Raw genomic sequence first — 52,423 nt, forward strand, 5'->3', positions numbered from 1 at the left:
TATGTACGGATTTGCGCATGTGAGGCCAAAAGAAATGTTCATGCAATGTTTCTAAGGTCTTAGCTACCCTAAAATGTCCCATAAGCCCACCCTCATGAGCCTCTCTAACAAGAGATTTTCTTATGGATCCATGGGGAACACAAAGTCTTTTCCCTTTGAAAAGAAAACCATTATGTAAGAAAAAGTCTTTGTGACCTCCCTTGGAACACTCTTGATAGATTAGAGAGAAATCTAAGTCATCATGATAAAGTTCCTTTATGTGATCAAATCCTAAATATTGAACATTCAAAACATTTAACAAGGTATATCTTCTTGAAAGAGCATCGGCAACCACATTAATTTTACCTTGTTTATGTTTGATCACATAAGGAAATTGCTCAATAAACTTCACCCACTTAGCATGTCTCTTATTAAGCTTGCTTTGGCTTTTCAAATATTTAAGGGACTCATGATCACTATGGATCACAAATTCCTTTGGAAAAAGATAATGTTGCCAATTTTGCAAAGCTCTAACAAGAGCATAAAGTTCTTTATCATAAGTGGAGTAATTGAGATGACTCCCTTTAAGTTTCTCACTAAAATAAGCTATGGGGTGTCCTTCTTGAAGGAGGACGGCCCCAATGCCTATATTAGAGGCATCACACTCTATTTCAAATGTCTTAGCAAAGTTAGGAAGGGCTAGAATGGGGACTTTAGTTAATTTATCTTTCAAAGTTTGAAAAGCGTTTTCTTGCTCTTGTCCCCACTTAAAAACCACATCCTTCTTTACTATGGCATTTAAAGGTGCGGCAATTGTACTAAAGTCTTTCACAAACCGCCTATAAAAACTAGCGAGTCCATGAAAACTTCGTACTTCATTGACATTGGTGGGTGTAGGCCAATGTTGAATTGCTGCAACTTTTGTTTGATCTACATGCACCCCTTTATGACTAACCACAAACCCTAGGAAGTCTATATGATCTAATGCAAAGAAACATTTAGCATGATTAGCATACAATTTCTCCTTCCTAAGGGTTTCTAAAACTTGTCTAACATGTGACTCATGATCTTCTAAAGACAAGCTATATATAAGAATATCATCAAAGTAAACCACGACAAACTTGCCAATGAATGCTCTTAAAACATGATGCATGAGTTGCATGAAGGTACTAGGAGCATTAGTCAAGCCAAAAGGCATGACCAACCACTCATATAAACCAAATTTGGTCTTAAAAGCGGTTTTCCATTCATCACCATGTTTAATTCGAATTTGATTGTAACCACTCTTAAGATCAATTTTGGAAAATATTTTAGACCCATGTAATTCATCCAACAAGTCATCTAACCTAGGAATGGGATGCCTATATTTGATGGTGATGTTATTTATAGCGCGACAATCCGTACACATCCTCCATGTCCCATCCTTTTTTGGGACAAGTATGACAAGCATAGTACATGGGCTCATGCTATCTTGTACCCACCCCTTAGCTAATAAATCCTCAACTTGTCTTTGAATTCTTTGGTCTCTTGGGGATTGGTCCTATATTGATGAGAATCAAATAAAGGAGGCTTTTATTAATGGAGGAAGAGGACATCCACCCTCACATTTGAAGTTCTTCCTTCTAGTCTTCTCAAAATTAAAAGAAGACATAAAATAAAGATGAGGCCCAAGCCCAAAGCCCAAGCCCAAGCCCAAGAAGGCCAAAGCCCAAAGAGCCCAAGTCCATCCCATGAGGGGCAAGGCCAAGCTTTGAAATACTCTTGTATAGTTTTAGGAGGTGTGGTTATTAAATAAAGGTGTGTGAAAATGTAAAATAAAGTCACATTGTCCATGTGACTTAGGAGAGTGGTGTAGGTGTAGTTTTTGGGAGGTGTCATAGTAGAAAAAGGTCACACCTCCCATGTGACTTGTTTTTGGTGGGAATTTCAAATGAGTTTATTTGAAATTTCCCACCTATTTTTCAGAACCTTAGGCTATAAATAGAGGTGCTTCCTTTGTAAAATTCAGATTGGAATTAATCTAAGAAAACTCTACTCAAATTTTGAGTGAACTTTGGAGAGTTTTGAGCCTTCTTCTCTAGTCTTATCTTGATGGATCAATGGAGTCCTCAAGTGGCGGCATCACTCTCATCTAGGAGCATTCCACACTTCTAGTGGCGAGATCATCCATCCTCCTTCCATCTTCATGAGCATTTCTTCTCTCCTTCCTTTCTCCTCTTTCTATTGTTTGTGTTAGCTTGTGTTCTTGAGTTTTGGTTAGATGTTCTTGCTGTTTTTATGAGTTTTTGGTTCGGCAGTTTTATAATTCTGTCCATTCATCTTGTTCCTTTGCTTTTCTTGCTCATTTGTTCGGTTCAATTTGACTACAATTGGTTCATCCAAATGAGTTTGGGATTTGGTACTAGTTTTTGGTGAGTTCTTGTCTTAGAACAATGATCCAACTCTAAGAAAAGTGCCTCTATAATGTCCAACTCAAGGTGATTCCTAAGAAGGTCAAGAACCTTTCTCTATATGGCTAGTGGAATCACATCATATATGCAGGGCGATTTGGTAAAGAAACCCTGGGCATGAAGTCTATTTGGTGTTCAATCCCTCTTAGAGGTGGTAAACCTTTAGGAGGATCTTGAAACACATCTTCATATTCCTTTACCAAATGGTCCAAACATGTGGGACTATCCTTAGCCGACTCATATTCAATAGATCTAGGAATAGCTAAAAAAATAGGCTTGTGAGTAACTATTACCTTTTTAACTTGTTGGGAAGATATGAGAAGGCTTCTCTTGGAATTTTTTATATCTTTTTCTTTCTCTCTTTATTCTCTCATTTTGACTTGGTCCTCATGTACTTCCTTTGGAGAGAGAGACTTAAGAATGACTTGTGTCCATGGAAGTTAAAAGAAATTTTGTTGGTAAAGCCATCATGAAAATTTTTTCTATCAAATTGCCATGGCCTACCTAAAAGTATATGAGTAGCTTCCATTGGAACAACATCACACAAGACCTCATCTTTATATTTGCCAATGGAAAATGTAATGAGGACTTGTTTGTTCACTACTATCTCACCCACCTCACTCAACCATTGTAACTTGTAGGGCTTGGCATGAGAGATGGTAGGCAATCCAAGTTTGTCTACCACTCTTGTGCTTGCCACATTCGCACAACTCCCCCCATCCACAATTAAAGAGCATACTCTATCATTAATAAGACACCTTGAATGAAAAATATTTTCTCTTTGAGTTTCATCAAAAGGTTTTAAAACTTGTCCAAGCATGCGTCTTATTACTAATAGGTCACCCTCATGTGGGCTTTCACTTTCACTCTCACTTGGGGATCTAGAAGGTGAGGAATGTCTAGAAGATTCGGACCCATGCTCACTACTATCTACCCCATCATGCATATACATAGCTCGTTTAGAAGGGCAATTAGAAGCAATATGTCCATAGCTTAAGCATTTAAAACACTTCTTACTAGACGATTTATGTGGTGATTTAGGCCTAGAATTGGAAGTGGAAGGCTTAGACTCTCTAGGTTTGAAAGTAGAGTCTTTAGAAGGGATATTTTGAAAAAGAGTTATTTTTAGTTTTCCAAGAAGAGTGGTAGTAGTTATCCTTAGAAGAATTTTTTAAAGCATTTTTCCTTGCAAGTTGATTTTCAATTTTACTAGCAAGGTGCACCGCATTTTCCAAAGAAGAATATTCTTGTAACTCTACCACGTCTTGAATGTCCCTTCGAAGGACACTCACAAACCTAGCTATCTTAGCTTCCTCACTCTCATCCATATTAACTCGAATTAAAAGCGTGTCTAGTTGTTTAAAGTAATCATCCACACTTAGCGTGCCTTGATGAAACCGTTGGAGTTTCAACATAAGGTCTTTCCTAAAGTGTGGGGGTACGAATCTAGCGCGTAAACATGCTTTCAAATCGTTCCAAGAGACCACGGGCAGCCTCTTGAGTAGGTCAATGTCCATGAGGTATTGATGCCACCATTGCATGGCATAGTCCAAAAATTCTAAAGAAGCTAACCTAACCCTATGCTCATCCCTAACCCCATTTACATCAAAAATTTGGTCAACCTTAGCCTCCCATCCTAAGTATACATTGGGATCACTTTCACCACTAAAACTATGAAGTTTTACATTAGGAGAACAAGGGTCAGCCACATGTTGTCGCCTCTCTTCATGGTGATGATGTCTTGGCCTTGCATTGTCTTCATAATAACCATGAGAAGAATGGGAGTGCCTTGAAGAATGCCGAAGAGGAAGAGGAGTTCTTCTCTCACGGTTTTGATGTATTTCTTCTCGGTTTAACTCCAAACTTTGGAGTCTTGCCTCCATTTTCCTTATCACCTCAAGATAGTGAGCATTGGATTGCTTGACATTCTTTAAGTCTTCATAAAGGGCTGCCTTTTGTGGTGAGCACAGTTTGGAGGACTCTCCACTAGAAAAATGAGCCATGATCAAAAAATACAAAAAACAGAAAACAAGCAGTGAAAGAAACTTGTTAGACAAATAAAAGTGAGATATAGGTTGCTGGAAAATGCCCAAGAAAATACTCAAACCACTCCAAGAAAGTATGTTGTCTTCAACCAAACCTTTCTTGTGGAATGGAGGAGCTTCAAATGAAATAATGTCACAGCAAACCAACTTACTTAAGAACAAGTCTCCACACAACTTTAAGAAGAACAAAAAAGACAAGCAAGAAAAGGTAGAAACAATAAAAGCTAAACCACAAAACAGAGAGCAATGTATGACAAACTAGAAAGAATATGAATGAAAGACAATCAAGAAAATAAGGAACTCAATGAATAAAGAAGGCACACAAAAAGAGTCCTAAAGAAAAGTGCTAGAGTAGATTGAAGAAAACAGAAAACAGCTACTGGAAAAAAAAATTTAAAATGCAAACAGTGCTATGTTTACAGATTTAACTGGAATGATTGAAAGCGAACTGGAATGTGAAAAATTAACCACAGAAACTTCAATGTCTTAACTCAATAATGTCACTGGAATGAGGTAAAAACAGTAAGCCAATTGAGAGAAATAAATTTTTCAAAATTGCTGCCCAATTACCGTATTCTTTTCGGCAGTATTGTACACTTTCCGTATTTTATTTATCATTTTTTGTGTACTTGGAATTTTTGAGTAATTCTTTTTTCTATGCTTTTGTAACACTTTGAAGAATGTAAATCCAAATTTTCACAAATTTCCAGTGAGCCAATTAATTGCAGTAAATTGAAAACAGTAGCACGTTTGTAAGAAAACAGAGTATCCTATTTAGGAATGAAAAACAGTATGATGAACTAGCAAAGACATAATGGAATTTGTGTAAAAGAACTTGTATAGAATGAAGATACAAGCATGAACTCAAATCTAAAAATGAAAATGCACAAAGGATCAAGCAATAAACTCAAAAACAGAAAGTAAACCAAAGCAAGAAACAATCAAAGCAATAAAAGTACTACAAGAAGTAATGACAATTATGGAATAACATGACTAAGACAAAACTTGACATGATTACAAAATTAAAAGACATATAACAAGATATAACAACAAGTGAAAGGAAGCTTAAAGTCAGCTCTAGGAAGGAGAGTGTCATTCCACAAGAGCAGTCATACTCATACAAACAATGAGTGCCATAATCCTTTTCACAAACACATGGTGTAACAAAAGAAAACAGCAAGAAAACTCAAAATAAATCCTAAAAAAGAATGGTAAACAACTTGAATTTAAGAGCTCTTGAATGTAAAGTGCAATACAACTCAAAATTTTAAGCAACAACAAGCCTAGACTCTAGATACCACATGATGTGAATGTAACAACAAGAATACATGATTCTTTGACATTCTTAGGAGCAACTTGAGCTGGTTTTGAAAAGGAACTTTACTTAGAATTGGATCAATGTTCTAATTCAAGAACTCACCAAGACTTTGCACCCAACCAAGGCTCATATGGAAGTCCATATATTGTCAAATGGAATCAAACAACAAAGATGAAGAACAAGAAAGGTAAACCGAACAGAAATGTAATGCTAAGCTACTGAACCGAACAGAACCAAGGAAACAAAGCTGGAACTACAAATTCTAAAGGTACAAATGAAGGAAAAACACTAGAAATTAAGAACTACCAAATGAAAATTGAAGAAAAGGAAGAAGGAGCACTTATAGAATGAAACTTGCTGGATTTGAGATTTGGAAGAACAAATCACGCCACTTGGAGCCTTGATCCAAGATAAGTGAAGGAGTGCCGCCACTTGAAGCTCACCATTGCTCACAAGATAAGGCAAAGGAAGAAGAAGACTCAAGACTCACAATTTCTCTCTAAATTTGAGTATAGTCTCTCTACTATAAAATCCAAATCTGATTTGTACAAGGGCAGCACCTTTATTTATAGCCTATAAGGTGCTGAAATGCAAACCCAAATGTGCCTCAAATGAGCATCAAATTCGGTGCCAACTAGTGCATGAAGGAAGTGTGACTTCCCTTCCTAGTTTGGCACCTCCTAACTCCCCCTAGCCTCCCTTACTACTTACACCTTTTTATTACATCCGCACCCCTATTCTATAAAAGAAATAAGAAGAGCCATCTTATTATACTCTTGTCCCAAAGCTCTTGCCATGCTCCTAGTGATTCATTGGGCTTGGGCCCCTTGTTGGGCTTGGACCCCTTGTTGGGCTTGGGCCCCTTGTTGGGCTTGGGCTTCATGGGCTTGAGCATCCTCTACTTGGTTTCCATCACTGGTGCCTCAACATCAATTCCTAGGAAAGATCAAGTTCTAGTCTCCAGATCCACCTCGATAACAGCTACTCCTGAGATTATATCGGTTGCTCAACCAATCCAACAGGTTCATCCTCCTCGAGCTTTGTTTCAAGCTCCAAATCCCAATAATTCCCTTACCTACTGAGTTGCCTCTATCGAGATTTATCTATCATGGGAAGACCAGGCCACTAACCCATGTTGATTATGTCTCCACTTTGGAAGCGAGGTCAAAATCAATGTGGCATATAAATTTAAGTGTGAATCAAGTCCGACATTTGGATGGTTTTCCCAACCCGTATGATATCGAGCTCCTCAACGTTGTTGATCCCTTTGGGACTTTGGACTTCGTCGAGGTGATGATGGCGCGAAGCATGGCTATTGTGTACCACTAGAAGAACTTGTTGGCCAAGAGCTCAAATAGCATAAATAAATTATTGTAAATTAACCAACTGACAAATTATTATAAATGAATTTAATTTTATTTATCCAAGAAAAAAGAATTACAAGATTATAATTTTAACTGAAATAAATAAAGTAATGTTTCATGTGCAAGACAACTAAATCGACATTGTTAATGAGCAGATGTTCAATTTCTCTTATTATTGTTCGACGAATTTTTCTTGGGATCTATGTCAACTTCATTTTTTACTTGTCTTCCAACAATAATGTGTATTCCATCAATTATTAATATTTTTGTGACTAGTAACTTTATTTTAATGACTTGATTTTTTTAAAAAAAATACTAAAATAAAATCTTCTAACAATGATAAAAGGGGTAGTAGGTATATGTGGTTTGGATACCATGATACTCGTACTCACCCCATTAACAAGTAGGTAGTTAGAAAACCTATACACATTACCCGCTAGTATCCATTGTGGATATTCATTTAGTATCCATTACAAAATTTGTCCATGGATATTTGTGGGTATGAATTATTTTCCATCACTACACTTAATTGATATTGCAAATTTATTAACATGCCTTTTTTGGTATGACTTTCTCCATGAGTGCAATTTCACGGAGCTTACTCTTTATATTAACTTTTCTAGCAATGTCAACCTCTTTACATTGATTCAAGATCACATCAAATTCTCGTTGAATAGATAAATATGTGGATTTCATATCACTTGAAATATCAAAAAAGCTTAATCATGTCCATATGTTGTGCACTTAATCTAGTGGTATGCTACCAACACCATATACAACTAAGTGATAAGCACAAGGAAGACCATGATACAACCACAACATACGTTATTAGACTCAATGTACCTTACTCTATCATTTTTTTTCACAATATGTTGTAATGCATATTTGACACAAAAACCTTGTAATTTTTTGTATGTTGTGATGTTAAGCACATGTCAGACCACACAACTCTTATGAAATAAAGTTTTAGTTACATATGTTGCAAAGTTATCATGTTAATAGAATCCCAACAAAAACATAATTCTCCCCTAGATGTATGAAACATCATATTAAGACACTGTAATTTTTATACTAGTTCACTCTTTTTCAAGAGTTACATCTAGTTAGTTAACTACACCAGTTAAGCTCACACTAAACACCCTATTCAACATAACAGTTGCAATCTACCCAAAAATCAAAATACAAGAAAATATCACATTATGTTTAATAGATTAAAACTTCAAAATAATATGTCGATTTCACGTATTAGTAAAATACACAAATTGAATTATAGTTTCAATCTGTTAAAACAAGTTGATACTTATGATTTCAACATGTTAGAAAATCACTTAAACAGATTGAAAGAACTTTGCCATAACTACAACAGGTTCTAACTATTTTTAACAAAATAACTCGACATTTCAACCTGTTACAGTACTTACTACAGTTCAAAAGAACTTCAACCAATAACACTTTAAATTTAACGAATTTAAACCATTTTAACTAGTTTAAATTATCTCTTTACCAAGTTTAGTTCTTACTACTTTCTTTAGTAATATGTAAGGATCACTTTAACATCAAGAAAAAATAATACAAATAAATGACACACACAACAAAAATATAAGGTCTTCATTTCTTCACGAGAGTTGAATTCATCAAATACAATTTGGAACAAGCTTCAATTCCAACACTACTAAGCACCAAAAATGCTTGGATGGTCTACTCAAACCTTCAATTGCACAAAACACTATTAAATATTCAAATGATATAATTCACATTCAATACTTAAATTTATTTTCTTATTTCTTATTTCTTATGATCAAAATTTTATAGACTTCACAAATGATATACTATCATTAGACCATCTAGTAAGATGTAAACCATCTAAGGTCTCATAACAACAATATCTAAAGTAAGAACATCTTATACTTGTTAACAAATTTATCACATAAAAAATCATCAACTTCTCTTTATGTATTAATCTACCAACATGTGGATTATCTACTAACATCGTGAATAGTTATATTTTTTATTTATAAAAAATTTAATTTAAATAATAAAATATTCATATTTTATCTTAGTTAAATTACTTCTATTCTTAAAGTCCTTACAATAAAGTATATGTGAAAAAATCACTTATTAACTTTAGTATTTTATTATTTATAATATTTAAATTAAATATTATTTAAAAGGATTGAAACCAATTTTACTAAAACTAACTAGGTTGCTTCTTCCTGCCCTTCTATAGGTTCTTGTGACACCCCCAATAAGTTTTATAATTTAAAAAATGCCTTTTTGTAAAAAATTTAAAATGTTTGGAGGTTTAGTTATGGTGGTGTGTTTTATGTATATTATGAATGTTTGTGTATCTTCTAAATTAGGAAATTCATAACTTGTTCTTGATCCCGTAAAATATTTCAGATTAGCCAATTCGTAATGCAAATTTATATTCTGGATTACATAATTTGAAATGTGTTTTTTTAAAGAATATATTATGGATTATATAATTCAAAAGTTAATTTATGATCTTGGAGTGTTTCCATATTGGTGGAATTTGGAAGCAATATTTTGAAAAAACACATTTTGGATTACATAATTTGGATGTTTTTCCCAAATTCAAAAAAGACTTTCGTATTATGTAATCTGGAATCTTTTCCCGAAGTCAAAAGGGACTTGCATATTATGTAATATAGAATATGTTTTTCAAAATATAGCTTCCAAATTCTACAAATTCAGAAAACACTCACAGATCCTAAGTTGACTTTCAGACTACGTAATCCATAAATTTTTAAATCTTAAAAAAAATGACTAGCATAAGCAACAATGAGTAACCTGTGCAATAGAAAAGTGAAATACATAAAATGAACTCTCCTTTTTGACTTGTTTTCCTCATATAACACTATTTTTCCTTTTATTTCCTCATCTAACACCCTTTTTGTTTTTATTTTCCTATCTAGTATCATTTTTTTCCATGGTTTCATTTTGTATTTTCGAAAAACAAAATGTCCTCTTAGAATTTGGTTTATGAGGATGGTGTTTTTATAATTTTTTTATTTCTTTGTCTAGAGTGAATGGAAAAGAAAAAAATAAATATAAAATAGAATAAAAATAAATTTAAGAACCAATATAATAAAATAAAATAATTTTTAAAAGGAATTAATAAATTAAAAAAAATTGATAATTTTAATTTTGGATGCATTAAAAAAATAAATGTATTGGCTGTAAAAAAAATATTTTTAATGTTTAAAATAGTTAAAAATATAATTATTGAAGAAAATATTAAATAAATGACTATCTATAATTTATTTTTCTTTTTATATTTAACATATACTACATCGTTTTTATAATTAACAACAATTCACAACTAATAAACATCATGAAAACATTTAAAAACAATTCACATTTATGATATTTAAATCTTATGTATTGACTTTTTTCCACCTTTAACTAATATATAAATTATATTTTAATTTGTATTCGCCACACATTTCATTTCTCTTTATAATTTCTTATATTTATTTATAATTAAATATGATTATATAATATTTGTTATTATAATTTATGACTTATATTTATGTATAATTCATTATTTACATAATCTTTCAATTTAAGTATATTTTTTTCTTAATTTTTATTTAAAATTTATAAATTTATTATTTATTATTTATTAAACCTAATAATAAATTTATTCACTTAATTTTTTTTTTTACATAATTTTTATTTATAATTTTTTAAACCATTCAATTAATATTTTTTTTATAAAATATCCAAACAATTTTATTTAATTTTTTCTATTATTTATTTTAATATTTTTTTTAACAAACAAAAGATACGAACATTTAATTTGGTACCAACATTATAATTTTTTCATCTAAATTTTATTATGAAAATATATTATAATTTATTCTCCACAATTCAAATTTACTATAAAAATATAAAAAAACAAAATAATGTTACAATTTTACATTTATTTTTCCATAATATTTACTTACATCAAAATACTTATAAAATATTTTATTTCATTCTCTTTTTATTAATATTTTTTAATAAATTTATATATACATATATATATATATTTTTTTTAAATTTCAAATTTTCTTCTATTTCAATTTTATAAATATTTAAATTCACTACAATTTTATAAATATTTAAATTCACTACAATTTTATAAATATTTAAAATTTATTCTCTCCATTTTTAATTAAAATTTTCAAACATTTTTTACTTAAAAAAGTTTTTAAAAAATATTTTATTTTATTGGTTTTTAAATATATATTTCTTTTATTTTATATTTTTCTTTTCTTTTTCATTCAAACTATAAAAAAATTCTAAAACACCATCATCTGAAACGAATCTTAAGAGGGTTTTTTTGCAAAATAAAAAATAAAAGCATTTTGATAGAGAAATAAAAATAAAAAAGATGTTAAATAAAAAAAATGCTAAATAGAAAAATAAAAATAAAAATAGTATTATATGATAAAAGATATCCTCTTTTTCACCATAAAACCACAAAAAAGGGACTGTCATGTGCTCACAAACTGTGTAAAGAAACAAAAAAAAAACCTTCAAAGAATATAAAATAAGGTGTTGAGGGTGACTGGGTAACGCACTCAGAGAAAACAAAAGAAGAAGGAATAAGGCGAAAAATGTAGATAGGATTTTAAGATTTATTTATTTTTTAACAAAATGATAATTTCTAATTTAATATAGGATTGTAATGGATAAAGTTTTAGAATTTATTTATTTTTTAACTTAAAGGATAAAATGATAATTATACATTTAACATGAGGTTGTGCGAGCATATATCGACTTACGGGAAGAAGCAGACAACTAACTATTTATTTATTGATAAATAAAATCAACTTTTATGAAAATGTGTGAAAAAATTTAAAGAATCTTATTCGTGAAATACAGTTATTTTTAAAATAATGTACCTTCTCTCTCATTTATTTTGGTTAGATTAGAAGCGAAGTCAGAGTGTGACCGATGATTACCAAACAAAAATCCAAAGCCGATAAAATCATCAGTGTCTGCTTGTAATCTTCGAACACTACAGATGGGAGTGTCTCTGAAGAGCTTGCTGCATCACCGCTGTGCATGATCACCGAGTGGGAGGTGTTCCATCTTCCATTTTCTCAGACAAATAAAAAAATTAATATTTTTTCAGCTTTTCTTTGGCGTCTGAAGAGGTTTTCCCTTCATGGGTGAAGCCACCATTCCTCATTTTCAGCAACTAATGGCGAAAAAATTGCTCTTTTTGTTGACCCTTTTGGAAATACTCCTCTGTGGACAATCCAAGTTTATGGTCTACAACACATCACAGGGCATAGTCCCTGGCAAGCTCAATGTTCATCTGGTAGCTCATACCCATGATGATGTTGGTTGGTTGAAGACCGTTGATCAGTACTATGTTGGTTCTAACAATTCAATTCAGGTGTTCATTTATTTTTCTTTCTTTGGCTAAATTTGTGAACAATTTTGTCTGAGGATTGCAAGTTGATGGTCTTGTTTGTTATGTTGCATTGTGCAGGGGGCTTGTGTGGAAAATGTGTTGGACTCTATGGTGCATGCGCTGCTGGCTGACAAGAATAGAAAGTTTATCTATGTTGAGATGGTAACTTGGCTGTTTTTTTATCCCTTGCTGTCTTGAGTTTCCTTTGTTGGATCAAAGTGCTGCTTGTGCCAAGAGGAAATCTTGAAGTTGCTTTTTTGGGCTAAAAGTAGTGATGTGATGTTCCAAGATACAATACGGCAAAACATTTTGTTTCCTTTTTGTAGTTCATCTCTTCTTTTGTATTTTTTTTTTTCTACCAAATGTCATGTTTTATATTTAGAATAACAGATTAATGTTGCTTCTACGGCAAGCTTGATTGACCTAAGACTGTTAATGCTTGTGACATTGACAAATAGGAATATTAAGAAAATGAGGAAAACAAATATTTTTGAAAATATGGACTACTGTTAAGGTTTCTTTAAATGCTAATGTGAAATGCTATCTCTTGGGATCATCTCGGTAAGGCTGTGTGATAGGGCTTACTAGCTTATGAAGTTGGTAGATAGGAATATCGAGAAAATTTGATGATTTGTCTTACATGCTACGTTCAATTCCATATATATTTGAATTTATTCCACATTTCCTCTTTTTTTCCTACCCTGTCAATGTTTATATCTTGAACGTAGCATGTAACTATAGGTTCATTTTACGTGTTGGCTGTTTCTTATTAATTCTTTCATTTTCATTAATGCAGGCATTTTTCAAGCGATGGTGGAGAGATCAAAGTGAAGCTGTTCAGGATGTTGTTAAGAAACTTGTTAGTTCGGGTCAACTAGAGTTCATGTAAATACATTTCTGACTACCGATTTCACTGTGATTAATAACAAAGTCATTCTTCAATTGTGAAATGAAAGCCATCTTTCACTGTGAAAACAAAGTGGTTCAGAATTCGTTTGTGAGGGTTCCAATAACTACGGGCGATTATCTCTCCATTATTGTATTCTTCAATCGTCTTTTATTTGGGTATTGATGCTATTTCTCTCCTTTATTTTCTCCTTGTTACAGAAATGGTGCCATGTCTATGCATGACGAGGCAGTTACACATTACATAGACATGATTGATCAGACTGCACTTGGACACCAATTTCTGAAAGAGGAATTTGGTGTGACTCCTAGAATTGGTTGGCAAATTGATCCTTTTGGACATTCTGCTGTGCAGGCTTACCTGTTGGGAGCTGAAGTATGCCATATATCTTCAAGCAATGAATCTTGTCATGACTAATGAATATATTTGGAAAAAGATAGCTGTCAGAAGTAATATTTTCTGTGTGGGGTGTCAATTGGCTCTATTGTGTATGCAGGTTGGCTTTGACTCACTTTTTTTTGGTCGGATAGATTACCAAGATAGGGCTAAGCGCAAAAAGGAGAAGAGTCTTGAGGTTATCTGGCAGGGTAGCAAGAGCCTTGGCTCTTCTTCCCAGGTGAATATCAAGAAATATTTTTTCTCTTTAAATATTTTATGGTTGTCTTGGTATTTATATGATTGCTTTCTCTTACATTAAATGTTTCTTTTAATTATGCTGTGTATCCTTGTTTCCTTTGTGTTCTTCCAGATCTTTGCTGGAGCGTTCCCTGAAAACTATGAGCCACCTTCAGGATTTTACTTTGAAGTTAATGATAACTCACCAATAGTTCAAGTAATATTATAGGAACTTGTTAATTTTGTTATCAGTTAACTATTTCTCTGTTCTGCTAAATTTTGCTTACTTCTTCTTACTGAAGGATAACATGGAATTATTTGATTACAATGTCCAAGAACGAGTGAACGACTTTGTTGCAGCTGCATTATCACAGGTAAGTTGAGTGTGTTTATCTTCAAACTTCTGAAAAAGATATTTGACTTTTGTGATACAAGAACATGTTTAGAAATTACAAACTGAATTGAGTAATTGAGAAGGAGAGAGAATGATATGCAGGGATATCTATCCTAAATTAGTTCCTATTTACGACAGATATGGTAGGAAATTATTAGAGTTCAAAGAAGGAAAACAAATCTTTAGAGATGTCAGAGTATTTTTTTACTGTCATTGGCTTTTGATGCAATCAATACATATGCATATCAGTTCATAGACCTAATTAAGTGTGCCAGCTGGAAGCTAAATAATTCAGCTGTTTAACCAACCAAGACAGTTGTAGCCTATGATGCTTAGATATGTATTGTATCTAATATGATGATTCGTCTCATCTTGAGAAATATAGGATACGATATGTTCAGATACGTTTGGTGTATATGTGCATATATATAATTCACAAAATAAAATAAATGCTACTGTATTCTTTTGAAAAGCTGTACTAAAATTGAAAATCATTACTACATATTATCCAAATTGAACATACTAGACTAAAATGTATATATGAACTTGAGGTCACAAATTATAGTTTTAAACACTGTTATATTATATACTCTCAATCCCAAAGAAATAAGATAATATATCCTTCAACCGAGACTATTTGTTCTGGTCTTGGTATTCACGTATCGTGTCCTTTAAATTGTTATGCATATTTGTGCCTCATATTCACATATCTGTATTTTATTTATTTATTGACACTGTATCTACTTTAATAGAAGATTGAACTCCAAGAAAAACAGAAAACAACCCAAAACAATAGTTGCTTTATCCTGAAATATACCCCTGGAAGCCACCAAGCTAGGTAGGTGTACCTTTGGCTGCTTCATCTATGTTATATTTCAACCAAGAAGAAGGAGGTGGCTTCTACAAAACTGGAATAATCATGGGAGCTTAACCAGGCTTAATATCAATGATAAAATACTTATGAATACAAAAAGGGATGCAATGACCAGCCTGTTGAATGAAACAAATTTTAGCTTAACCCACTGCTTGAATGACCAGCCTTACCAACTTGCTCCAATTTCCATCATTGGTTTTCAAAAGGGATGCAATGGTAGGAAAAACCAGATTAATCTGTAACCAAGAACTCAACCAAGACCATAATTTTTAAGCAAATGGACAAAACAGTTAAAGTTGATATTAATATGTAATAATCTGTCAGATTTTCTTATAGTTGGTGCTTTTAAAAGATGTTTCCTACCTTCTTTAATGGAAATCCATCTCAACCAGACTGACATGTTCTTAGCATGAAACTTGAATGTGAACTTTAATCCTTCTATTGAGTTTTTTGAACTAGTGGGGACATTAGTTTCTTTTATTCAGTATCTCATCTTAATCGCTGTCATACACTGTTTTATTTTCAGGCAAACATAACTCGAACAAATCATATAATGTGGACAATGGGAACTGATTTTAAGTATCAATATGCACATACATGGTTCCGGCAGCTGGACAAACTCATTCATTATGTAAACAAGGTAACTTACTCACATACATGAATTGATTTGTTTGTGTTTTAACTCGTGATTTGACTTCATGTCTTTATTCTTGGTGTTATTATGAACTCTGATTGTTAAAAGTTTGTTAACTTTAGGATGGACGTGTTAATGCTCTGTACTCTACACCATCCATATATACTGATGCAAAATATGCTACAAACGAGTACTGGCCAATCAAGACTGATGATTTCTTCCCGTGAGTTTAATATCAAACTGTTTCATAATCTTTTTGCTTGATTATTGTGTTTTTGTAAGATGTTTCACCTCATATATGCATGAACAAAATACCAGTTATGCAGATCGTGCAAACGGTTACTGGACAGGATACTTTACCAGTAGACCAGCTATCAAACGCTATGTCAGATTAATGAGTGGCTATTACTTGGTAAGATTTGTAAATTTATAGTTTACAAGGTAATCATTGTCTTTAGTCCACTGGTGTTTGGATATTTACGTTCTACAAATAAATTATTAGGCTGCAAGACAACTAGAATTTTTTAGAGGGAGAATGAATTCAGGGCCAAATACAGACTCATTAGCTGATGCTTTAGCAATTGCTCAACACCATGATGCAGTCACAGGCACAGAAAAGCAGCATGTTGCCAATGATTATTCTAAACGATTGGCAATAGGCTACAGGGAGGTGCAGTTATATCATCTCTCTCTTCAAGTTATTGTGTATAACCTTTTGTTAATTTATCATCTAGTGGCATATTGCTTTTGTGCAGGCAGAGGAACTGGTTTCATCATCGCTGGCTTGCTTGGTTGAGTCACCATTGCTTTCTAGATGTCAAAACCCAGTTCCAAAGTTTCAACAAGTAAAAGATCTAGAATCTTTTTAAGTTTGTGCACAATTTTTATTATTTGCTGAAATGACTTACTTCTGCCTTGTCTTAATTTTTTTTTTTAAAAATTTAGCTATTGATAAATGATTTCTTATTCTTAATTATTCCTTAACTCGATAGTAAATTATCATTTGGTTTATTTCATGTCAAACCTAATTTTTGTTTATTTTTAATTGTGAAAAAACAGGAAAAACATAAAAGAGAGGGTTGAATCGTGTTTTAAGGATTCTTTGAAATTTTTCACAAATATTGTCTGTCGATAGTTTTAAATAACAAACAATCTGGGTTCATTTTTAAATCCAGATTTCGTCTGATAGAATGTATCTGATGCAACTTCAAACTTCTAATAAAATTACTTACATAAGTAGTTTTTCAATCTTAGTTTTAGCATTTTCTAGAGTTAGGAGAGATAATAACATGTAAAGTAAAAGAGATAAGGGGAGAGAAGAATTACACACTATATTTTATATTGGTTCGTCTATCTCAACTTAACAAACTACATCAAATTCTCAATCAACAAATTGAGTTACACTAAGCAGATAATGCTACGAATTACAATCGAGTATCTCGTAGCCTCTATTGGCTAACCTATTGAGTATTCTTTCAACAAGTCATTCCTAGTTCAACTGAGTACTCTTTCAACAAGCTACTCTTGGCTTATTCTTTCAGGAAGCCACTTTGGGCTCAACCAAGTTTTCTTCCAGGAAGCCACTCTTGGCTTAATCAAGTATTCTTTTAGGAAGCCACTCTTGGCTCAATGAAGTATTCTTTCCACAAGTCACTCCTAGCTTAACGAGTATTCTTTAGGATCGTAGAACTCATGGCTAACCCCTTCAGTATTCTTTCCACAAGCAACTTCTGGTTCAACAAGTATTCTTTGGGTCATAGCTACCCATGGCTAACCCCTTGAGTATTTTTTCCACAAGCCACTCTTGGCTCAACGAATATTGTTTGTCAAACAACCACTCCTAGCTAAGAGGTTATGTGAGGGTATGCTAAAAAAATCATTGGTTTCGCCTACCAGGGAGGGATTGTGTCTTTCAACGTGTACAAGGTTTAAGAGCTCTCTCCTAGTTTTCTAGATGAACACTTATAGTGTCTTCTATGAAGCTTTGTGAGACAAAATCTGAGCAACGTTTCAGCACAGTGCAACTTCTTTGTCGTGCTTTGTCGTGTTTCTTCTTCTTGATAGGTAGATTTATGTAGGCACATGATGAAGGTAGCCGTTGCAAATCCAGTTATGGCCGTTGAGCAACTTCAACACACTTGAATGAATGTCCTTTCTGCGTCTCATGAACTTGATAGTGGACTATGCATTAAATGCACTCCATCCAACTTTAAATGCTCTTTCTTCTTACACAACATCTTGGATAGTTGACGATACTTATCTCCTTAGGCAGCGTAGCCTTTTGCACTAAACTATGGTAAAAGTGCACACCTTATAGGGCAAATAGCTGGGTCAGAGTTGATAAGCACTTGTGTTAGGTTGTTATTGAAGAAAGAAGCTTTAGTTCTTTATCCAAGAGATTACTTGATGTGACTTGTGCTCAAACGAATCTCTTTGGCAAACAAAAGCAACAGACATTTCCTGCATAGAATAAAAGTATAGATATTCGAGAAGTATGAGGTTAGCTTAAACTATACATGTATCACTTGAGCATATAAATGCCTTATTAGACGTAAAGAGAAGACTGCACAATGTTGTATTGTTTGATAGACAAAACACTTATGTCTTACATGATCTGTTGTTGAACAAAGCATTCGTCTTACTGCGATGCATGACCATGTTTTTATGCTTTCTTGTATTTAAGCACTTAATCAAAATCACAAGTGTTGGATTTTTCCTAACATTAATGTGTCTTCATCTTCACTGCATCATCTTAACAAGAAAATGTTATCATGTTTCTTATATTAAGCATTTCGACTTATAAGGGAGATTTTCTTCACAATAGTATTATTTTTTTATATAAGAAGAAACATATAGAGACAAAGATAATTATATAACAGAGCTAAAGAATATTAAGAAATTATCCTTAAAAAAGAGAAAAGGAAAGTATACATCAGGACCAAAATCTAGTAAAGCTACCCATTTGAAAAATAGGCATTTGCTTTACACTATGTGGAAGTAAAACACCTAGTACTATCCCAAAGAAACTGCTTATCTGAAGATTTTTCCTAAATGAATGCAAGAGCTTAGCCCCACCCAAATGTAGCAATTAGTATATTGCACTGTGCCACAAAACATTGACTTCTTTACTTCCAAAACCAGTGATGCTGGTAAGTGAGAATTGGTCTGAGGATTTAGGACACACCAAAAGTTCTGCAAATCCGAAAAAATAATTCCATGAAGCTGTAGCAGCAGAACAAAACAAGAAGTAAAGAACAGACTGAGGTAGCTATTCTATTTTATCATCTAATCCTGGTAACCAATTGATGGTAGTACCAGAAAAGCATAATTACAGAAATGAAAGTAAAACATGGTGTTTGAGAGACTCTGCACTCTCCCCTTGCTGACTTCTATTATTTTCCTAGCTTTTCTTCATCTCCCTTACTCCTTTCCCATAGCTATTCGGGTCGACTTCCTTCCTATTCCATATCAAATCACTCAATTATTTTCTTATATAAATCACTCAATCCCCCCTGATTGCTGCACATGGAATCTATTACATTAATCATTTCATGTGATTTCCCTCTGTCATTTCCTAATTTAGACCCTATTAACAGGTGGAGCATATGTATCACGAGTCAAGCTTGTTACAAATCATATATTTAACACTCCCCTCAAGTTGAAGCATATGTATTATTTGAGTCAGCTTGTTACAAATGTCGTCAATAAAAACCCTTTGAGAGACTTAGTGACCAAAAATGCTAGAGGACACAACAATTATTGAAGAGAAAAAAAAATGCTTGGAGAACACAATGGCTTCTGGATAGCAAAAATATTCTTAAGCGTGATGCCTGCAGGGAGCAAAAAATGCTCAGAAGGCATGAAGGCTGCTAGAGAGGAAAAGACTACCTGGAGAGTGCAGTGGCTACCAAAAAGAAAAAATGGTCAAAGGGTGTAGTGGCTGCAGTAGAGCAAAAGTGCTCAAAGGACATGGTGGCTACCGAATAGGAAAAAAATGTTCAAAGAGCACAACAGCTGCAAAAGAGCAAAAATGGTTAGAGGCCACAATAGCTGTTGGAGAAAAAAAAACTCAGAGGATATGGCAACTTCCAAAGAGAAAGAAAAAATGCTCAAAGAACATGGAAGTTGTGGTCGCATTGCAAGGCAATGCTAGTGGTGGCTTTTGTTGGCCAGAAAAAGTCGCCAGTGGTAAAGAGTAAAACGTGGCAGAAAAAACATAAACTGGAATTTCTAAAAGAAAATTTTACCTATGAGGAGTGGGCCCATTCGGAAAGCACAAACTAGGATTCCCTTTTAGACTCTTAATGCCATGTTTAATGTCAGAGTGACAAAGTAAGGGTCAATGCGTCTAGGCAAAAAGTCATGCATGACCTAACATCAAATTAGTGACAAAATAGGTCATGGAAGATGGTACTGCTCCAACACCATGTTGACAAGAGAGAAATTGAGAAGGTATATGATGGATTTCGTGTTTGGTGTAGACACATGAGTATTCTTATTTATAATGAAGAGATAAGGAATAAAATCAATAATTAATATAATAGTGAGAAATATTTGTTAAGATATTTCCCTATTGACGAAATCAAATCATATCATATTTCTCTATTTAATGAAAATCAAATCATATCTTTAACATGTTAATGACTAATGTCTATTGTTATATTTTGATATAGTTCAATTCGCCTTATTATATAATAACATTTGAGCTATATGTCCGTCTTTATCTCAAAAAGATTATAATAACTAGTGCTTTAGATATGATAGTTAGCAAACCAATATTTTCTGAAGGAATATACAGAATGTTGTAAAATTAGCATTTAATTTTGATACGGATAGTCTTTTATTATCATATCCAAGTTCAAGTTTGTCACATTTCTATATACCTTTTTCCTTTTTCATATTTTACAGTGTCCACTTTTGAACATAAGTTATTGTCCAGCATCAGAAGTTGATCTGGTTCAAGGGAAGAATTTGGTAAAATTTATCACATGTTTGTTCTCCTTTCACGTTATATTGTTTTATATTTATTTCTTAAATTCTATCTTCTCACAAGTTTTTTCCATGCTTAGGTCATTCTGGTCTACAACTCTCTTGGTTGGTGGAGGAATGAAGTGATTCGATTTCCGGTGAATGATGTCACCCTAGTATTTTTTTATTGTTCTAAATTCAATATATGGTGGTGCATAGAGCAATTGAAACTAATATAATGAAAATAATCATAATCTTTATCTTTTTTATTCTTTCAGTGGTCTTCAATCATGAAATATTAATATATCTTCAGTATGATGTAATAGCTGTAATAAATAAAATCTGTTGGAAAGTTCTTAGAGAAACTGATGTGATAATTTATTATTTCTATCTGTGTAAAGCTGAATACAAGAGGGAGCATTTATAATGGCTACCCTTAAAGCAAAAAGACTAAAAAACCCAAAACAGATTCACCAAAAGGATCAGCTGGAAATAATAAACCACGGGAAAAAATGTAACAGAAAGATACATAGAGAGAAAAGAATATCTTTCTTATTCTTTTATTCTAATATATCCTAATAAAAGTTAGTTGTAAAATACACCAATTAACTATGTTAGTTATCAAAAAGCTGACATAGTTGTCAAATGAGTTGACATAATTAGTTACCAACTAAGTATATATGTTGGGAAGTTTGATATCATCTGCCTAAAATCATGGAGTGAAGCTTATATAACTATTAGACAACTTGATAACAATTAGTTTTAAGTTAAAATCGGACATAGTATCAAAGCTTATAGCTTATCTTGGTAATTTCCCATTTTGGTAGGCTGGTCTGGTTTGACAGGCATCTATAGAGGGGTGATTTATTTATATGTTGGCAACTGCACTTAGCCCAAATTGGTTAAGTTGAAATCTGACAATATATAGCCAACAAAGCCTGCTGGTGCATTTGACTAACTTTCTAACAGAATTTTAGTTATGGCAGCTATTATGATGTTAAAGGTTATTTGGGATTGGTTTTAATGTAATGTACTGAATATTTTTAGTATTTGCTAAGACAGGCTAGTAACATAAGATCTATTTAACTATTATAGTACCTACTCCTTGTGGTGTGTGTGTGTGTATAGATGCAACTAATGTATGTCTTATTGATGCAACCATCTTCAGGTTACTGAGGCCAATGTTATAGTTCAGAACTCTGATGGTAAAGAAATAGAATCTCAACTTCTTCCTCAAGCTGAGAAATATTTAGACTTGAGAAACTACTATGTAAAGGCATATGTGGGACGAGCTCCACCCAAGTCACCCAAGTATTGGCTTGCATTTACAGTTTCTGTACCACCACTTGGTTTTAGCACCTACACTGTCTCAACTGCAAAAAAAACAGGTTCGAATATAGATTGCTTTGGTATTTTAATTTACTAGAGTTTATTCATTCCATGCTCATAACAAATAAATGATTTCTGTTTGTTTTCAGGATCCACTAGATCATCAGTAGCTACATATAAAAGTAGTGAAAAGTCTAAATTTGAAGTTGGTAAAGGAAATTTGAAGCTTAAATTTTCTACTGATCAAGAGAAGTGTACCAATTATGTTAATACAAGAGACAAGGTTTGTGATACTTCACTTTGCACTACGTGATTCCCTTTTAATTAGAAACCCTTTATCTGTGCAGCCATGCCTGTGTGTTTGTGATGTTCTCTTTCCTTTTTTCATGTTTTCAAATTTTCTCTAGCTTCGAATTTTACATGAATAGAAAATTGTAAAATCAAGGAAGTAAAACTTTATTAACAATGTTATTTTTTGACATTGAAGGTTGCGGAACAGGTTGAACTAAGTTACCTTTACTATTCTGGATACAATGGAACCAATCAAAAGGATCCGCAGGTGGATAAACATTTTGACTATAGATATCAATGTCATCCGGTTAAATATGTTATCAATCTCTTTATATATAGAAATGTTCACTTTTAGTTCGAAAGGTTGTCTCCTTTTGTTCCCTTGTTTATGAAAATATGGACCATACAAGACACATTTCCGCAAAGGAGGGACCAAAGAGAGGACAGTTTTTTCAGGAATTAAGAGTGAACATAATCCTATTTGCAAAGGCTAAAATAAAATCATATTTATCCTCCATGTCTCCCGCAATCCGACTATGGATATAACTTTGTAATTTAATTCACCTTGCAGAATTCCGGGGCCTATATCTTCCGTCCAAATGGCACATATCAAATAAACCATGAAAAAAAGGTTTGAAAGCCTTTCTGATATATTTTAACCCAACAAACAAATTTCCATAACAATTTTCACATTCACTTGAATTCAGGTTCCATTGACTGTTTTGAATGGACCGGTACTAGATGAAGTTCATCAACAAATCAATCCATGGATATATCAGGTGTTTTGCTTGTTACATCTTTACAGCTTCTTCATATTAGTTTCACTTTAATAATAACAAACTTCTTTCCCATTTAACTACATGAAATTGTCACACATAATTGTTAACCTTTTGACAATCTCAATATGCTAATTTTTCTCATATAGCATTTTAAGTCAAATAGATTAACAATACAATTGATTTTGGTATAGTTTGCCTTCTATATGATTAATTTTTGGCTTGATATTTTAGGTGCAACAGTTCTTGATATTTGTGAATTACTTTAGTGTTCTTTTACTTTAAGTAAACAAAAGAGTAAATTAAGCTTAGGGTGTGCCCTGTGTGCCATCTTGGTAATTATTTCAGTCTCGAGTGTTGCAAAATAATTAATGAATTTTGCCATATAGCCTGGAGACAGTCTTACCCATCTACCCAAACTCTTAATAAAGTAGGTCCTCCACTTCATGAATAAGGTATAGTAAAGTGGAACCAATCCCATTATCAGTATCTTTTCAACTCCAGTTTCTATTTGGCCCAGTTCCTATTTTTTTTCCTATAATTATAATAATTATAGTAATAAATGTTGAGAAATGAGACTTTTTATCCTCTTATCTGACATTATAAATTAATGTGCTTTAAATATGTCCGCAGATTACCAGACTATACAAAGGAAAAGAGCATGTTGAAGTGGAGTTTATCGTAAGCTTTAAAAATAACTCTTTTTTATATTTACATTGGGGATACAATCTTGTCTGACAGTTTGATTTCCTTTGCTTTCTTGTATATAATGTGATACATATTGAGATATATTCTCTTATAAGGATTTTATGTAGATAACGTTGGAAACTTATTTGAACTTATTTTATGTGGAATATCAGGTTGGCCCTATACCGATTGAAGATGGAACCGGTAAAGAAATTGCCACTCAGATTTCAACTACTATGGAAACCAACAAAACATTTTACACAGATTCTAACGGGCGTGATTTTATCAAAAGGGTATACAGCTCTGACTCATGTTCCTTGTAATAATACTACATCTAAGTAATTTAGATCATACATAATTGTTGGCACTAGATGCTACCTTGCTTACCTTTCATTATTGTCTTTTGTTTAAATTGTTGGGTTTAAGGTGTAGAGAGAGGGAATGGAGAAAACAAAGATTGCTGCTTATAATCCCAATTAAGAAAGGAAACAGATCATAAAATATTACAGAACATGGAAACTGAGAAAATAAAGAATTTAATCCTTAGAGATATTTTTTAAAGATAATCTAAAATATTCTGAAGAAATAATATTGATAAAGATACTCTGCAAGATGACCCTTAATTGTGGGAGTCTAAGAGAGGAGATACAAGGGAACCCAGCAGGAAATAAAATAACTGATTAGGTTATTTCTAAAACTGATATTGACTTGATGTGATATGTTCTCAGATACTCAAATATTCTAAAAGATGTGATATTGATATTGTAAGATATTTCCACATCTTTCTATTTCCAGATGCTGGGTTTTGTTGCAAAATATAATTCTCTCATGCAAGTCAAGAAATGGAAACAACTTATGTTTTGATTTGATCATAAATTTGTCAATGGCATATAAAAATATCTGTAAAAAAATTCTGTTTTCTTTTTATTCTGTTGTAAAGTAAATCTGTGGAATTCATCCCACTGCAGATACGTGATTACAGAACTGACTGGGACCTGGAAGTGAACCAACCCGCTGCTGGAAATTATTACCCTGTATGTGAACTTGTATACAACATTTCTGTTATATTCATCATTGGTGTTCAAGACCTAATTTCCCTCTTACTTGCCTGGAGGGATGTTATGCTGAAACTGTTATGCATGCAAACTGTTGGTTGTTCTTGTATGATAAAATATGAAACTTCTAATAATAGACTGCATTTTTGAACTTATTCAACTTGTTGATATCATTGTTTTTCATGAGCTTATTAAGCCAGACACATGCAAATCCTCTTTAGAATTGATTGCAGAAATGTATGCCCAACCACACTTCAGAATTCAGACTTCTTTCTTTATCCTTCAGATTAATCTTGGGATATACATGGAGGATAATAAAACCGAATTCTCAGTTTTGGTGGACAGAGCTATTGGAGGATCCAGCTTACAAGATGGACAAATAGAGTTGATGCTCCACAGGTATGTATTATTCTGAAGATGGTTCTTTAAATAGATTGATATTATACTGGAGTGTGGGATTTATGCTAGAAATAAAAACAAGATGCAGCAAAACATACAGAATTAAAACTAATAAGAAGAAAATCTCAATAAATGCTACTAAATTTATTGGTATTATGAAGGAAATATGCAATTGATTTAAAAGTATTTGGCATTCAGATGAACAAAAAAGCATCCATCATGGTATGCTGTTTTTACATTTTGAAGTTTTCATAAATTTCCACCTGCACCTGTCTTATGTATTGGTGACTTAGTGTGGGAGACAAGGGTCTACTTAGTGGGGATATGCAATGGTAAAGAGACCGTCATTACTTTTGATTGCTTCCACCACCTCCCACCCCTCACCCCTGCAGCCAGCAGCAGATGTCTTTCTTTTGATGGTGTCTATTTTCACTCTTTGATTCTGTCACTGTATTTTTTTTTCATTTTTAAAGGATTAACCAAATTTCTTTTTTCTCATAAACAGGAGATTACTACTTGATGATTCAAGAGGTGTTGCAGAGGCTCTAAATGAAACAGATTGTGTTGGTGGTGATTGCAGGGGTCTAACTGTAAGAATTTCATGCATACTTTTGATGTTATTTAGTTGTTATATTTGTTTCTTTTGTTCATGTTAGATGAGTATTTTGGTTATATATTCTCACTTGATCAGCTGACAATTGCTCTCTAATTGGTCTTAATGCCGATGGCAGAAAAAGGTTTGACAAATCAATGTCAATCCACTTTTCCTGAAGCTGATGAAAATGCCAATGTCATAATTTCTCATTTAGAAATGTTTAATTGGTATGTAACTGAGAAAGAAATATGTCAATTTTCAATTGCTTTTAGAAAAAGGATTTATTCCCAATGTTATCATTAAATTATGCCCACCCAATTTTTTTAACACTCTACAGTTTTGGCTGTTAGTGTATTTGGTTAGAGCAGTTTTCCTGCTTTTTTGTCTAATGTCATGCATGGAAAACGTCCCTGATGTGTGATTTAGATTTCTGTAACTAGGAATATGTAACTAACAACCTACCTTGTAGGTCCAAGGGAAATATTACTACAGAATAAACCCCTCAGGCGAGGGTGCTAAGTGGCGTCGTACTTTTGGCCAGGAAATATATTCTCCACTTCTCTTAGCCTTTGCTGAAAAGGTGAAATTCAATAGTGGAAACAAAGAAGTAGTTCTTGGAAATATATCTACTTTTTATTTGATAAATTTTGAATATTTATAATTATATCATGTATCAGGTACTAAGGGTCTATTTCATTGTGCAGGATGAGAAAGATGACTGGATGAATTCCCATGTATTAACATTTTCAGGAATAGATTCTTCTTACGCATTGCCTGATAATATCGCTATTATAACTTTGCAGGTATATATGTCTTCAACTTAAAGGGATTCCCTTATCCCCAATAGTATTAGTTCAGTAACAAGTGAATTTACAGGGCCAATACAATGATGGTATTAAAACTTTGTTTTATTTGTATTATATGTGAGGCACATATGTTATTAGCCAATAACCAATAGCTACCAATTGTTATTAGCCAATATTCTAAGCAGTGATGTATAACACATAACACCTTACCCTACTTAAATGATCTATTTTCCTTCTAGATAGATCTTCAATTTTGCAACCTCCTGGTTCCTAACAATATATGAAATCTGTTATGTTGAAATCCTTTGGCTTGTAATTTATATATTTTCTTGGATTTTCCAGGAACTTGAAGATGGGAAGATTCTTCTTCGGTTAGCACATCTATATGAGGTTTCCACTTCATCTTATGGAGTATTTCTCTCGTGTTTTTCATTGACTTGAGATTTGAAACGAGAAGTTGTTATGTTTTTTTGCTGCCATTGCTCTTGTTTGTATGTTAATTTCATGATTTTGCTAGAATGAAGTGTAAGCCTTGGCATTGAAAATAAAGTGCACCAATTATTACATGAATGAAGGGAATGCATTTTTTTCTTCTAAAATAATAATTGCAGTTTTGTTGGAATAAATCAGTGAACCTCTTAGTGTTGGAGAAAATCGTTCTCAAACTCTTTTGTATAGTGATGGATTCCTGCCATTGTGATTGTTTGGCAACTAAATAAATACATCATGGTTGTTACTTATGAAGTTTAAGGTCATTAGATTATTCATTGTCTTTTTCTACTGTAATTTGCTTCATGCTTTGATCCCTCATTCTCTTGGCCCATCAAACTAATGCACAGATTGAAGAAGACAAGGATCTCTCTGTAATGGCAACTGTGGAGCTGAAAAAGCTTTTCCCTGGGAGGAAGGTAAGTGATAGTTTTGATGAGAGTAGAGAAATTTTTTTCACACTTTTTTATCTTTTTTTCTAACTCAAGTTCTTTCCTTGAAAACTAGATCAAAGAGGTAAAGGAGATGAGCTTATCTGCCAATCAAGAAAGAACAGAGATGGAGAAAAAAAGACTTAATTGGAAAGTAGAAGGTTCTTCTGGAAATAGACATGTTTCAAGGGGAGGACCAGTTGATCCAAAAGAGCTGAAGGTGGAGCTTTCCCCAATGGAAATCCGCACTTTTATCATTTCTTTTGATGGTGTGTCAGACCAACTTTTTTATTCAATGTAGAGCAAAATCACTATTCCAAGTCCTTGCTTTTGAACAAGTATATTGGTATGTTTCAAATACTAGTATGTTTTTGCATAACACCATACCTATTTCTTTCATACTCTTATTTGTAGTTTTCACATAACATGCTTATCGTCCACTAATCATTCCTAAGTTCTGCGTGTGCATCATATTTTAAAATTGATTCATCAATTTAAATATTCGAAAAATTGTAGAGAACTTTTTTAATTTTTAGTCTAACATGCTATGCCATGACATGAATTTAATAAATAAACAAATTGTGTTGATTGTTATCACGAAAACACAAATATGTTAGTTAATCGTTATAATCACATAGTTCAGTTAGCTTTTGGAAGTAAAGTTATCCACTGTTCGATGTCAAAAAATAAACTATAAAACAATTTATTTTAGTTTTTAAAAGAATTCCAAGTATTTAATCTAAATTCAATATAACTCAATAATTATTTGATGGAGTTCAATTAAGTGTGGTAGGTGTAAGGGGTTTTATGAATATAAATAAGAGACTTTAAGATAATTGAAGAATTATATTTTCTTATTTCAAGTTATAAGTTTATGTTAGATATAAAAAATTATAGTACATAATTGGATATAAATATTGTCTCAATTTTGTAAGATTGAGTTATGTTTAAAGTTTATTTTCTAATAAGTTATTACATTTTATCCTAACAAGATCTAGTCATATTAGGATGTTATCAGACTACCCATAAATATTTAATTTCACACTTTGAGATATTTAATCTTTGATGTGAGGAAGTGTTGAAAATCTCATGTCAAGAGATATATATAATAAACAAATTATAGTAAAAATAAATATCCTATCTTTCTTTACTTTTGTTGCATGTCGCTACGAGTGAGATTAGACTAGAAAAGATGTTACAATGATATACTTGATTATTGAATTGATTTTCTAGAAGAGTTATAACATTCCTAGGCATTCCCTCTTTAGAATAAACTTTTGAAAGCAAAAGATTTCCCGAATGTTAACACTATCCTAAGTAAATGCATGTCTAGGAAAAGTTATGACTAGGAAAGACTTGGTATTTAAGTGTGTTCATTATGATTCACCTCTATTTAATGGGAGCTTACTTGGTGTATTGAACAACATTTTCTTCTTGTGAAAAATATTTTACACCTTTATTTTTTGTATAGTTCATTTCATATAAGTTATATGTCGATATGGTCTTGATTGGATACAAAATCGATGATGATCCTAATCAGATACAAAATCGATGTGATATATAATTAGGAAAGCATTTGATATATTTAAATATGTTTAAACTCAGTATTTTTCGATCGAGTAGTGAATTTTTCGTCCCTTATGTATCTCCTAAAACTTTGCAAAGATATCAGGGATCCCTTGTCTTTCAGCTACATGGAAATTCGGAAAAACTAATGAAATATTGATTAAAAAAGATATTTTATTCATATGGATTTTATACCTTATAAAGCTCATAAGTTGATGCATGAAGATAAAAGATATGATTGTTATTATTTAAATCTGTTGTGATATTATTCTAATGATAAAAGATAAATGGGAGGAGATTAGCTAAAAAAACTCTATAAATAGAGGATGACCCTCAAAAAGAAAGATAAGTATTATTCCAAGCAATACATATAAATTTTATGTTCTTACTGACTTGATCGTCGGAGTATTATTTACAGGTGAAGCCCTCCTCATTCTTTTATGATTTCCAAACATTAAGAAATTGTAGTCACATGAAGATCATCTCGGATACGGTAAGAATTGATGGCTTAAACAAGAGGGGAGGGTGAATTGTTTATGAAAGGTTTTCGCAAATACTGACTAAGAATGAATTTCTTTAATGAATTATAGAAAGAAGAATCAGAGAAGTCAAAAGAAATAAGCTAATAAAATTGTTATCAGTAAAACAATATATTACAATTACGATATAATCGGTTGTTTATATTACTGGTTCACACAATCAGATTATACTGGTTCACTCAACCCTGAGCTACATCCAGTCCTCCGAACAACCTCTGAGTATTTCACTAGCAATCAAATCCAGATTACTACAACACACCACAATGAGGTGACTTTGAATCCCACAAAGTCTACTCACCCTCTTTGCAACACTTCACACCTCAAGCCAGAATCCCACTGACTTTACCGGATTTTACCAACACTTACACAGGTTTTATCAAAGTACAATTACAGGAAACTAAGCAAGAATAGAAAACACCTGGAATTACAAAACCAGAAGCCCTATGATCAGTTCTTACACCAGAGCAAAGCTTTATAACCAATCTTGCTAAACTTTGAAAAACTTCTTTCAAAAACAAATCTTTAAACTCTCTCTTGATTCCATAATATTGTGTTAAACTTGTATATTAAAACATTTGAAAGAAGGCTATATTTATAGCATTTGAAATCTAGTCGTTTAAGGCAACATAACATAGTCAAATCAATTTTGTTCTCATTTAAAACAATTGAAACAGGTTTTCAAAAAATTGTTAGCACAACACTCATTTAACCGGTTGAAACCACGAGTTAATCGGTTGAATGGGTCAGGAAGTTACATAACCAATTCAATAAACACTTTCAAAACCTCATTGCCAGCTAAGTGACAAACAACCGATTGTCTCGACAATTCAATCGGTTGTTTTCCCTTTGCATGAAAAAACACTTTGTTTCTTTTAAAACTGATTGATCAAGCTTTGTGTAGGAATCAAGGACTGATCTTAACAAAGATTATAAACACCCTAATCTAAACTCTAACCTAGAAAGCAGCACAACTTCAGGCTTCATGTGGATTTGATACATCAAAGCTCCCATCTTCAACAATCTTCCCCTATTTGATAGAGACAAATCCTTGGGATGCTTTTAGGAATGTTCTTTGTTTATAATCTGTTCGACTTGCATTCATTGAACAAACACAGAAACACAGGGTAATCTAATCCAAAACAGATAAGCACCAGAAACTAGTTTTCACTAGGTGATTTCCAATGTGGAACATCAGCCAAATCATATGAGAAGCCAGCATACATACACAGGTGCAAAACAGATAAACAATCGGTTATTTCGCAGGAATAACCGGTTGAAATTTTGTAAATCAGAGTTTTAACAGTTTAACAAAACTCAAATTTAAACCAATTAAAGCAATGTTCAAAAGCAGTAAAAGCAAAATTAAGAACATTACAAATCTCAACATATTTCTCCCTCTATTTGTCTTATCAAATAGACAAAAGGCATGATTAAAAACAAATTTAAGAAAAACCATAGTACCATACCAATTGTAACTTGCAGCATAAATTTATGGCGTACCAGAGTTATGGCAGCAGTAAAATAACCAGACAACCAATGTGTGTAGCAGCAGAGCAATGGTGTATCAGAGCTATGACAACAACAAAGCCAAAGTACCACAAACCCCAGAAATTTCAGCAAGGAGACCACAGTTTCTCCCCCTATCTTTTCTTCATCCAGCAGTACCTAGCAATGGAGTACTTCAAAAGGTTCATCTTCAAGTTGGTCAAATGATTGCTCAAGAGGTAGATTTGGTATAAATATTCTCTCTTCTGTTAAGAGCAAACCTTCCAGACGTTCCAAATATGCATTCACAAATATTCATCAACCCCATGACCACCAATGTGGTTGCCATTCATAAAAAGCTTTGAACTTCAACGAAGACAAAGAATATATCTCTTTATGATCTAATTCAGAGGCACAAAGAATGCATATTTGACTCATAATGGGTTATGAAAGAAAAGAAACAACTGTAATCATGCATAAGAAATCATAACAGCTTTATTCAAATGTGCTAGAGGTAAAACAATAAGTTGTTTTGTGAAAACAATCGGTTGTTTTTCTGAGACAGCATGAAAAAATTATTTTTCAAAGCAAATCATTTTTCAAAGAGATGGGAAATGCATAATGAAATAAATTCATACCTTTGCATTACCTCACGCATGTTTAGAATTTCATTTGGTCTTTTGAAACCAAAAGCATAGGATGAACATATGCAACTTACTTTACATAGCTCATGAACTTTGTCAAGAATTTGAGTAAGATGTATGCTTTTGAACCATAAGCATCACTTTGATTATTCTTCATCATATAACATGTACCTTAAAGGTTCTGCAACATAGAATTAATGCAAATACAAAGCAAGTATAGCAACAAGATAACAAGACACACACAACTAGTTTTCTACGTATACAACATTAGCAGAAAAATCAGAAAAAGTGAAGTGTTCAAGTGCATAGAAGCAACAACATAATGCATCAGTTTTAAAGTTATCAATACAACCAAATCAAGCATAAACTTCTCCCCCTATTTGATCTACAATGAGAAGGGTTGTACAAAGAAGAAATAATAATGATAATACAGTAGTTCAACAATACAACCAATGTTGACATTTCAAGAAAAGAACATGACATAGAGTTTTCAAGAAAAAACAAGTGGATATAATCTTATATTATCATACTCTGAGGCACACTCAATGTATTTTTATCCAAAAGCAAGATTTGAAAAAGAGAAATAGATTTAATCATGCATAAGCAAACATGGCAACATTATACAAAGGTGCCAAAGGAAAAACAATCGGTTGTTTTGAAGAAACAATCGGTTGTTTTGAAGAAACAATCGGTTGAAATTCTGTGACAGGGATTTTGAAACATAGAAAATCCAAATCCTTCACCAGAACCTGAGAAACACATATACATGTTAAGGCACACATCTTTTGAATGATAATAGGGCAGATACAAAACCGGAAACATTTTATAGACACACAGAATTGAACTTAAGATTGATTGTCCAAGCAAAGAAGAGAGATATGAACAATTCTTTTAAGAACACATGTACAATTTTGACAAACAATTCTAAAATGCATAACACCAGTTCTAACAAAAGAACCTGCATCCATGAAAACTAGTTTCAACATATTCTTCATTATGGAAACAAAGTCCTGAAAAAGAAAACCATCAAATACCGAATCTTGATTTATTTGATTCAAAGGCACAAAGATTATCTTTGCTCTTGTTGTTTTTCCCTTTAGCAGACATTCTTTAAGCACAAAAGTAATTTTTGGCTGCCAAGGATACCTACAAGAAAAGATTAAGAAGCAAGATTTGGTCCCCTTATGAATTTGGTCCAATGATGTTAGTAGCAACCTTAGGAACCTTCAAAATCTTAGGCACCCATTTTAAAATACCTTTGGGAACTGAAACTTTTCTAATTTTAGAGAATCTAACAGAGTGGCCATTTTTCATGCAGTAGAAACAACAAACAACCGGTTGTTTCAAACTTTTAACCGATTGATTTTCATGAGGTCTGAAAAAGATCCTGAAAAGCTACAGTTTTTGCTTTGTGGGTTAAAACCCAAACTTGATTTCCCAAAAACACACTGTTGAGATGCTAAAACATTCTCAAAATTTGATTTCCCTTTTGAAATAATATCAACAGTTTTCACAAGGTATAAAACTTTCTCTTGAAGGGTTTTACAATTTTTACAGCAACTTGAATCACAATTGCAATAGGAGTTTTTATAAATCAGTTCAAGATTTTCAAAATCAGCATTTGTATGACTCAAATCATTTTTCAAAATTGTGATTTTCTCTTTCAACTTGTTGTTTTCACTTTCAATAAGTTTTTTAAAAAGGCTAATCTTTTAGCTTCTTCATAAGTTTCTTGAAAATCATTAAGAAGTTGGAAATAATTTTCACAATTGTTGGAAGAAAATGTACTTACTTTGTTTGATCCAGATTCTTCCTTTGTCATAAGACAAACCTCCCTTCTGGATTGTGAAGAGAAAGATTCAGCAGAAGACTCCTCCTTGTCCATCCCAGCACTCCTAGGATTAGTGTTATACTTCTCAAGGGGCCACATTTCTTTGGCAGAACTACATTCTTCCCTAAAAGAAAACTTTTCAGCCATTTAAAAGGGATTTAGGATCAAAACTTGAATAACTTTCTAGAACCTTGCTCTTGATGCCAATTGTAAGAATTGATGGCTTAAACAAAAGGGGGGTGAATTGTTTATAAAAGGTTTTTGCAAATACTGACTAAGAATGAATTTCTTTAATGAATTATAGAAAGAAGAATCAGAGAAGCCAAAAGAAATAAGCTAATAAAATTGTTATCAGTAAAACAATCGATTACAATCGATATAACCGATTGTTTATATTACAGAGACAAAAGCAAGCAAAAGCAGTTTGTAAAGTAGGAATATCAATCAATTGAAATACGAAATAACCGGTTGATTATGACAACATATCAAATATCAAACATATTATAATAGAGAGAGAGAGATAGAGAGATTCACATAATCAGATTATACTGGTTCACTCAACCTTGAGCTACATCCAGTTCTCAGAACAACAACCTTTGAGTATTTCACTAGCAATCAAATCCAGATTACTACAACACACCACAAAGAGGTGACTTTGAATCCCACAAAGCCTACTCACCCTCTTTGCAACACTTCACACCTTAAGCCAGAATCCCACTGACTTTATCGGATTTTACCAACAGTTACACAGATTTTATCAAAGTACAATTACAGGAAACTAAGCAAGAATAGAAAACACCTGGAATTACAAAACCAGAAGCCCTATGATCAGTTCTTACACCAGAGCAAAGCTTTATCAACAATCTTGCTAAACTTTGAAAAACTTCTTTCAAAAACAAATCTTTAAACTCTCTCTTGATTCCATAATATTGTGTTAAACTTGTATATTAAAACATTTGAAAGAAGGCTATATTTATAGCATTTGAAATCTAGTCGTTTAAGGCAACATAACATAGTCAAATCAGTTTTGTTCTCATTTAAAACAATTGAAACAGGTTTTCAAAAAATTGTTAGCACAACACTCATTTAACCGATTGAAACCACGAGTTAATCGGTTGAATGGGTCAGGAAGTTACATAACCAATTCAATAAACACTTTCAAAACCTCATTGCCAGCTAAGTGACAAACAACCGATTGTCTCGACAATTCAATCGGTTGTTTTCCCTTTGCATGAAAAAACACTTTGTTTCTTTTAAAACTGATTGATCAAGCTTTGTGTAGGAATCAAGGACTGATCTTAACAAAGATTCTAAACACCCTAATCTAAACTCTAACCTAGAAAGCAGCACAACTTCAGGCTTCATGTGGATTTGATACATCAAAGCTCCCATCTTCAACAAATACCACCTTCCATCATCTAACCTCAGCCCGACGAGAACATTTTCCTTTTGATTTTATTCCAACACCTTTAATTATTTCTAGTATAGAAGTTTGCATTTGACTTTATTGTAATTAACATTTGCAATCGAGATTGGCTTTCCCTATAAATAATTATGTCTAGGGTTATAAAACATATGAAATTAAGGGTGACGAGTTTCATAAAGTCTTATCTTAATTCCTAGGAGACAATTGGTAATTCGACACTTGGAAGTTATCTTAGAGAAGCATGGAGTCCTCTTCTTGTTGTATAGGTGGTGTCTTCATCCATTCCTAAGTTTTCTTGTCCTTTTCTTTCTTTCTTTAATTCATTTATCCATAGCTAGCTTAATTCTTATCTTATTCAAGGTTTTGTATTCTTGCGTTGTTCTTATTCCACTCCTAAAAATTTGTTTGTAGTACAACACAAAATATTCACAATTAGAGTGAGTATGAAATTTGCCTAAAATTAAAAAATATTGAATTATATTAGGAAAAATACTATCATTCTACCACAAGCAATAATAAAGATGTAAATCCACTTGATGCAATTGGTAGTACACTTTGATGTTAAGATAAATATGTCAAAAATAAAGTTTTTCACATGAATGTTTTGCTAATGTCTCAATAAATCATATAAAAAATGTCATCTTGCTTATGATTAATGCATGCATAGTTGGCTAAAAAATATTTCTTCGTTCATCTATGATAATGCTCCATCAAACTTGATAATTAGTTACTATATTAAATATAATTAGCTATTGAAGTATTATATGGAAGAGAATTAAATAAATTTATAGATTGATTGCAAAACTCGACAACATCATAATTTATTTCTAGATATATGATCCTACTCTCCAATTGATTTATGACATAATCATATGGATATGGATGTGATATGTAGTATTTAAGGCTTCTTATGTTATCTTGCAAAAAAATCATTCTTTCAATAAAGTTAAATTTTCAATTGTTGTTGAATATGATCCAACTCTCACTGAAATTTGTTAAGAAAAGATGACCAAGTTCAAGAAGGGTGAATTGAACCAATAAGACTTTTTTACTAACGTTGGAAAGCTTTTTTGATAAGTTGAAAATACTTTGTTGAATCAACGGATTAAAATTTTCTAGTATGTCTTTTAATAGGTTGATTATCTGAACTTATAACAACAATTGAAAATAACAAATATTATAACAATTTATGAGATTGAGATAGCAAGGAAGACACAACAAATTTTATACTAGTTCACTCTTCTTAAAGAACTACATCTAGTTGTTCAACCACACTAGTTAAGATCACACTGATTCCAGTAAAATTAGTTTACAAGTAAACCAAGAATTTACTTCTTGCACCCCAAATTTTGTAGTCTATTTTACATCTCATTTTGTGTATAATAGATGTACAATTATGCAAATTTTGTGATGGATCCATCAAACTCCCAATATGGTGATAATTTTGCCCACTTTAAAAAAATTGAGGAGGTCCATATCCATTGTTAATGGAAGATTCTATTTTACACTCATTGAAGTGAAAGAGAACATGTTGTTATATGTTTTGGTATTATCTTTAAAGTGTTGACTTCTATAGTGTACTCCATAATTTATTAACAATAAATAAGGAGGTTTTTTAAAGTAAAAGGTGTTAGACTTTACCTTTTTTCACAACAAATTGAGAAATGGACATCCCTCAATTTCCTAATTTTTTCATATCTTTCTTTAAACCGAAGTTTAAAATTACAATGCTCGCATTCCATGCAAGAAAATCCAAAACTAAAATAATCTACATATAAAAAGTAATAAGCAGTGTACTATATTTTAAATAATTATTGAAAGTATATTATAAAGGTCAATTGAAACACCTTTTTATTCAGCAATAGAATAAAATTCATATTGGTTTCTATATGGTATGTCATTAACAAGTGTGGAACTTAAGGTTGGGAAGACAATGAGTCATTATATCATAACTTTGAACCTCAAACATAAAAAGTATCACATAATAAATAAAAAAAGCAAAGTGAATTACTTTGTCTAGAGTTTTCTGTTTGCCCTTTAAAATATTGATTGATGAACAATCTAGTTATGTTAAGTTGTTGAAGAACTTCTGCATGTTGCTTGACATATTTTCTACTTGAAAAGATGGATAATTGACAAGATGTTTTGGCCCAACCTGTTTTGGCCCGACCCGTTATTGGCCTGCTAAAAGTGGGGCGCGTCGGACTGGCTTGCCAAGGTTATATGGACTAAAATTAGTAACCTGCCCCGTCAAAGGGTGGACTGGCGGGTTGGCCCACCACTTATTTATTTATTTTTTCAATTTTTTTTTGTAATTATTTTATTTTTTATCTATTTACTTGGTTGTAGTCATTGATATCATTTTTCGGACAATAAAATTACAAGGAAGAATAATAAAATTGAATCAATGTTTGATATTCTAATCAAAGAAGGTTTAATGCTTAATGAAATAAAGTAAATAACAACAATATTTTAATGAATAAAATGATGCATAAAAAAAATAATGTAAATACAGTTTTATATAAATCATTGATCACCACTAATTTTAATTCTAAGAGCATGAGATTCTTTTTGAAAAATGTCAAAAATAAAGAAGGGTGGATTGACCCGCCCAGTCTCAACTGTGATCCGTTTTTGTCATCCCTAATTAAAGACATGCCCAAATGATTGTTCAATGACTATAATTATTTAAAAAGTTTGTTTAATTTGTCTAAGTTATTAGTGTAACTTGGTTGTATAGGTGAATGATGTTTTATGAAAACTTCATTTATTTCCGTGATTGGTTGTTATTCTTTGTTGATGGATATACAATCAATTTATTTTTTATTGAATGGATAACATAACTAAAAGATAATCATGATGAGATAATGTTGAGAATAGATGTCTAATTGCATTATTCAATAATTCATGATTAAAGTTGGACATGAAGAAATTTTCATCTAAATTTAAAAGCATGGAAATTTGCAACTTCATTAAAAATAATGATAAACCTTTAAGAATTGAAACATATTTATTTGGTATACATGCATAATAAAGTTAGGAAGTCATTACCTAACGTTGTTTACAATGGCCTTTTGATTTTGTTGTTCAACATTATATTTAATGAAAATTCCTTGCATTTGGTTTGGTTACAGGTTCCCATCTAAACTCATAAATATGGACAAATAAATTATATATATTCTTTTATAAAATGTATAAGCAAATTTTGACCGTGTTTTTTTCCCAAAAAAAGAATGAACCATTACTAACAATGCCAACCAACATTTTGTTCTTTTGATTGAATTGTTTCTCTTTCATAATAAACTTCATTTTCATCCTTAAATCATTATCCATATATGTTCTCTTTCATTTTCCACTATACAATATTGCAAGTTACAAACTAATTGCTTTTTTTGTTCTAAGTACTATAAGGCATGATGTCTCTTCTCATGAAAACTATCTCAATTTTAAAGAAGACAAAAAAAAGTTTTACTTGTGCTTTCTATGTTACTTGCTTAATATATAACTATTATCTTTTAGTCTTTCATATATTTCTGAATGTGTTTCTCTCTCCTGTTAGTTATTGGGATTACCAAAATACTAATTATAATTATAAGATTTAATTTTAATATAAATAATATATTAATTATAATATATTTTTAATATATTAAATCTCTTTTATATAAAAAATTTACTTTATGTAAAAAATTAAGTTAAAACTAAATTTAGTTCCTGAATTTCATAATAATGTAGATATAAATGTTATAATATTATAATATAATTTATGTTAAAATTGTATTTTTATTTATTATATAAAATAAAATAAATATTTGTTATTAATAACTTATTTTAATTATTTTTGTACTATAAATATAAATATGATAAATATCTAAAATTTAAAATCAATTTTATATTATAATATAAAAAAAAAACATATTTAATTTAATAAAATAATTGAAAAAAATACAAAATAATAAACTACATCATCTTAACCTTGAATTATAGAAAATAAATGTACTATTTAGTGTAAGTACGGTACACTTATAAAATTGGTCATATAAATGTCATCGTTAGAATAATTTTGCATGGATATAGAAAAAGTAAATTCAAAGAAAGAAATTTAACATAGAAAAAACTATACAGGATTTAAAAAAAATTCAAATATTTGTTTTCTTTTCAAATATATATATTATTTAGTTTTATATTTGATATTTTGGTGAACAGTAAAGAAGTAAAGAAAAAAAGAAAAAGAAGAAAAACAAGAAAAAGAAAGAATGGATTGAGTGTATTATGATGTGGCGGTGGCGTAAACCCGATATTCGGCGAAGATGCGGCAGAGATACCCAGGAAGAGCAAGAGAGATAAATAAAAGGGTTTGAGGAAGTTTGGTAAAGTAGAATAGAAGCTGAGCCACCGACCAACACACCCCAAACCCTCCTTCCAGAACTTTCATGTCCATCTTGCCCTCACAAACCCAAACGTCATCTTCCTCCTCTTCCTCTGCGTCATCTCCTAACCCTAATCCCCAACATGGCATCGGAATCCCTCTTCCTCAACAACCCTTCCCTTATCTCTCACCCCCACTCCACCACGCTCTCGGATCTCTCCAGATCTCCGATATCCCAGGTTCCTTCTTCCATCTCTTCCATTCCCTTTAAATTCTACTTTCCTTCACACCACCTAATAAACATGATTGGTCACTGCTTGTGTAAAATTGTGGTGTTTTTGTTTTATTTTGTTTTGGGAATTGAATGGTCAAGGGGGTAGAGAGGGGGGTTGGTTAATTTTTGGATATTGGGTTTTGTGTGGTGATGATTGGTAATTGAGAGTTGCATAGTTGGAGTGTGTTTTTGGGTGTTTAATTTTTTGTTGGTTTGATTGGTGCTGCTTGTTTAACTGATTAGTGATTCAATGTTGTTGTTAGGTTCATCGACTCAAGCTGCTGAAGATTCTGGTGGATCTTCCGAAAAGGTATTTTGGTTCTGGTTATCTAGGATTGGTTTATGGAAGCTTATGGCCTGATAGAAGTGTAGAGCTATGTGTTTTTTCTTTGTATTTGGGTATCTGTTGGTTACTAATTTGTTCCCTTGTTTGGCTTTTAGGTGACAGAATTAGGGTCTCCAAGTGGAGTGATGGTTTCACCTCAGCAAAACTCTAGAACACGTTCTAGGATTCCCGGAGGAAGACGGGCAGGAATGGCTTCTCATAGAAACCAACAAGCTCCTGGGTCCGTGAGTTCTCATGGAAGTTCCCCTTTGGCAGGGAGAAAAGCTCAGACTGTGAACGGAAATTACTTGCTGAATTTTCAATATGACCCAATATCCCGTTCTCAACCACGGGGTCCCCCTCCTCCCCCTGCAGCAAGAAGGAATTGGAAGAGGAAGCCATACAATAAAGATTTGTTTTTGCAGGCAAATTACAAGTTCATGGTGTTAGATTCAGGAAATTATTCTCCTGAGTTGATGGATCCTGATAAAATGTTGCAGTGGGAAGATATTATATGTGTGACATATTTGACCCCCTTTTCAGTTCAGTGTCCAATTTGTTTGGAGTATCCACTGTGTCCGCAGATAACCTCATGTGGACATATTTTCTGTTTCCCATGTATTCTACAGTACTTAATGATGGGAGAAGAGGATCACAAAGGCGATATCTGGAAAAGGTGTCCTTTGTGCTTTGTGATGACATCTGCCAAGGATTTATATACAGTGCACATCACAAATGTTAAACAATATCAAGTTGGAGATAATGCTGAGTTCACCTTTTTAACTCGGAAAAAGGATTCATTTATTCCGTCAAATAAACAAGAGACAAATATAACATCATGTGGTAATGGACATTTCTGTGATCCCTTTTCTAAGTTTACTCTTACATCAGATGTAGATCTCTCAGTGAGGCATTCAATATCAGATCTAGATGGTTGGCTGGCCAGAGCAGATTCTGGTCTTGTTGATGACCTGGAGAAGCTTCCTTATGTTTGTGCTGCAATGCAGCAACTGGAACAGAGGAAGAGGTATTGGAATGAGCAAAAGTGTAATGACAGCGAAGATTCTAAGCCTATTGATCATGGACATCAGATACCATCCATGGCAACAAATTCTATGGATGCTGATGATGAAAATTGTTCTAATGGGTCAAGAACTTCCTCTACTGATTACCATGACCAAATTAAGGTTACGATGATGGATAAGTCAACTGCTGGAGCCTCTTCAGACCAAACTTTGAATGTGGAGAACGAATTAATAGAGCAACAGATGAATTTATGTTCTTCATATGAGGAGAAGAAGAATAGTATTCAAAGGCCTGCAGAGGATGGTGATGTTGAAGAAGTGAAGGGAAATGATTCATACAGTTTCTACCAGGTAACTACTGACATTTGGTTTTAGTTGTGTTCCGTATCCGATGTTTCTAGCTTCACAATTTTCTATTTGGATACAACAAACATGTCTATAAAGTATGAACTGATTTATTTATATTGAAATCATGTGGAACAATTTGATATTATGCAGGGTTCATTTGGTAGGAAGGAACGAAATAGTTGAGAAATAGGGAAGGTGAATGGAAATAGGTGAGAAATTAAGTGGAAATACAGGTGTTTGGTTTTAAGAGAAAAAAGAGGTAAATAGTTTAATGGAAGTAGGTGGGAAATAGAGTGGAAGTAACTAGGTGTCCTCTAATATCTTTTTTATTTCTCTCCTTCCCCATTTTCCCTCTACCAAATGCTCCCCTTTTTATTTCCACCAATTTCTTTTCTCTGTGGTCTATTTCTCACCAACCAAACGGGTAGTAAGATATTTTTTGACAACTTTTTGCTTTGAAAGTGGTGGGGTTGACTGAAGATAGATTAAGATTATAAGGATTTGTGAAGATGGATGAAGACATTAACTATATTACTGTTTTGTATCAAAGCTTTGGAAGTTCTAATGCTTGTTTAGTTGGATGGGGGAATCAATTCCTCCCACTTTGGCATACATGTTTGATTTAAACTTGTGATTTAATAGGCTTATCATCTAAGCATGCATGCATAAGTTGTTTCATTAATTAACAAGGAAATAAGCTTAATTTTTGTAAAAGTAATAATCTCTTTTTATGAGTAATCTTAGAGAGGTTATTGAAATAAGCTGAAAGCAACTTATGGACATATGATAAGTTATTTTCATAAGCTTTGCCAAACACTTACATATGTGTTTGTCATAATATATTCTCTTTAAATATTTTATTTCTTAGAGGGCATGGGACAAGATATGAAGGTTTAGGGTAAAATGGAAAGGAGGAAGATGGAATGAAGAGAAGTTGTGCAGTAAGGGTTTCAATGTTAAATATCCATATGACCCATATAAGTGCTTTTTAATTAGCTTAATTTATGGGTGAGATTAAAATGAATCCCTTTTTTTGTTATCCAACAAGTAGGCGGGAACACTGAGAGTTTTCACCTATTAATCTTTCTACTCTAGAGCTCTCAAGGAAATCAAAATGATTATTTGTTAAAGAAAGCAACTTGTGATAGGATCTCTAGAATCTGGTCACTGTTTCGTACATAAAGGCTTAGTTATTCATAAAATCTAATTATAAATGAAAAAATTGAGCTGCTTTTGATTCTATACATGGTTAGGGCATCACTGATTTTGATGTTCTTAATTGTGACCTAAAGATATATATTTTCCATGGTTGTTGGTTATAGTTATTGTGTTGGCTTGATTGCTTTACTTGCAACATGTTGATCTTGATCTTTAATTTTCCATTGATGTCAAATTTTGTCTATTGATGTCCATGGATGACTTGGACTCTCACAGTGGCTATGAGGAATTGTTGTTTTTAGTTTCATTGAGCAATTTCTGAATGCTTTATGCCAGCTTTAATGATGGCATCTGGATGTTACATGCTCTTGCTTATTTCAGGCTGCTGATGGTCAACATCTAATTCTTCATCCTCTAAACATGAAGTGTTTGCTCCACCATTATGGGAGCTATGATATGCTTCCACACAGGTTTGGACAAAATCAAATTATAATTCTCCTATGTGCCTAGAAAATAAGTTGAAAAAATTGTGGTTGGCTTGTGAGCTTAAGATAATATTATATTGGGATAATGTGTGACTTTTATAATTTATAAGAGCATTAAATTGAATCTTGAAGTCTCAATTTTGGTTTATGTTTATATGTACCTTAAAACAAGGACTTCTAATCATGTTAATATTATTTACATAAGGTCTATTGTTCCAAAACAAAATGATTACCACCCAAACTACAAAGATTTCACCATTTTACTGTCCATGACATTCTTATTACATGTACCATTGATGTCAAAATGGAGTTGAACCTTAGCTATAGACCATTGTTATCGATATCAGATAACGAATCATATCATAGACCCCAAAATAGAGTTATAACGGAAAACATAACGGATTACAATAGAAATATTGCAGTTGAAAGAAATATATATATACATACATACACATATATATATATATATAAATAACTTCAAAAAAAATGCAAAAATAATGAAAGAGACTGTTATATAATGTTTTAAATAAAAAATGTGCTGTTGAAAATAGTTATATAATGTTTTAAATGGGTCCAAAATAGGCCCAAAATTAGTAAGTTGTGATTTTTAAATTAGGGTTTACCAGGGAGGAGCTGCACACTGCCACACACCGCACTCAATATTTAAATTTTAGGGTTTTTTATTAGGTTAAAGTTGAATGGGCCTTTGGCCCAAACTTATGTCCTCATAAAAACTAGGTTTAGGTCTTCATGCTGCAGCCCTTCTTCATCAGCCGCACGCTGTGACAACGCGAAGCCACCGTTTTTTTTTCCGCTATTTTGGATATTTCCGATTTTCGTTAGCGTTTCGAGATGCTCAAAGCGGCCGCCATTGAAAATCCACATTGCCACCGCCTTGTTGTGGTGGTGGTTAGAAAATCCGCCACCGCCATTCGCCATGGCCGATTATTGATAACATTGTTATAGACTATAAAGATTAGCATTCAATCATAATGAAGTTTGGCTTGTAATTTCTGCTTCACAGGAACACATTGATTTATAGGATTGGTTAGAGATATGGTTTGATTGTGTTAAGATATGGTTTGATTGTGTTAAGATATGGTTTGTTTACATTAAATAGGGAGTATTATATGATTTGATAGGGAAACATCTAACCAAATTCATTGAAAGAAAATATACGACACATGAAATTCATTATATTATGCAATTTCTCTCTTCTCAACATGGTACTAGAGTGGTATCCTCCCTGATCTGATTTGCCTCTAATCCTTTCAAATTGGCAACAAGAGCGTAAGAGAAGGGAACTTAAATTTGTGTTTTCCCTATGGGTCTTGTTGAAGATTCTAATATGACCAAATTATAATACTGAGTGTAAACGTCTCCTTACAAGCCGATTGTGTGCGGTTGATTTAGGGATACCCATTTACTAAGATGGTATTAGAACCATTTAGAGTCTTTCCTAGTGTGTTGGGTCTATTGTCTCACTTGCTATCAGACTCTTCGTTTATTCCCACACTCAAGTCTTTGACATGAACACTCAATGTCCTAGGCCTGAGGGGGTTATGTTGGAGATCACACATAAAATAGAGATATGATCAAATTATAGTATATAAGTGGGTGCAAACTAGTATAACTAATTATTGATTATGGTGGCGCCATCTTAGAAAGCGGTGGCGGATTTTCTGATCACTAGCATAACATGACGGTGGCGATGCAGATTTGTCATGGTGGTCCATGACGAATGCTTTTTGCATCATGGGATGCTAACGACTAACAACAATAGTGAAAAAGGTGGAGAGAATGAGGTTTTCAACGGCGATGCAAGGTCTGATGATCTTGTGTGGTGGCTTTGATGGTCTTGTGCGATGGCGGCGCTGCACACTTTGGTGGGGCTGTGATGGTGGTGGAAAATGAAGAAATAAGATGGGATGTTGTGTTGTGTTGGGTGCATGAAAGTGAAGGAGGTGTTGCCCAAAAATAAAACCCTAATTTCAGAAAACTTAATTCAAACATTTGGGCCTTACATGGCCCATTTTTAATATCCATGCATTGTAACCCTAACTATTCAAATCAAGTGATTGGAGAAGTGTTCTGCGCAGTTGCAAGAGGAAGTGAGCATCAATATTAATTTGTGGTGTTTTGATTTGATGTTATTGTTATTTGAATTTCTATACATAATATTATCATTAGTTATGATCGTCTCTTTTATTATTTTTGTATTTTTTTAAGTTTTCTTTACATATATTGTATTTCTTTTGACCGCAATGCTTCTGCCATAACCCGTTATGGTTTTTGTTTCAACTTCATAAAGGGTTTTTGGGGTCTCCAATATTTTCTGTTATCCGAATTCCACTCTCCCAAGAAAAGAAAAACTATATAGTGACTTTATATCCCTACCTATGTCCCACTTGGGCTGTAGTTAGCAGATCTGTTTACAAAAAGTCTTTCCAAGGGATGATTTCATGATCTCACATGAAAGTTGGGAATGATAGGTATTCATTCACCAACTTGAGGGGGGAGTGTCGATTCATGATAAAACCAACTGGATGAGGAGTGTTGATTCAGGATAAAATATAGTTGATAAGCCACAATAGGATATTGTATTTAAGTACAATTGTGCTATTAGTTGTTAGAAGATTCTAGAGATCTATTTCTAATAATTACTTAAGAGTTCTCTATATCAAGAGGTTGATGTACTATTTTGAAGTATTAATTCAATAAAATCTTTTCTCATTCAGTTTAATCTTTTTCAAGTTTAAGCATGTACAATGACAACTAGGCAGCTGTCTACATTGCGTACAATCTTGTATTCCATGAGACAATTAAACATATAGAAATTGATTGTCATTTTGTTGGGAAGAAGTTTTTGATCAATGATAGTTAACTTGTTAGAATAGGTTAACTTATCTTTTGTATTTCCTATCTGACATCTATGTGTAAGATCATCATATATTTTTATTTCACTTCTGAAGCAAGTTTCCTTATGAATGAATGAATCAGCCAACAGAGAATTATCTCTCTTAGACATTTACCAGTTTCAAGTATATGATATGATTTGATATGGAAATATCTTACCAAATATTTCTCAAGATGGTACCAGGGCTGTACAATCCTCTGTGACATGTTTTGTTGCTAATCCTTTCAACAAGATCATTGGGAAACACCATTAGAAGTTACACCAACAATATGGGCAGTCTTAATGGACTAATCACTGTTGGACTCCATCAAAGATCAAATTTTCAATAGATGTTGCTTTAACCTTTATTCATTTATTCAGAAATGTCAATGCCTACAATAGTAGTAATGGTAGAAGTTGTCTTTTTTCTAAATGTATGGGTTTGAGGATATTAGTTGATGTTTAGGATGTTTGTGTGTATTTATGGTTTAATGTCTTGGTCTTCAATGAACATCTTTCTATTTGGAGTAGCATCAGTGAGCAACCAAGCATTAAATTCTTTTTAACTAAAGTATTCTCATTGCAGAATAAATGGAAGGATTCTACAATTAGAGACAGTTACTCAGTCTGAGGCCATGAGGAGGCGATATCGATTCCTAAGTCATTTTCCGTTAACCACAACATTTCAGGTACCTGTTCATAGAGTTTTATAGTTCCAAGATATATTTTTGATGATTTATAATAGGTGTTTACTAATTTTACAGCTTTGTGAAGTTGATTTGAGTGAGTTGTTACCACCTGAAGCACTGACTCCATTTATGGATGAAATAAAGAAACGTGCAAATCAGAGGAAGCAACTTGCAAAAAAGGTATCAATGTAGCCCATCATATTTTATTTCTGCTGATTTCCTTAAGTTTTATAAGATTTTAAATAACCCCTGACTCACATCGTCCCTTAACATGTTTATAAAACATGATAGTTATTGAAAGGAATTTCTCTCGGAAAGCTAATATTTTATCAACCTTTTCCATTCATTATTTATTTCATTTGTAAGTGTTCTTATCTGGTGTGCAAGTAGTGGAGATTGCGTGTTAAACAAATCTTCTCTGGGTTGGGTGAGGCTAAGTTTTAGGATTGTGTGAACATATCTTTTAGGTTTTTGAATCTAGAGAGCCCCTTTTTAGATTACAATTGAATGTGGGTTCTGTAACTTTTTTATGGTACTAAAACAGTGCCAGAGCCTTCTAATTACAAGTCAATGTTGGCTGTTTTGCCTGCTGTTGGTATTTTTTATTTTTTTTATCATCATATGCCTTTTATTCAAATTTAATATATCGTGTTCTGTTCTCGAAATGTTGGAATGTGCTTTCCCATGTTATATTTTTGTTTTTAGGAACGGAAGGAAAAAATAAGGGCTGAAGCTACAGATACTTATTCCCTTCCTATATCATTAAGTAGTCGGTTTACATCTCATGATGATCCTCCAACATTCTCCATGGATGACTTTGAAGGTAATCTTCTTTTTGGTTGTTAGAATAAAAGTTCGCTGTTATTTATTAACAATCCCTTAATACAGTAATTTTTATTGAGGTAGTTCCACAATGTGAACTATATAACAGGACTTGAACATATTAATAGAAGATAAGGAAATAATAAACCAGGAGATACTCCCATGAGTCTTAACTCCTACTGTCAGTGTTAGATTTTACACTGGTGATCTGTGCTGACCTTTAACGCAAACCTTAATTGTGTGGATTATTGTAGTGAAACCCCTATTTTAATTGGAACCACACCAAAAAACCTAAGAAATTGCGTTTAAGTATTGTCTCCTCTCCTGTGGATACACCTTCCCCCTCCATCTTCGTACCACTGATGTTTGCACCAAAGCCATCTCTTCTGATATGACATCCTCATGACTCCTCCCAACCGTTTCCTTTGAATTCTCCACTTCCCTTAGTAGTTCTTTTTGTCTTTGCCAAATTAACCCTGTCCTCTCATTTAGTATAGACCAATCATTGTTGTGAGCTTCCTTTGGGCCTAGTGTTGAACCTCTGTTAGAATTTGTGGTTGTTGAAAACCTCACATCGATTAGGGAAATCTCACATCATAGGTTATATTTTGTGAGGTTGAGTTATCTTTAAAGTTCACTTTTAAGATGATATCAAAGTTTATCTTAACAAGGTTTGTTGGGTCTATTATACCATTCTCTATTGATTATCCAAACATATCTATTTTTATGCTTGAGATGTTCATTTCTTGGCGTTAGAAAGTTTGTTAGAGATTTTATAAATGAGTGCAAATATCATCTTGTAAGTCAGTCTATTTTATGAGGTTAAGTTAGACTTCATGTTTATTTTCTAAAAGTGGACGCGTGATTGGAAATCTTACTATTGCAGAAAAAGTGCTGAGAAAATTAGTGAATTATGTATTACGGGTTAATTTCCATTATCGCACCGGGGCCTTTCCTCTTGTGTTTTACTTTTCATTTACAGCAGTTAATATTAGGGTTGTGTGGACAATGTTGTGCCATGGTGTATGTAATTTTTGTATGTGTTTTGTTCAGCTCTAGGAAATTCAACTGTATCCTCAAGTACTCCCGTAGCTGGGGAGAAAAAATCGTTCTCAAATGTCACAAGACTTGGGTTTGCTGCTGCTCATGATTCTCCATCCTTGCAAATTCAAGAAACTAGTGGTCTACACAATAACAATGCTACAACTGATTCCTCTGCCACAACAGGTATTATATGTTTATACAATTTTATATAGTCTGCATGGAAAAATTTGCAAAGTGCTATATAACGGAAGGATCAAGTACTCCAAAAATGTTGTTTTTAACCGTTGTGATTCTGTAGGTTCGAGAAACGGGGAGACACAGTCATACTCCAATGTTATATCAAGAGCAGAATCAAACATAAGCTCGAATGCACCAAAGACTAATGAGTTGGGGAAGAAAGGTAAGAAGCCAAGTCGAGTTCTTCTGTCCACAGCTGGAGGTAGACGTTATTGATTGCTTGGTCTATGGATTCACATGTACTTTATGCTCCTCTAATTCACCTTTTAGTTGTAGATAGGTAGACATGTGTGAAGAGAATAAATGTTTTCACAGCAAGAAACAATCCATGACAGTTGCAAGTTTGGTTTTTTGTTTGTGACTCTGTAGAACTGTGCGTCTTTGCAGATATGTTAAATACTCAAATGTTATAAAGCACATATGGCTGGCCATTAAAATTAGAAGATTATAATTTTAATTGAATATAAGAATGGATTTTATATAACTTGTTTGGAATGTGTATCAATACCATCTGTTTTTGTCTCAATCCTTGATGTTCTCAACTAACCATCAAACATTTTAAGAGATTTCATGGATTTTTATGCTGATATAGCATCTTTAACGTTTAGGAGTAAGTTCAACAAAAATAAAAATACTTAGTTACGCTAATCATTGAAATTTCGTCAAGTTGCACAATATTCTTGTTTATTTCTATAATAACATTTTTACTGTTTAAATGATATTACACTAACATTTCCTATACATTTACATTATTTCTTTTTAATTATTTGAAAAATACTACTTTGTGTTTTGCTGAAGAGAATTTTGTAAAGATAAAAAGGCAATGAATAAATTTTGCATAACTATTTATGTAGTTTATTAAATCTAGTGAATGCAATCGATCCCTTGCTAGAACAATTAAAGAAATTGGTAGGTACAATGTTTAGTAAGAATTGGTAGAACTAAATAAAAAATAGATACAAAAACTAAAATGATTTATAATTTATAATATATAATTTTTCTCTACTATTATATTTTTATAACTTTCTAATATTTATATTTATATTTATATTGTATAAGTGTATATATATATATATATATATATATATATAAAGTAATTAAGTAATGTATTTAAATTAATTAAACTAGAACTTAAATTAAAAAGATTGATGTATACGTAAGAATGCCCGAAGAATAGAAGCTTGTCATGGTAGCTCTATTTAGCCTTAATGTAGATCCAACGTCTATAAAATCTAATCAAACATGTAATAAATTGTTTTATTCTTTAAAAGTGGCATTTTTATATTCTTTAGAAATTTTCTTAATTTTATAAAAATGAAGACATTGAATAAGAATTCATATTGATTAATAATTTTTATCTGAAAATAAAATGTTTTTTTTTTAATATTTTATATTAGTTTTTTTTTGACATATTAAACCATGTTAAAATGATTCAATTTCTAATAGAGTCAGTTATAATTTAATCATTGTCTTCATCAATCCAATTATGGAGTTACTTTTGAAAGCCTTGACTAGCATAACAATTTTATATGTAAGACAATGGGTACATTCTTATATTGATCTTTTAAGTTTTGAGAATTTGGTTTTTTCTTTTCAATGACAATAAAAAACCTAATATCTTCAATTAAATTCTTTATTCCGTGGATTTATAAACTATCACGTGAAATGTTAAATCTTAGAAAATACTTTTATTTTAAGTTTTGAGAATTTGTTTTTTTCATTCCAATTACAATAAAATATCTTAATATCTTCAATTAAATTATTTACTCCGTGGTTTTATAAACTATCACTCAAAATCTTAATCTTAAAAAATTATACAATTTATTGTGAGAGTGGTAAAAGTTGTGTTTAAGAGAGTTCAAAGGAAAACATATTGAAAGTTAAAATATATAATTTGATAGTTTAACTTTATTCGAGTCATTTTAGTGTTTTTGTAACGTGAGAGTAACATTGTTAAGTTTTTTTCTTTTCTTGTAACTCTATATTTTGCTTCCCGCGTTCTATCATAATTAGGAATTGATAAAATTAATTTTGGGAGATTTTAAACACCCAAGTACAATGTTTTTTTATTTTATTTTAGTTGTCGCTGTTCAGAGCAAGCGATAGTGAATGTTTCGGGCAATTTTAGCATTCTCAGTTAATATAGATACATATGGCGCTTTTTATTTGGAAAAAAGGTAAAGTTCATTTGTTTTGCTTCCAAAATTGGTAATCTGTAATATTTGCATAAATAACAAATCTAGAATGGAATTGATAGTGCATAAATTATTTATGGAAAGGACAATCTGGAAAGGAAAATCTGTAACCATTTTGGAATATCCTTTATAAAATATATTTTATGAATTCTAGATTTATTATTTTGGAAGTCAAAAATGTGTTACGAAAAGAGTATTCTGGAATGATATTTTTGTCTTTCAAATTTACTATTTTGAAAGTACTTATAATTGCTCCTTATTAGAAATTTAATTTTGAAATAATGTGTGATGCTAGTGATTATGCAGTAGGAGCAGTGATAGGACAAAGGAAAGATTTTTTCAAGTCATATATTACGCGAGCAAGGTTTTAAATGAAACTTAAAGTAATTACACTACAACAAAAAAGAATTACTTGCTATAGTGTATGCACTTGACAATTTTGATCTTATTTGATAGGTTCTAAAGTTATTGTTTTTACTGATCATGTTGTCATTAAATATTTATTGAATAATTCATATTCTAAACCAAGACTTATACGATGAATATTTTTGTTACAAGAATTTCATTTAGAAATCAAAGATAAGAAGTGATGGCGGACCATCCAAGCTACCATACACAATAATAAGATAGAAGAATTATCTATATAACTAAAGTAGAATACACTTGTATTGGGTTTGTACTTTTAAATACTTTTAAGAGTATGTTGTAGATGAATCAAAGGCACTCTAGAAGATCCTCACTTATTACACAAGCAAGGATCTCTAGAGCCTCTTAAGAGGACATATATGTCTCTGCTTAAGCCACCAAACCTCACCACAGTTAAGCTTGCTTAACTAGGGTTAAGGTAGCTTAAGGAGCAAGCTACCTCATCCTTCTCATCTATAAATACCCTTCATAAACCCTTTATGTTCAGATTTGACATAAAGTGAATGAAGAACTCTGAATCAAGAATCCATTCTCTCCCAAATCTCCTTTTGCTAGAAAGCCTAGAAGGCTAGTGAAACCCTTAGGAGGTTGGCCTCACCAACTTCCTCTTCAAAGCATTCATCAACACCAAAACCTATCTACATTTACACTTCACGATTTTTCTTCATTCCTAAAGTCTTTCGTTACCTTTCCACACTTCCACCATAATCAAGAGCTTAGAGTGCATCAATAAGGGATGTGAGAACAATGTAGCTGATAATTTATCAAGATTAGAAAATGACGAGGGAACAACAATAGAACCTAA

At 32.4% G+C, this 52,423-nt stretch overlaps 2 protein-coding genes across 2 annotated transcripts; both read left to right on the forward strand.

The window, feature by feature from the left end:
• Window positions 1-12,002: 12,002 nt before the first annotated feature.
• Window positions 12,003-28,236, forward strand: LOC137813607 (probable alpha-mannosidase At5g13980). Its single transcript, XM_068615958.1, has 29 exons — window positions 12,003-12,569; window positions 12,666-12,749; window positions 13,384-13,472; window positions 13,695-13,869; window positions 13,991-14,110; window positions 14,243-14,326; window positions 14,412-14,483; window positions 15,904-16,017; window positions 16,134-16,234; window positions 16,330-16,423; window positions 16,514-16,681; window positions 16,767-16,856; window positions 20,920-20,985; window positions 21,081-21,137; window positions 22,148-22,367; window positions 22,458-22,591; window positions 22,796-22,867; window positions 23,171-23,230; window positions 23,307-23,378; window positions 24,009-24,056; window positions 24,236-24,355; window positions 25,031-25,096; window positions 25,404-25,516; window positions 26,022-26,106; window positions 26,581-26,691; window positions 26,816-26,914; window positions 27,260-27,307; window positions 27,757-27,825; window positions 27,914-28,236. Exons 1-29 carry the CDS (start codon window positions 12,336-12,338, stop codon window positions 28,136-28,138), a joined length of 3,090 nt encoding a protein of 1,029 aa, XP_068472059.1. The 5' UTR covers window positions 12,003-12,335; the 3' UTR covers window positions 28,139-28,236.
• An 11,304-nt stretch (window positions 28,237-39,540) lies between these two features.
• Window positions 39,541-49,481, forward strand: LOC137813608 (uncharacterized). Its single transcript, XM_068615959.1, has 9 exons — window positions 39,541-39,933; window positions 40,232-40,278; window positions 40,410-41,669; window positions 43,206-43,294; window positions 46,792-46,894; window positions 46,970-47,074; window positions 47,600-47,717; window positions 48,770-48,943; window positions 49,059-49,481. Exons 1-9 carry the CDS (start codon window positions 39,759-39,761, stop codon window positions 49,211-49,213), a joined length of 2,226 nt encoding a protein of 741 aa, XP_068472060.1. The 5' UTR covers window positions 39,541-39,758; the 3' UTR covers window positions 49,214-49,481.
• Window positions 49,482-52,423: the final 2,942 nt, after the last annotated feature.

The sequence above is a fragment of the Phaseolus vulgaris genome, chromosome 1 (genome assembly GCF_000499845.2).
Source record: "Phaseolus vulgaris cultivar G19833 chromosome 1, P. vulgaris v2.0, whole genome shotgun sequence".
Lineage (NCBI taxonomy): Eukaryota > Viridiplantae > Streptophyta > Magnoliopsida > Fabales > Fabaceae > Phaseolus > Phaseolus vulgaris.

What these genes read in the sequence shown, in the direction of transcription:
- LOC137813607 (XM_068615958.1), top strand. Translation starts at nt 12,336, where the DNA reads ATGGGTGAAGCCACCATTCCTCATTTTCAGCAACTAATGGCGAAAAAA. An exon ending in TCGGGTCAACTAGAGTTCAT is followed by an intron (nt 13,473 to 13,694) that starts GTAAATACATTT and finishes TCCTTGTTACAG; the next exon opens with AAATGGTGCCATGTCTATGC. An exon ending in ATGAAGTGATTCGATTTCCG is followed by an intron (nt 21,138 to 22,147) that starts GTGAATGATGTC and finishes AACCATCTTCAG; the next exon opens with GTTACTGAGGCCAATGTTAT.
- LOC137813608 (XM_068615959.1), top strand. Translation starts at nt 39,759, where the DNA reads ATGTCCATCTTGCCCTCACAAACCCAAACGTCATCTTCCTCCTCTTCC. An exon ending in CGTTAACCACAACATTTCAG is followed by an intron (nt 46,895 to 46,969) that starts GTACCTGTTCAT and finishes CTAATTTTACAG; the next exon opens with CTTTGTGAAGTTGATTTGAG. An exon ending in TGATTCCTCTGCCACAACAG is followed by an intron (nt 48,944 to 49,058) that starts GTATTATATGTT and finishes GTGATTCTGTAG; the next exon opens with GTTCGAGAAACGGGGAGACA.